This window comes from Colius striatus, chromosome 1, assembly GCF_028858725.1.
Source record: "Colius striatus isolate bColStr4 chromosome 1, bColStr4.1.hap1, whole genome shotgun sequence".
Taxonomy (NCBI): domain Eukaryota; kingdom Metazoa; phylum Chordata; class Aves; order Coliiformes; family Coliidae; genus Colius; species Colius striatus.
In genome coordinates, this window is record NC_084759.1 from 174,626,137 (window position 1) to 174,698,225 (window position 72,089).

A 72,089-nucleotide genomic window follows, 5' to 3' on the forward strand; every position below is an offset into this window, starting at 1 on the left:
CTGTTTGTAGAAAACACATGTTCTAAAAAGCGAGGTCAAAATACAGAAAAAACCCAGGTAAAAGCACCTCCTACATTTTCAGTACCATCCTTAACTTCACTCTAAAAAGCCTTTTTCCAACATAGGCTACAGACATAGCAATGTAAGCAAGCAGTGGGACAAGTACAGCTCTGACTGCTTTGCCTGAGCATGAATCGTAGAGACCGACCACTACAGCCCAAGCACAGGGGATGGATGCTGGGGCAGCAGCAGGCAGCAGAGAGCACTACAGTTCCCCCATTAGTGTCCCACAGCTCACCATATCTGGGGGACCTGAAGTACTGAGCCTTGGGCCAGCACCTCCACACAGCTGGAACTGTTCTTGGTTGCTTTTTACCTCAGACCAGGGCTTTGTACAATGGCTGGTAGGTTTTGCTTCCTAAAGAGCATTATAGTAATCAGAAAACAGGACCTACCAATGTGTTGAACAGGGAACGTTGTGCCAGGAATACAGAAATCAGTAAGCCATTTCTAATGGTAATGCCATCACCACTAACTCTAGTCCCCATTGAAAATCTCTGCCCTTTTAGCTAAAGAACACCATTTAGAGGAAATCTTCTCTGTGTAGGAAAAGTCCCCTCCGTCCACAGATCTGTCACATCTGGAAGTTTCTTCTGTAAACAATGGCAAGTATTGCTGCATCACTTGTACTCTTTATGAGATGGTAGCTAGCCAAAGGGCACTAGAAAAAGAAAATACATTATAACATCTATGAAATGTCATAGCTGTAGCTGCGGTTGACCTGGTTTCCTCAGAGAAAGGATAAACAGGGATCAGGACACTGCAGAGGAAACACTCCCCAGTGAGACATAGGGTGCTCCATAGGCACTGAAGTGGCTATCACAGTTTTTAGTATGGTCCCACAAATTAACAGAGAATGAAAAGACTTTTTTTAGCAGCTTGGCAGAGGACATGGGAGGGAAGTCAAAAGTAGTATGTTTGGCCATTCTGTACATTTGGCCCTTCTTTGAATGTAAGAGAAGCTACTGTGACAGAGACACATCTCACAGAATGTTGGTGCAAGCTACAAGAGGTCATGGATGTGATAAATATCACAAGGTTGTGCTTTCATTTTTTCACTGTTTCCAACAGTATAATCAAGAATTAAATGCTATTCTTTGTCTGAAAACAAGAAAACATATTTTCTTCTTTGAATTCTTTCACACTCTCAAGTAATCCTAGCAAATATGAATTTCTCCTTAGAAAATGTGAAATCAAATACAGTCATACCTGAGACAAGAGATGGAAAGGGTTCTACGATCCTAGGGTTATGATGTGTCTCCCTTTAGTCTGAAGACCAGACACCAACATTTGCACTGCCAAGAAAAGTCTTTCCTGGTGAAAATTGAGCAATGCTTTTCTAGTTAAGGATAGACACAAAGAACTGGCAGTGTTAAAAAACCCTTGTGTTCGTACATCTAGCTTTTCCTCTGCAGACAAAATTGCCACAAGCATGTGGATGGTATCTGCCAGTCCAACCTGCATGTGTACCTTATACTGCCTGGCATCTTCGGGGCATCAGGTGATGGGGTGGGAGCACTGCTGAGCACCATCAGTCCTGATAACTCCACCTCTACAAGCACTGAGGAAAGATTTGTAACACTCTGCTAAGACGCAATGGGTATCAGACATAGACATTGATATCTGTGGTATTTGGAAAGGAAATGAACTCTAATCTTGATTATTATTTTTTAAATGAGGTTCAAAAAAATCATCAGAAGTAATTTTCACAGCTGTTGCTGATTTGTTAGTACATCTGCCCCCAAATCTCCCTGCTGTTTGCTTTACGGCTTACAATCTTATTTTCATTTCTTTAAAGAAATGTTTTTCTCTCCCCTGTCGTTACATGAGATATCCTCATGAACAACAGCTCAATGAGGAAACTGCCTATATCCACAGCCTGTCAAGTGCTCAAAGCAAACAGGCACCAACAGAACAGGACAGCTGTCCCCAGCACCTCCTGCAGCTCTGTTCCTCTCATCCTAGCAATGGAACAGAATAGTTTGGTGCCAAATTGCAGCTGAGAACCGCTTTAATTTGTTAAGGACACCTATGCTTTGATGTATGCTTTAGAGGGAGAGTCTGTTTCCCTCAGTAGACCAGTTGATGCAATGAGAAATATGGACAGCTTTCAGACTGTAAGTCCCTTAAACCAGTCGAAGTCCAAACAATTCTTCATTTTTCTAACCATGTGATAGGTTTAAATCAAAATAGGACCTCTAGCTCCAAAACTTTCACTTCTTAATCTTTGCACTGTACTACTTTTGGCATAGTCTGGCATGACAGACCATAACAATTACTCATATTTCCATGAGAATGCAGAACTGAGAGAGACAGAGCTTATTTTTGTTAAACCATTTGTCTGAGTCTATATTGGAACTGGGAATTTTTTTTGAGAGGAAGAACCAGGAAGTGGCATGCCACAGCTGATGTTGACAGCAATCAGGCAGAAATCCTGCTTGTGTTGAAGCAGGGTTGTGTTCCTGCAGGTTGTCATCCAGCCTGAGTTAAAGCAGTCTGAAGGGCTCTGCAGGAAACTCTAAGAATTAAAAATCACATCCCCTCATTGGCCTTCCTGCCTCTGTGGCCAGGCCAATGTGAGGGCTTAGATCACAATGTCTACGTGGGAGGTAGGGCTGGAGGTTTGGTTGGTTTTGTTTAATTATGATCTTTATGTAATTGGATAAAATGTTGTAAATTCTACATTGTTACAGGCCCATCACAGATAATTAAATACTTCTCCACGGGTCTACATTGCCATTAAATGAATAAGGTTTGTCATTTGACGTATACGTCCACAATTGCAGTTACAGTAAATATTTCAACTGGGAAAGTAAGGCACAGGTCAACCAGCCTCTTTGAAAACACGCTTGCCACCAAGTCCTGCTTTGTGAACCTTACTGCAGTTGCAAGATGTAGCTCTGTAGTCACAGATATAAGAACAGTGTGGGAGCCCTTACTTATTTTTCCCAGATCCTTTTTTCAAGGTTAATTACTACTGTGCTGCTGTAAGTTTAATATACATGCATCAACCAAAAATCAAGACTGTCAAATGAAAGCATGAACAAATCTGGGTGAAGTATTCTGCAGATATGTGTTTTGTAATAATGTTAAGCCTAGAGAGCAAATAGCTCTGGTAACTGAGATGTTTGCCCTCAGTGTGCTCCAATAAACTGATTTACCTTTCTTCTTTTTTTCCCCATTTTTTTAAAAAGAGCTGACGCAAGTTTGTCAAAGGGAGTTGTTGGGGTGAGCAGCTGTTGATTGGTTCATCTCATACACTCCCATTTGTCTTTAAATCACTGTCCAACTGCTCTAGGTTGCACATGAGCAAACTTTTCATTGCAGGTGCAATTCCTAAAAGATATAATCTGCTTAGCAAGCAAGAAAGAGAACCTGCTTGTCTCAGAGGTAAATCTAACGCTTTTTTCTTTACAATATTTGATCAATGTATTTTAGACACGGGCCATATCTTTAAAAATTGAGAACTAGAAATGTAGTTAATCTGTAAATACAAGTGCAATGTTAAGGATAGAGTTCTTAAGATTTACTGACATAGTAATTTATCTAGAAATACATCTTTTGTATTTCTTCAGGAATTAAATTTAGTTATGTGTGTGTGTGTGTGTGTGTGCTTTGCACTTGAATTGTTTATTTCACAGAGACAACACTTATTTAATTTTGAAGTATTTGTGCAGAATATTACACTACAAAGTCACTATCATAAAGATGAAGAATCTGGCAAAATTTTCTAGATCAGATACCATGGTAGAACTTACAACTCTTGATATTGTAAAATCCATGAAAATGTTAGTCATACCTATGACATGATGGCTGTCTGTTCTCTAATTTCCTAACTGCAGACTGAACAGAGATCCATAATTTTGTCATTTTCTGAATCAATACTAAAAAACATTATATAATAAATTATACAGAACAGTATTTTATACTTGAAAACTAGTTTTATAGAGGTAAATAGCTTCCCTCTAATAATAGGTGAATGTCTTTTGCAACCAGCATTTCTGGTTTTATGCCATAATTTAAGACAAATCTTTTCTGTTTAGCCAAATACTACAGCAGGTAGAAAAATCATCACTGTATTGAAGCAAAGTTTAAGGAAAGCTGTAGAGCTAATAGATTTTTATTGTATGCAAACATAAGGAGGAAATGTATTGATTTTAACTAAAGAGAAGGGAAAAGAAGCGGAAATCCATTTGGTTCCTTACAAAATTCCTCAATAGGGAAAGGAAGATGGACAAGTTATGATGGATTTGGATGCCTAAAACAGGGTTTAGGTGTCAAATTGGTGGCTGTGCTCTGTCGTGTCGTCAGTGTCCCACTACCTGGCCATCACTCAGGCACTGTAGTCCAGCTAGCAATAACTCCCTGCAAGGCTGCAACCCAGCACTCATCTATCAGCTTGGCAGTGGGCTTGAGCATGGTATAGCATACAGCTGTAGTCAGTATTTTATTTTAAATAGAGCCAGCTAGGGCATTTCCCTTTTTCTAAACGATATCTTGCATATAGAGCAGTGACCCAAAAGACACAGGGTTACCCCACTTCTTCCTCAGGTGAAGAAGCAACAGCTCTACTCCTTCTATGCTATTCCTAGGGGCACGTGGAACCAGTACCTCTCCATCCTCCTAAACTCTTCAGTACTTGTTAGGAACTCAAAGATGCAGATTTCTACCAACTAAGGGCCAGCTCTACCAAGTCCTGCTGAAATTCAAAGGCACCATTGGTTGTAATTACAGTTACTAGTGATTGCAAGATTTATATTTAAAGTCTGCTCATGGTTTGCAGACCCCTTGACCTCAGCCAACTGCTCCCTAAAAAGCAACAATTGCAAGAAACCAGGTTCTGAATAGATTTTATATTGCCATCTGAAACTTTGTACCTTCACCAAAAGACTTTTAGGAATTCACCAATTAAAAAAATAATAATAGAAATCCCTGCTTTCTGCAGAAATTCTACAGTCTCTTGAGATGGCACCCATAAATCAGATTAGTTATGTAAATGTTTGACAGGACAATGTCCAGATGATTCTTATGCTGTAATATGCATTTCCAGTCGATTTTTTTCTCCTCTTTCCAAATTGTGTTTGCTTTGCTGCACAGACTCTCCTCCTCAGTCTAATATCTGTGTAACTAAACTCCAGGCATCTTTTTTTGCTTACTTTTCCTCTGTTTCTCAACTCTTTGAAGATCTATATTTTTTGGACTATCACTTTTGGAAAAGATGTTTCTCCAACAAGCATTAGGCACTGTGCACTAGGGAGAATTTACCCTTTACCAGAACAGGGTTAAATGCAATCAGTTTTGGCTGCCTGACTTTTAGAACACAGATTAAAAATAAGCATCAGGACTTGGAAGGACTTTGTTTCTCAGACAGGACAGTATCTGCATTTGAAGACAGCTCTGTGAATGAAACCACAGTTGGGAGGACTCTGTTGGGGGGTTTTTTGGTTATTTTTTTCCCTCATGGAGTTATTCATATCCTGAGTGGGCAGAACCTCCTGGCCACTGGAATGCAAGTGCTGGCAGCTCTGCCCTCATGCCCGAGTCACTCGTCCCCTCACGCGCACTCCCTGCGCGGCAGCAGAAAGGAGTAAACACAGCCGTTCTCTCTGGTAGGAAATCTCCTAATGCACTCTGATATTGCTTTTCCTTTTCAGTTGTCTGGTCTGGGTGAACATTTTTAGTAACAGGCAAAGAAGTTGACTTTAATTTCTTGCCCGGGGTCTGGTTTAGCCTCCAGGACTGATATTTAAAGCTTCTTTTTACAATTTAAATGCACATTCTCTAACATTTTGCCACTAAAAATATGTTTGTAGAGGTTCTTTAGAACAGCATGTGATCAGTAGCAGAGGATAGTGAAGGTCTGACCATTGAACAAGGACCTATATATCCACAAATGCAAAAACAGGAAAAAGGCTGTCAAATAAACTGCATGTTTAGTGTTACAAGGAGCCAAACAGAAATAATTTCAGTGTTTTCTGATGTTATTATTACTCAGTGTTGGTCTGCATTTGGCACGTGATACTTATGAAAAATGTGACAGATTCAGGTGGTGTGCCTGATTGCAAGGTAGCTGGTAGTGTGCCAGGAGCCTGCAATCCTGGGCCCAGGTGTGCCAGCTATGTGCTATCTGGTTGGTGCTCGCACCCTTCAAAAGTTTGCCACTTTGTCTCCCAAGCTGTGAAGTGGAAATACAAAATGCATCAAGGAATATCTTATGGAAGGAGAAAATACTGTAAAACTACAACAGTTATTGCACAGTATTTTCCTCTTGAATCTGGGAATGAGTAAATGAATGTAACTATGTGTCTGCAGATGAGGCTGTAACATAAAGCCACAGAAATCCCAGAGAGGTCCTCTTTATAACCTTGGTTTGTACAGTTTCCTTTGTTCCACATAAAAAAATGAGAGTTGAGCATTTATTCATACATTTTGTAAAAGGTGGGAGTTTTTCCAACAAAATAGTCAGTCTTGTATACATGTAATAATGCTGTATGAGACAGAGCTTCTCATTGTGGGACAAGTAAGAACTAAACACAGATATACTGAAAACCAGAAACCGCCATATCAGAATCACACCTCCTAATTACCACACAGAAATCCTTGCCTATGTCAAATCACAGTGAAAGGGACAAATCTTGAAAACATTTAAATCTCTCTCAATACCAATATTACAGCAGAACAATCAAAACACTGAGTATTTCCCTTAAGAGTCCGTGTTTCAAAGCAGTGTCAGGAAAAGCCTGATCTACTTACTTAATTTCTAATAGCAAGCACTTCTGCATTACTCTCCCTTAGAAATTAAAATATAGCAATTCAAGAAATTATTTCCTGCTGACTTTGTAATTTTGTCAGATGCTGGCCATCCACTGTGCAACCATTGGCCGCTGCACTCTTTACCATTTGAAGGGAGACAGAAGGGCCAAGCGCTGGCACATAAAGGGACATTATGCCTGCCCGGAATTTTCCCAGTCTGCAACGGTTTCCCTTCTTAATGCTATTACAAAGAACAAACACGAACCCAACAATTCACAACGGTTTATCTAATTTGAGGGAAAACTCTAATGAGTTCTGTTGTGTTTTGTTTGCAGAACAGAGTGTTCTGGCAGTCCCCGCATCATAGAGAGGACCCACAGGCAGACCCCGCAGTGCTGTTTACCCTGAAGAAGCGTGTGTGTGCTGGAAAGCGCTGACCGCTCTAATGGATCGCATGGAGCTACAGAAAGTCAACATTGAACTCGATAATCAGAGCAACAGTGGGGAGAGCCTCGAAGACAACTACACGGAGCTGGTGGATTCAGAAAAGGCTGCAATTAGGAGGTATGCATTTAAATGGGAAAGCTGTTCTACTAAGGCTAGAAAGCAGTAACCAAAAAACAAGCTTCCCTAATGGCATCTGGGGCTTAAAACATTTCCTAGAAAATACATTGAAATAAGTGTGACTGTGTAGCTGGGGTTTTCCTACAACACAGACCCTCCCTAAGCCATCCCTGGTGGTTGGTGTGCCCAGCACAGTAGAGCCAGCCCGGGTGTTCCTTTGCCTGTCTATGTCTGAAGTGACCTCTACGGACTCCCAGTCCAAAGTACACACTTGGCAATTTCCAACCACTCCAGTCACATAGTATACATGTAAATTAATACACTTGCAGGGCAGTGCAACCTGAGCATGCTGAGAGGGGTAAGGTTTTCTAGGGCAAAATATGGAGGGCAGCAGTCCAGTGCTCTCACAGAGACAGTCTACCCTCAGTTATCTCCAGCAGTACCCACCACAACAGCAGCACCCGAGTGCCTGAGACAGATGTCTCAAAATCAGCCATTGGCTTCCAGCTCTCAGCTTATTGAACCCCCTGGCACAACAGGGCAATTGCCAGGTGCTTTGCTCCTTGGATGTGAAGTACGTGCTCAGCTTTAGCACATTGCTGGCAGCAAGGAATCATTACTTTCCAACACCTGTAATCATATATAATTTGAAGATTACTAGGTTTAAATCTAAGTTCCATGGCAAACCAAAGACCTATTAAACTTGCCATTGGACATGAGAAACAAAAGAAAAGAAGCTTTTTTTTCTGACAGATTTTTTAAATATTCATTGTAATGCCTGCCAGTCTCGGGACAGTCACGATCAGGGTGATGCTCTGAAACTAAACCCTCTCAGGATTGCTGAACGGGAAGCATTTCCATGAGTAAGTGCTGCTCTGCTGTATGCAAGCCCCCAGTTTATTGCCAATTACATAATATCTGGTTTTGCTTTTACATCCTGCTGACCTTCAGGCTTTGCCTGTTTTCCACTCTCACACTGCTGCTCCTCACACTCGCAACTGGGCGTTCTATAACATTATCTCACTCACCAGCAATCAGTCTCGTACTCTGAAGGCTGGTTTACATTTTTTGCCGATTACCAGTTCTTTATTCCTACAAATGCCAAAGTAAAGTTCCCATTAATGACAAAAAGCACTACTTGAACATAATGTGTCTTGTAAACCTTGTCTAATGTTTTCTTATTTTTCTTCATATTCAGTCCATTTGTTAGTGATGATGCAGAAAGTCAGAAGTTCCTTACAAATGGATATCTGGGTAAAAAGAATTTGGAAGAATTTAATGAAGAATATGTAAGTTGGGTTTTTTTTTTTTCATTTTTAAGGGTAATTACAAAGTTAATCTTATTGACCTGAATTTTTTTTCCAAAAGTTTCGGTAAAAAAACTTACTCTGAATCTTGATCAATACAATCTCAGCTTTGGAAGAGTAAACAGGTTTTGCTAACAGTTCATGGATCACATGCTTTCTGTTGTCTTGCAAGTAAAATTGTGTCTTTCCTTCTCAAGTAATCAGAAAAAATCCTCAAATCATACTTGGACTTTAATAGCACCCACGTCATCTCACCCAAGATGTTCAGATGGGGTGGTCTGCACTTATTTTTCTGACAGGAGATATGGTTCAGGGGAACTCTGTTTCTCCTTTATCAAGGTATAGTTGGGTCTTAGCACATGCATATTTGTATTGTTTTTTTTCCAGCATCAGTATAAATTAATTCACATCCAGTTACATTGCTTTAAAGAAAGGACCTTAATATTCGGCTTTACAATGCTGAAAATTGCATGCTGTAACTCTTGAGACAACTCCATGTGCAAATGGAAACACACCACTGGTTCCTGGGGTGTGTGTAGGGGGGGAGTATCTTTCAACTCAGGATTTAGCTTTATTCAAAGTTTTCATGAACTTGGTGGAAAGAAAGATGTTTTAGTTGTCACATTACAAGTTTTATTAAGACTGATCAAATAAAACAAAAAAGAATTATTTGTGATTGCAAGCTAAATTTCAGAGCTGTATTCTCTATCCTCCCAGTCTCGTTTTATGTCCTCTTCCACTCTTCTGCTTCCAACTCAATCTGCAGAGCCCTTCTTTCTTTTCTCACCCAGGTAAATTTTTAGTTCCTCAAATAAATAAGCACACTCTACTTGGAGAAAGCTTCAATAATCAGTTGAATTGCTTTTTACAAATCACCTGAATTAAATCAATAATTGGGAAATCCATTAGATAACAGCATGTATTCCTAGAAAGACTAGCCAACACCACCAACTGTGGCTATGTCACCTCAGTCACTTGTGAGGAACGTAGCTCTACTCCCCACCAAGGCAAAGGGAGAGCAGAAAGAGGTAAATATCTACCAGCACAGCTGCTTTTGGGAGTAAAAGAGACTCCTTATGGTGGCAAGCACCTATGGGCACAGGAGCATTGACAAAACGTCATCTCCAAGAGTCAAGGGAGCAATACAGGGAAAACCAGCAATGAGAATAATTAGCCTGTTGTGCTCAGTAAAATGCACATTAATTCCCATTTTTTGTTCTTACTCACAACAGCACCGGGGCAGAGCTTCCTTTGGAATGTCTTCTTTCAACCTCAGCAACGCCATTATGGGCAGTGGTATCTTGGGGCTCTCCTATGCCATGGCCAACACAGGAATTATCCTTTTCATGTAAGTACATAGAAAGAAAATAAAACAGAACATAAGTGAGGAGTTGGAACTAAAGTTTGTGTGGTTGGAGAGGCATGTTAAGCTTGTTTTGTTAGCTGAAAAGTTTTGTAGGATTATCTATAATGAAAACATTTTAGTCGCACCACAAGGAACCGTCCACTGCTGACAAATCCTTTTTTTTTATTATTACCCCTGTTTTGTATCAGGAACACAGCTATGATTTGATACTGTGGAGTCAAAAACCAGATGGGAAGAACAGTACACTGGTCCTAAAATAACAACAGCAATCATGCTGGTTCAGTATGGGAATTCAATAAGGAAAATAAATTACCCATAAAGTATATATTTACATCACCCCAACTATCTAATCATTATGTAGAAACGGATGAAGAATATTCAGTATGTCTGAAATAGCAGCATGCTTTCACTGCAAAAGTATTCACAGATTTATTCAGATTTAATGTTACTCTCTGAGGTCTATTTGTATTCAGTGTGCACAGATGACAGCAGTGGTATGTGGCTGACACATCTATGCAAAATGGCGTTTGACAGACAGTAACAGATAGCCATGTGAAGTTTTTTTAATCTGTGGCTAACCATGTAAAATGAGACAGATTGTATTAAAAGAAAAGGTTACTTTTCTTTTCTTAATAATTGGTTCTAATTTTAACTGAAGCCTTGATTTTAATCCTCTGTGAGAACGGAATAAAGCATGACAGTACTGCATGACAACAAGCTATTGTTTTACATTACTGAAATCTGGCGAGACCTTAAATCAGGTTGCATGGCTACCTTCATACAGCTTCTTTCTTCTGAAGATTGTGTAACTATGACAGCAGCAGCATTTGAAATGCTACGTGTAGCTTCCAGTTGCTAAGAAACACCTTCTGCTTTCCCAGTAGAGTTTTTAACTGAAAATTAATTGTAGATGCAAATGTTTTGCTGGGTAAGTACTTTCCAGCACCTGTGCTCAAATGGTTTAGATATAGTATTTGCAGATACAAAATTGGAAGTTAGTTCTAAAATTGACTGTGCTAGAGTCTGAAAAATGGAGAATTTTTTTTTCCTCCTACTTTCTCTGAGCACTTGTACTAACTAGTACAGCCATAAAATATTACTGGAGAGAAAATTGTGATAGATCAAGACACTCTAGGGAAAAGGGGAAAAAAAAAAAAAAAAAAAAAAAAAGCTTTTGCAATATCGCTGTTTTCAAGGTTCTGTTCATTCACAAGGTGCCTAAAAAAATCTGATGCAAGTCTAATGATATTAGTTCTGTCGGCAGTGCCAAAGCAAGGAGTAATGCTAAAGCAACCCTATGGAGTGTTAAACACTGAAAACAAAGGACATCTACACCCACAGCTCATTTTCTTTACTGTCCAGCTTCTATACCTTCTGCATGAGAACATTCTCCATTCTGGAAGAGGAAGGAGTATAAAACTATGTGGACATCTTGTTACCCTCATGGCATTCATCCACTTGCTGGAGATTCCTTTGTTTCCACAGATCACTACATTAGCAGGACAGAAAAATCCCATCTCCTAAAGAGAAACTGATGGATATTGGTTCTAATTTAGATGATTCTGGCAGCATTGTCTAATTTTTTTTAATTTACTGTTCTCATGTTGCCCAAGTACTGCAGGAAGCTGTTCTACAGAGTGAAGTCAAAAGGAGGATTCCTAAAACTCAGGTCTCCAGAAGTTCACATCCTCCTCTCCCATGGGAGAGGTTTGAAATGGCACAGAGCATGCGCCGTTGTTCTGCTGTCTGGTGTGATTTATCAAGTTCAACCATGATGGCTTTGGTTTACCACATCCTGTATGTCATCGTGTCTCTGAACAGCAGCTGCATGGGTGCTCCTAATCAAGAAAGATGCCCTCTTGACAAGATACACTGTGACCTCAGACACAGTCCTCCCCTTAGCATATTGCACAAGTCCACAGCGTAAGAGACAGCCCTGCTCACATGAAGACTGTAGCACCAACTGTCTCTCTTGGGCAAAGAAACTTCAGAGAAAATTGTGATGGTCTTGTGGCCACCACCTGGCCTCAGGCCCTCTGTCTATTTTTAGACAATAACTCATTTATGAACTTGGCTTTCGGTGTTTCCTACAGCTATACCAAACCATGTGTTCAGTGTATTGCAAAGCACAAGCTCTGGTTCAGCCATGGAGTAAGGCACATCTGTATTTCCCAGCTCTGTCATATTATCATTGCATCCCCTTCTGCACCAATACTTGTGCAGGCTGATGACAAGAGGATTATACTGCTCACAGTGTTGCTCCCTGAAAACGTCATATAAAACTGCATTTTTCCTCAGCAGTTCACAAGAGGCAGATACCTGAAATCACAGAGAATATAAATGCTGTGTGGAAGGAAGGTGGCAGTGATCAGGATTAATGAATTCAGGCACCAGTGCCTTCAAGCACACTAGGCAAGAACAGTATGCTTCAAGTGCTCCAAAATCAGGTTTTCCAATGTTGTGCTGCACTTTAGCATTATGCAAGACTTCTGATGTGTTTTGCAAAACAAGTATCTCAAGCTAAAAAACAACATCATAATGATGTGGCAAAAGTAAAAATTAGTGAGTAGCCAGGGCCCGCCAGTGAACTGGTCACAATCATGTTTTGAGTTTGGTGGGGTTTTAGAGAGAGATTAAAATATGAGGTCATGAGCACGTAAAGACCAAAGACTGGACTCTTTCACAGAAATCTGTTTGATTTAGTAGGGTCTTGTTAACACAGAATGGGTGCTTACCTGGACTTAAACAGCCTTAAGGGGCTTTTAGAGTGTACAAGATGTAGCTGCACTCACAAGTAAGCCACAGATGAAACTTATTTCTGCATTTAGCATTGGGAGTCCAAACCACAAACTTACTAAATGCTGTTTACACATTGAATGTCATGAGAATGAGCAAGTGTACTGAATGTCTCTGATGTCCTGCTCATGATTCTGACTTCTGCTTTGCTTTTCAGAGTTTTGCTGCTCAGTGTAGCAATACTGTCACTCTACTCAGTCCACCTCTTACTGAAGACATCAAAAGAAGGAGGTATGAGGATCAGACTGTAACTAACTGAATCTCTACTGCATGCATGTATTTTACCTCGGAATGCAATACATCAAATACATCCAGTACAGCATCTCACGTTTCTTTTTCATTTGGGTATTTTTTCAGGATCATTAATATATGAAAAGCTGGGAGAAAAGGCATTTGGCTGGTTTGGGAAGTGTGGTGTTTTCGTTGCAGTTACAATGCAGAACATTGGAGGTAAGTGGCAAAAGTTCCCTAACTTACAATGCTTTTCTACAGCAGAAGTGCTTTCTCTTTTCTCTGTGGATAAAAGGCTCATCAGAGATGAGCCAGGTACAGTATACTTTATTGTAATAAAGGACAAGGAGCAATTCATCTTGCCTTGTTTCAGCTATCTGGTGATCGCTGGTGCCTTCTGAAAGCTAGTTGCATGGAATTTTGTGATTCTGTGTGAAGAGTGTTTAAGGATGGCTAAAGGGGTTTGGCTGACTGTCCTCAATGAGTTGGCCATTTCTCTTTATTGAATACAGCTCAGATGAGACATCATCTGCTTCAACTTAGAAATTATTAAAGGAACAATGCATGATTCTGACTTCTCCAGAAGAGAAATGCTCTTCAGTACTTCCTTTTCCACCTGAATTCTCTCCTTGAAATGAGTTAGATTGTGATCTGCCTAAAGTATGGAGTGTTTTAGAGTGATTGTTGAAAGTATTTCTCTACAAAGATACTTCCTGTGAAATATCTATCAAGTAACCTGTATTCTGTCAGAAAAGGTGACTGTTTACTTACCAATGTATGTAGTAGGGGGTAGGACTATGCATTCATGTAACAAAGCTTATTTCCTTTTACTATCCTGGAAGAAACTTTTTAGAAGACTGGAGAAAGCTATCTGAAAGCTATGGGGATTTTTGGAACTTGGTATGCTTTGCAAATCTCCATTGACAGATCATTACTGTCCTTTTAGGGTAACTTTCCTACCCAGATGGAGGTAGTTCACATCTCTCTACTGCAAGAGACTTTTTGATTATTTCAGAAAATATCCTGTTGTATGGACCTCCTTTCATCCCTCAAGCCTAGATATCAAATGTGACCAAATTTAGGAAGGACGCTTCCCTGTTAAAGAGGAATAGCTATTCTTCTAGTCTTCTTGTTTAGACCAATTCATAGGTCTCCAGAGGCCTCCTGTGCCTTCTTGCAGTACATTTAAATGAGATGTATAGAAGTCCACCTTTCCAACAGGATTCTTGTAAGCTAGTTGGTTTATCTATACATATGGAGTAGAGTATAAGAAGAAAGAAGCTGAAAATAGAAGGGATAAGGTAGATTAAGAGATTTAGAGACAGTAACAATCAAACTTACTATAGAATGTGGATGGACAGTGACCATTGGAAAACATTTAGAACAGAAAAACATAAAGAAGAGTGTAAATTTCATCAGAATAGTGATTTGAGCATGTTGTTAATTCAGTAATGACTGTATTGTATTCTAATACTGAGTGTCTGTCTCATTTTTTTTTTCAGCAATGTCAAGCTACCTCTTTATTATTAAATATGAACTTCCTGAAGTGATCAGAGCATTTATGAAACTTGAGGAGAGTTCTGGGTAGGTACCTTTCCTCAGCTTGAACCTCAGATGAATTTTTTTCACTTTGAAGTCAACCGTGATTGCCATTTTTTACTCTTCCTCTTTAGGGAATGGTATCTAAATGGGAACTACCTCATCATACTTGTAACGGTTGGGATTATTCTTCCCCTGTCCCTTCTAAAGAGCTTAGGTAAGCTTAATGGCTCACTTAACCTCACGTCTTACTTCTATTAGGATCATAAATTTACATGTAGCTGAACTGTTTGGTTTTTTTGTTTTCTTCTTCTTGCTGTACAGGTTATCTTGGTTATACAAGTGGCTTTTCGCTGACCTGCATGGTTTTCTTTGTCAGTGTGGTAGGTGACCGTTTGGGTATTGTCTCTAAGCAAACACAGAGCCTGTAAACTGTGCAATGGTGTTCTGTTACTTACCATGACAATTTAATGTGGATTTTAGAATAGTTATCTGCAAGTGAATCAAACCCATGAGCCTATTGTTGAGCAAAGGCAGAATAAAAATGATTAGCCTAGAAAACACCACTAGACAATAAAAATAAATGACAACAGGCAGAGTAATAACAAATACTTGCAGAAGAAGTAGACGTGGTAGCATTTGACTTCTTGATCCCTCTCTTTCCCCTCTTTTTTGTGTGTCTCTATACTTGTATTGGCATCCCCTGGATGTAAGTATAATCTCCTGTGGTGGTACTTTTCTGATAACACTGTCTACACTTTTGTAGGTAATCTTCAAGAAATTCCAGATACCTTGTCCTCTTCCTATCACGGACCACGGGGCTGAAAACTGGACTGCCACAAACAACACAGTGCCAATGCATCTGGTTATGTTACCAAATGAGTCTTTCAGTTCTGGTGTGAATTTCATGATGGACAACACAGCTGGGCACCTGCCAGTCCTTGAGGAGACAAAAGATACCTCCCACCAAAGTAGTGTAGAATACGAAGCACACAGCGACAGCAGTGACGTGTGTCAGCCAAAATACTTTGTGTTTAACTCAAGGGTAAGGGAGATTCTGGAGAATCAATATGTCTTTAGCCACTCGTACCACAGCTAAATTGTTGCCTGCCAAAAGTCAGAGGTACAACAGTGACCGTTCTTACTAATGGGAGCTTTATTTTACAGACTGCCTATGCAATACCCATCCTGGCATTTGCATTCGTATGCCACCCTGAGGTGCTACCAATTTACAGTGAACTGAAAGAGTAAGGTTCTTAAATTTTGTCCCATACTTCCAGTTAACAGTAGCTAGAGATCACTTTCTACATGTTCTGCCTTGATTGCTGTTGTGTAGACAGCCACCTGCTAATGATATATTGCTTTCCGTAGTAAGCAGATACTGGCTTTGCTTTGACCTAATAATCAGATCTCGGTGACAGAGAACCCTGTTCCGATAGCTGCACTGATTGGTATTTACTGGGGAAAGGAGGAAACTGGACAGTCCTTTGAATTATGTGAAAGAGACCAGAGAACTTGATTGCACTGAAACAGATAATTCTTGTTTCTAGTAATATCTTAATGGGTCCTGTGTCTGGATCAGCTGCTGCTTACTCTTAAGGTTTCTTTGAATGCCATTGGTTTGAGTGTCTTACACAGGCCCCTCATCCACCCTATTTTGCTTATCAAATATCCAAAATCAAATGCACTTGCTTAAATCAGCACAGAGTTGACAGTTGGCAAGGAGTAAGAAAATGCATTTGTTCTAAAGCAAGAATTATATTACAGGAGGTCAAGGCAGCCAAGACCCATTACCTCCTCTTTCAGAAGGTTTAAACCCAAAAGAAATAAAAATTCTCACATGACTTGGGAACATGCTTCCAAGTCCTACAAACCAAAGATTTTCTTACACTAAATCTTTAACCAAAGGATTTCAGAAAAAAGGGGTTGGCCTGCAGGAGGTTCTTGAACCTGCAGAACAGCCTTATGTAGATATAAGGGTATGTTCATATAGAATTGGTTTAAAGTTCTTGTTTGTTACAAGCCTTGTAATTTTAGTCACTTCATTTTTTATTTAAAATACACCATTTGAGATTGATAGTATATAGATAATGACACACAAAATGTGTGACATCTGCATGCTGCCAGTACATAAGCTGTAGAAATGGAATTTCACTACACTTCTAGAAGTTTGTGCTGTTCTGCACAGAGCTGCAGAGCTTCAAGCAAAGAGCTTTGTATAACCAGTACAGTTGCTACAAACTTAGTAGACAGTGAGAGAATACCAGTAGAGCTATGAGTCTTCAGACTACTTCTTACAAAAATAGAAGCTTTATAAAAATAGTGCTGTTATTTTATTCTCTTCTCTCCTACTTCAGTCGCTCTCGAAAGCGGATGCAGAATGTCTCAAACATCTCCATCACTGGCATGCTTGTCATGTATCTTCTGGCTGCCCTCTTTGGATACCTTACCTTCTACGGTAGGTCAAAGTCTTATTCTCTGCAGAATTTTCCCTCTCATTTTAAAGCAGGAAAGATGGTTCAATCACACTGAGGCTCAAGTGTAAGCTTTATTCAAATATAATATGCCGTGTGTAACCTACTGAATAAGCAGTGGGACTTATCCAGCTGTCAAATTGAGATTTCCACACTCATGAGAGGTTCAGAGGCTCCTACTAGGGGAATCAACTGTGGATCTCTTAGTTTTGTGAACTCAGACAACTAGCTGCTGTAAACTTGGCTCTTGACAAAGGCCAAGAGTGACCATACTAAAAATACTCTGCTGCTCAAGAGTTTTACATGACACTACTAAGTGCTACTCACCCTGGTTCTGACGCTACTAGTTCAGCTTCATCTATGCTGAAAAACAGGTGCAAATCATTCTAGTGTAAAAAAATATGGATAAGCTAGACTAACTGGTAGGTAAACAAAGTAGCCCCTGTATTAGCACACTGTTTTATGCAAACACCACCTCTTTTTACCTTGTTGGTTCCTCTGTTACAGTAGAGAAGTGAATGACACAGCACAATCTGCTCTCTATCACTGGGGCAAGAAGGCTCCGTCTGAGAGTGGGGACATCTAGGTGGAGGTGGAAGGGAGCTGTTCCCAGACGGCTGAGTTGTTTCCTATTTCATATCAGTGAAATTATTTTTACTTCAGGTTCCATGGCCACTTAATGACTTTGAGAAAGACATTTGAGATAGTGGAATACAAAGCATCACCTCAGAGCTATATTCTTCTCATTGTCTCTGAATGATGAACTTGTATCAATCATACTGGGAAAATTCCTCTTTCACGCCTAGAGCATAATATGTATCTGATGACAGCAGCTGGACCAAAGTTAATCTCATCTGTCTGCAGTACAAAGATCCTTTTCTATGTGCAGATAACACATAAGTGCTTTAACTCCTTTCTGATTCCTTTTCTTAGGAGAAGTTGAAGATGAGCTACTTCATACGTACACCAGAGTGTACACCTTCGACACCCTCTTGCTGTCGGTTCGTCTGGCAGTGCTAGTGGCTGTAACCTTGACAGTGCCCCTTGTCCTTTTCCCCGTAAGTAAGACAGATACTGAAGGTGAACTCAGTGCTAATCATATACACTGACTGTACATACTCATCACAGACAGATTTTAACTTTGAAGAAAAGTAAGCCTGAGGGGTTTTTTTGGGAAGTCTGTTTTCTCATATGCAGTTTGACCAGAGCAAAGATCTTAGGTAGGTAGGGTTGCAAACTTTGAGAAACAGAAATAAATCAGGTTTTATAAATAAATCAGAAATAAATCAGGAACAATTGCCCTCTCTCTACTGTATTTATCAGAGCAGCAGTATAAGTACTGAAGACTTGTGGATATGCTGAAATCGCTTATGAGATTTCCTAATACAGATATAGGCACCTACTATAGCATCCAAACTCAAGACAGACACGTGCAGCTCAGGCCATGGGCTGCGAAGGACTGCCAGACCTGACTGCCAAGTTGAGGGGACAGAGGCCCTGTGCATGTATTACATGCTTCTGCCTATGGATGAGGGAGGAAGCCAAGTGCCAGAAAACAGTCAAGATTCAGACACTTAGTCAGATGTCTGAGCAAAGTTTGGAGCTTCTAGATGCTGTTCACAGGGAAAAACTCATTATGTATAGTGGCAGGGACAGAAAGATAGCTGAAAAAATTGGTCTGCAGAGGGACTGACTCTCCTCAGGGATCAATCCCCACCTGAAGACAGACCTCCAGGCTCCTGAATGTACAGATTGTCCCTCATGCCTTCACTGAGCTGCTATACAGCATGAGAGAAAATAGTTGATCCTCTTTTGTTTTGGGAGGGTGATGTGCCATATACAAGTCCAGCATTTTGCTGTAGGCAGACTCACAGCAATCTGCATCATACAAAAGTGTTCCCATCTGATGACAGCAGTAACCCTGGGGTCCTGTTGCTCTGTTGTCCTGGATGCAAACACGAGATCTGTGTAGGTACTGTTTCCAGGCTTGCTGACAAATACCTAAGAGCAATGATCACCATTCAAGGTTGTCTACAAAAAAAAAAATGATTGTAGCATAAAGCACATAGAATGACCAGTCCATGTCACTGAAAGAGCTCCAGTGCTCTGCCTTAAATGGTGTGTTTAAACCAGGGACTAAATACTTACACTAGTCTTAACTACCTGATGACTCTTCATGGTAAAACAATCTAAGGGCATTGCAAAAGCTTCTGTCTGTCAGATGTAGCATTTTGCATTTCTAGCTTTCTGTATAACCATTTTTACATCTGAAGAGTAAGCAAAGGCTTAGCAGTTACGTACCCTGGCATTAATTGCTCAATAAACTCCTAAAAAAATATCATTTGATTGCAAGACACCGTATCAAACAATTTTCTATAGCCAGCTCAGCAGATCTAATTACTCCAAATAAGCAATATAGTTGTAACAACTACTTTTTTATAAAGTATCACATTTTTATTTTTTTAAAGTAGTCACAGTTTATTTTTTAAAATAATCATTTAATTGATAATAAATAAATATTTACCATTAGTCACACTAATATTTCCATTTCATAGCTTCATTTTAAGGACTATGTCACAGCAGAAATAATGCACAGTATGCCGACAATAAGTAAAGAGGAACGCAGGCAACGGTTCCTTGATGGTATAAAGCTGATTTACATCTACTTGGGAGCTGGATCAAATTTTGCATTCTGCCTCCCTCTTCCTAATATCAGTTCACACCAACCTGAAAAACATAAAATGTAAAATTTATGCTGTGTTTTCAAATGACAAACTCCAAGTCTGACAGAACCCCATACATTTACTGAATTGCCAAAATCATACAGAAACAGCTGTCTGTTATTTTAAAACAACCAAACAAAAGTGAGTTCTGAGATTTTTCAGAGTAAAAACATTTTTTATCAACTTTTCTATTCCAAATCTTTTAAAATAATCACAGTACTTCAGAGTAACACTATCTACAGCCACCAAAGGGATTTGCTCTTGACCTTTTTCCTACTTACCATCTCTGCTGATGGAAAAACAAAGAAAACACTCTCTGGATTGTGTGAGAAAGTCAGCAAAGCAAAAAGGATCCTCTGCAATAGTTTATAGGATTATAATTTCCAAGTGACACTGAAAAATAAGCTTTTATTTTGAGATGAATACATGTATATATTTAACAAAAGTAAAACAACAGCTTGCTCTTTCTCTCACAAAAGTAAATGACAGAACTCTTGTGGGATTTTCAGAGGGATTAGGTTCAGGAACACAGCAACTCATATTTCACCCATACATTCTTTGCCTGCTGATTACTATTCATAGTGGGGGTTCTTTGCGGGCTTTTTTGCTGATATTAGCATCTTTCAGGTGGACACATTTCATGTCCCTGATTTTACACCCTATTTACTTGACTTTCTTCTACACTGCAAATATTTGAGTTTATACATTAAACTGTGAATTCAGTTCTTAAAAACCTACATCAGAGTGAGATTACGTTAGGGGAATCAAAGACTGAAAACACATATCTTCAGTCCAAATTTCTCACAGCAGAAGTCTCTAGCAGAGATCCTTTTAAAATCTGAAAAACAAAGATTAAAGAATTGCTGTTTTACTTTCCCTGCTGTTTTTTGTCTTACAGATCCGTTCATCTATCAGTGCATTGCTGTTTCCCAAAAGGCCATTCAGCTGGATAAGACATTTCCTGATTGCAGCAGTAATTCTTGCTTTTAACAACCTGCTTGTAATTTTTGTCCCAACTATTAAAGACATCTTTGGATTTATTGGTAGGTTTCATAAATACTTTCATTTAGTTTATTATTCCTTTCCACAACATATTTACATTCACTGACTGAATAACAATCTCAGTTTGGATCTCACAATAGAGTAATGTAAACTCAGATTAAAGTTAAAAGGGAAATAAAAAATCCCAAATAGCTGAGATACTACATTAATGCTACCCAGTTTTGTTGCTACTTTGCAAGAGGCTGAAGGAATTCAATAATGCTGGTATAAAAATTGGTAAGGAGTTCCCATTGTGACAAAAAGAAAACATTTAGCGTGTGTAGAGGAGAAATCATCTTTGGTTTTCATGCATCTAAAGCCTAGACAAAATACACTGACTTCCAAACAGTGATGTTAGAAAAAGGAGAAAGTTACACATTTCTTTTGATGAGCTCTACAGCTCCAGATGAATGCTATCCACAGAGGAAGACCTTTGTGCAGCTGGTCTTGGAAAAGCAACTGGCTCCCCATTACACTCTCTTTTGTAGGTACATCATGTTGCCTAAGTGTCACACATCATGGTACACAGCTCTGCCTTCTCTTCCAGGTGCTTCTTCTGCTACAATGCTGATTTTCATCCTCCCTGCTGCCTTCTACCTGCGGCTCGTTGAGAAGGAGCCCCTGAGATCTCCTCAGAAGATCGGGGTAAGGGAGCTGGCAGCAATTACAAAAAGAAGGATGGGAGGGTGTGTGCTTTCTGCTGGCCACAAATACCCAGTTCTTTAACTTGTAACATCTGGCAATTGCTCATAAATGGTAGATTTTCACTCAAAATATAGGTGGGGTAGTGTGATTCACCTTAGCATGGAGAGCCAGGCTTCACAAGCCAAAGTCTTTAGTGCCCTACTACTTCTGCTACACACCAGTGTCTACATTAAAGTATATCCTAAATCACTAGAAAAGGACATTTGTTTAATCTGATCTAAACTCTAGTTAACACCTGCACTTGCCTAAGTAACACTGAGACAATATGTAAAGAGCAGTCAGTTCACACTGCAAGGCCAGATGTGGATTAACTGAAAGATTTGAAGTCAAGGTTAAAAAGAAAGATGTACTGCAGAGATAGTGAAGTAATAATGAATTCCCCACTGAGATAGATCCTTACACCTACAGGAGACGTATATGAAGGTCTATCACTCATACACAGCATGTGTTTATATGTTGTACTGGTCTGCCACAGCAGTCTCTTTCCTCCTGAACAACTATAGCTACCTGCACATTTAACAATAACACCAAGGAGAAGTCTTTTGAAAATCCAATCAGAAAAAATTATTGATTAAATACATTTGCAGGCACACAATGTAAGCAGACATACATATATACATGTTCACAAAAACTATGGAAGTTCAATGGATAAATATAGCAAGTAAAAAATAAAAGGTTTGTCATCATAAAATAATTTCTGACCATGACTTCTGGAGTTGTCAGAGAGAGACTGTGAATATTTGCTCATGTCTCTGTTCATTCTTCACGATGCTGTATGTTAGACACACCTAGAATTTCATATCTTGCATTGAGATCACATACAATATTCATTTTTGTGTTGTGAGGCAGACTATTGTAAAGTGTGGACAGATTATAGTAAACTTAAGCTCCACAAAAGTAGTAGTCCTTTATGATATTACTTGGGCTGTAGTCGCCAAGAGTGCCCCAAACTCTGTATGTTACATAGCGTTCCAGTGGGACAGTCTGTGAACTATAGCCTAGTCAGTCACTTGCTGTTCTAATAACATTTTGTTTTCCAATTGCAGGCTCTAATTTTTCTCATACTTGGCATAATCTTCATGATTGTGAGTATGACTCTTATTATAATGGATTGGATTTCCAATCCCCCAAGTTCCAGACATCACTAACCTGTGGAGAAAACCAAGTGCTTTTTATACCATAAATATTTGTATTTTGTGCTCTAAAGGACAGCTAAACAGACTGTCATTCCCAGATAGTAACTGCAGTATTTTAAAGACAGTTTCTGGTAAGATCACTAGAACCCATTGGAAGTCTACGTCATCCTTTCATGAAGGATTGTTATTTATGCATTAGGAACGCGAGCTTAGCATTTCTGGCTGGGTGAAATGAAGTATGTGGTGTGGATGCTTTCTGTTTTCAAAACCAAAATAACTGTGTGCATAGTCCTCAAAAACAGCTTGATATCACCCTTTTCAACATCTCCCATTATGCTAATAACCACAGTACCTAGAGCCCTGGAAAAATAATGGCCAGGAAACCAACTAGTGCCTTGTTTTCCATCTGAAGCTCATGGGAGTGGTTCCAAGAGAAAGGGTACAGTTTCTGTAGGGGATCTGTATGGTGACTGCTCCCTACCAACCTGTCTATGAGAAAGACAATGGCTTTGACAAGCCAGTGGACAAAGCTGAGCATCAGATTTGTTATCCAATTTCATTGCCCTTGGCAGCTGATGGCCGTCGTACACAATTATGGTTTTTTGCACAGACTCTGTGCTCGGGTGTGTGCTTGAAGAACAGCTGAGAATTTGTGTTTTGTCATTAAAGATGCCTGTGCTGGAAACATCAGGCATGTCTGCTGTGGGTTTTTTTTTACTTTTTTAATTCTTGTGTGAGCTTGCATCACAGAACAAGTTGTATCCTCCATAGAAACTTGTCTTCCATTCTCATGAGAATTTAAGGAGACCACAAGGTGTGGCAAATACCCTATCCAGTATTTTTCAGTACTTGTGTATTTGATAAATATTCAGTGCAGGAAACTGTAATTTGCTATGTAGAAAAATAAATGTATTTATGTACATAATTTTTTGTTTTCCTTTAGTTCTAAAATTGTTACCCTGTGATAAATGATTTTTGAATTTTTTTTTTTATGTATCACTGTTTTCATAGCCACACAATATTGTTTTGAAGAAAACATATTGGAATAGTTAGTTTGTAAAAGGTGTGTTTTTATTCAGCGCTGTTTGTAACATACCTCTAGCAAACCCTAACTGTTACCTCTGTAAAAACCACATTCAGATGTTTACTACTTATGTTACAATAAATTGCAAGATGTTTTCCTCTTGAGAATATTTAATATTTGCCTCAAAGTTCTCTATTACCATTGTGCACCACAAATTTGAGTAATTTGCTCAGTTGCTGTGCCTTAACTTGTCTATGCAAACGCTGTCATTCAACAATACACATAATTAAGACAGGCAAAGGAAAGGACGTTACTGACAAACTCAAGTGCTTCATGCTATGCAACTGTGCAAGACAGAGGCGAAAAAAAACCCAAAAAACCTTGAAGTTCCATGTTATGTGGATGCTTAATTAACACTCAGTACCTTCTAGGGTGTAATTTTGTCTGTGCTATGGAGTACCCACTGCATATGCTTTCCATACACACCAGTGAAAAATTGTCAGAAAAGTCACATTACCACCATTGCGGAGGGAATGAGGGAGGGTGCAACTGCTTGTTTTAACATGCTTCCACAAATCTAGATTCATGTAATTGGAATTTTCCAACTTAGAAATTTGTTGAGTACACACCTGTAAACTCAGAAAGTCATAAAAGACACAGAAGTTGTCTTTGCTCACTCCTCAGCTTGCATGAAATTCTGTGTGTCTATAAACGTGTGTAGGTACTAATACATGTATGCTTACAGGTTAATTGGAAAAGCACATCAAAGATATATTCTATGCCAACTACTGACTTTCTGAGCAGTATTTTATGCTCATTTGAGTATTGTATCCTTAAAATATCCTTCCTAGGGCATGCTTCCATGAAAACACTAGGTCTAGCTTCACTTTTTTTAAAGAAAAAAAGTAACAATAATCTTTTGCTCTAATTTAAGCAAACACAAGTAATGTTGCATTATTATGGAAGACACCTTTAACATAAACTGGAGTCAATAGTAACACACCCACACACCTCTCTTGCTGCTACCATTACTGAAAGCTACATGTATGGAAGAACTGAACTGCACCTTTGCCTCAGAGCAAAAGCACACATAGTGACTGCAGCAGCACGTGGAGATAGGAATTTGTGTGTAGTTCGCAAGACCTCAAGAAAAGTAAAACTATGGAACAATGGCATAACATACTGTCTTTTCATGGTGAAAAACTGTCAGTGTCCAAAATAGAGGTAGAGAATCTGTAAAACAACAATTTTTCAAGTTAAAATACATTGGTCACAGTGATATGCAGCTGCTGGGCACACTGTGGACAAGGGTAATATTACACACTAACTTGTTAGCCCTGATAGGAACGGTGGGTGTTGGAGTTCCTTGTTCATTTTGTAATGTTGGCAATAGGTTTTGTGAGGATTTTTATTACAAAGCCATGCATGGATATATAATAAATTATTTTTTCAAAGACTGTATATTTTTTTATGTTCTATTTTAAGCCACAGGGAAGGAATAATTCGACAGTTAAGCAGTCAAACTGGTAGCCTTAACAACAGCCTCTCTAAAACTCAATTCCCTTTTAAGACACAAATTTGGCACATGAGCAAGATGGCAGCCCCTTCCTACAATAACCTTTTTGCATAGTCTGTTTTGTATCTATTCATGGAGCCATGTAGACGTCACCGGGTAGGGAATGGCTGGCTTTAAAAGCGGCTTTATCTGTGAGACACCGAATGCCTCGTTCTTTGGGAGCATGGGATCAGCTGGGACACACAGTATAGCAGCTAAGTATAGTCACTATTGGGAGCGCACACCAGATGGTATTGCTCTGTATAAATACTTCCTATCATTGCAGCTGTAGGTTCTCCTGGTGTTACATATTTGTCTGGTGTATAATCATGGCCCAAAATACACTGGCCTACAAGCCACTCCAGCACTGATGAGCTCATGTGAGAACCACGCTTGCTGACCCAGCCAGACAACCTTTACAACCTGCCCACTAATGAGGGAGACACTGCAGACCCAGGCACTTGCTCAACACCTAAGACACAAACACCTTCCCCAGTTTTCTCCTTCCTTTGTGGTTAGGTGTCTATAATTCCCTGTAGCATCTTCTTTGCTCTGTCTTGATGATTCTTGACCTATGTATTTCTTGTGGCAGGAGAGTGTTTCAATTAAACAATTAAAATTGTGTCAAGTGAATGAGGGCAGTTAAAGAAAAGAAAAGGTATGTCTTCAAAGACAAAGAAGGAAGCAGTGAAAATGTATCAGAAAGTTTAGTGGTCATCAAGATGTGTCATTAAATGGATGTGACAAGAACGCTAGAAGTGACATAGGAAAAAAGCTAAAAGGAATGAATACATATTTCAGTGCTAGATTTGGAAAAAAAGCAGAGCAAGGGACACTTGTTAGAGGGCAAAGTCCTCTCTAGTCCATAAATAACCAAAGATGATGTTAAACAACATCTATCTGAAAGAAGGACAGCAGGCCTAGATAAGCCACAAAACAGCTGGCTCTGGTGTTAATTTCCAGTAAACCCTGGCATGCTTGGCTAGTTCTCTATAGCTGACATAATAGCAATTAGACCTAGTCAGCAACTACTCACTAAGAGGTCTAGTTGATGCTACAGGTGGAAAATTTCCATTCATTTGACTTGAAATTTCAGTGGTGCTGCTGCAATAAAATTCTCAGACCCCAAGCAGACCCAAGCAGAAACCTGTCTAGTTTCCATTAATATGCCTGGCAAGGTGATGGGGACTCCCTGGTGTTCCAGCTCCTGGTCTCCCCCTCTCCTGGCAGATAGGTCTCCCAATAAAGGGGCCTGCTCTAGGGCCAGCCCATTGATCCTCAGTCAGGTAGGTCGGATGGTCATCCAGGGAGAGTTTGGACTTGCAGAGTTTCCCCACATAGAGCTTGACAGCAATGCTGTGGTAGCTATCCTCATGGTATATCCATGGTATATTGCAATGTCCAGGAACAAAATAAAAAAAAACAAACCAACAAAAACAGAAAGAGAATGTTTCTAGTTAATTAAATAAACTTACTGCAATTGCTTAAAGGCTTTTGCTGAACCTGAGTGGTAAGAGTCTGTTTTCATAAGAGTATGGGAGATATGAAATTGGAAGGGATCTCAAGTAACCTCCTATTCTACAATTGTGTTAGATAATAGTCATAGGACAGTGTTTGCAGGCAACAACATTGACACCACTGGCTCATTTCAGATATTTAATGAAGTTCAGGAAAAGAATACTCACCTTTAACTTGGTCTATCCTGAGCAAACTTAGAGGGTTAGTATAAAGCACTTCTGAACCTCCATAGGAAGAGGTAGTTGCTGAAGTAGACACCTTTTCACATACCAAACCTTACCCTATTTAATCTTTCCTCCACATCTCTTGACAATTTCCCCTCACCCTACAACACCTCCCCACTATCCTAAGGCACTTCGGCCTAATATATCATTGGTAAATAAAAACAAATGTCCTCCTTATGCCCTCAAAGCCCCATTGCAAGGGCTAGGAACCACCTGTTTCCCTCCTTCACCTACAGAGTGATATAAATTATGTGTATCTGGAACCTGCAATGAACTGATAAAAATCTTCTGTTGGAGGCCTTAGCTGTCTTAATACATTCTTTTGCTCTTAATAATGCTTTTGCACTGTAGAGTTCATTTTACAAACCTTCTGTAAAATGGCATTCAGAGTTTTTAATCTGATCTCAAAGAAAACAAACATTTGAATTACTCTTGTTAAAACACTTGTGCATGATTGGGCAAATGCAAGCTCAATAGAAAATTGTATTCCCCATGATTTTCTCCAGGAAACTTTATGCCAAACCCTTGGCTTTTACAGGGAATATAGCTCCTTACATTGCTCATTAAGAGTCTGCAAGACACTAAACACTGCTACTAATCCCAGTAAGCTGTGCAAACATCCACACAACGTGTGGGCAATTGAAGCAACTGTGATCCTGGAAGCTATTGGGAAATCAAACACAAGTTTACTCAGAAAGTGAATTTCCCAGAAATTGTCTCCAATGTCCAAGATCTCACAGTAGTACATGAAATACATCAAATGGTACTCAGTCTAACAACCTTCATGGTGGAGTGGATCAGGTAACCTAGTAAGGGATAACTAATTTTTTTTTGTATACACTCACAGACTGACAGAGACATAAACAGATGTTTTGGTCAAATAGGAATATTTTGCCTGGCTTCAGGTGCAAAAGGAAGAAGAGGACAAGTTCAATATTTCTGTAAAAACAGAGAGTATCACCAGCATCCTCTGCATGGAATCAAAACTGTTTCCCTCCCATAGACACTGTGCCACCACAAGCAAAGGGATCACATCTTTAATTTCAGAAGCTGGGAACGTGCAGTTAATACCTGCTCAGTCTGTGCTCCAGCCACACTGAAGCACAATGAGGGATAGGTTACTTATTCCATGGAGGGGAAGTTTTGCCAAAACATTGGAAAAACTAAGTGCTAAAGTCCTTAGCCAGCATCTTCCAAATTCAATGCTAAATCGGAGAAGGACAGCACAGCTGGATGCATGTGTGAAAAAGTTTTTTACTAAACAGAGCCTGATAGAATATTTTGGTTGGTTATCCTGGTAACACCGTGAAGCAAACTACTTTGATTAAAGTTAAGACTAAGAAAAACACCCTACAGTCAAAATGTATTGGTTCCATGCCAAAGGATTTTTTTTTCACTTTCATTTTTTTCTAATAACCATATGTTCCACAATCGGTGAATAATATGAACTAAGCAGTGTATGGGTACTTGCAATAAAATATGAATGCCAGGAGAAAGCCTGCAGGGCCTGCTGCTGAGTATTGCCTTCTGGCACTGTGGGCTCAGACTTAGTATTTTATCTTCTTTACTCAGCAACTAGTAAGGCAGACAAGTTTTTTATCTTGTTGGACACAAAAACAATGAGTTGTGCAATCAAGCATTTGAAACCAGTAGCAGGTCACCCCATATTCCAAGCCCACTGTGCCTATGACAGAAGGCTGTGCCACGAGCTCCAGTCTCAGCAGCAGCTTTCTCTCTCTGGGAGCTCCAGCTAGAAATTGCTCCTTGTAGCTCAGATTCCCCTCTCAAAAGCTAAAAATAGCTTTCCTGCTAACCCACTTGGTGAGAAAAGCAGCAAAGAGCAGTGAAATGGGGAGAACTTCAGATTTTTAAACATCATCACTGAGTGACTGAGGAGAGGAGACAGGTGCTTTTAATCTCTGCAATTTAACATTGAGTATATGTGAAGAAGACTTATGGTGTTTGTGCTTCCAGTTTTTATGTGCTGACACTTCACCTGAGCACTAGAAACTACTCCATCATCTTCTTTATTATATTCTGTCTATCTTCATCTTTTGATGTTTGACAATGTCTACATTGGAGGTCTATGCTGGTTACTACAGCTATCTAAAGACTGTGTTTTAGCATCTACTGTAAAAATCACGAGCAATTTAAAAAACACTAGTTATATTTGTCCCCCTAAGGGACAACGAAAAAAAGCTTTTTCATTTGCTTCAGCAAATTTACAAGTATGTTCATATTGGTATGTGTCATTGGTTTGTGTGGAACCATTTCTGGTAATGGGGAAGGGGCTATAAAGATGGCTCCTGTAACAAGTTGCTTGAAATTCTCCTCAACTCTGAGTCAGACCCACTTCTGGGGCTGAGCCAATTGGGCACCTCCATGATCACTTTTTACGAAGAAGAGGAGGGTTCTTCCTCTTCCTTCTTGCTGTTCTTCCTTCTTTCATGGCTGGTGGTGGTCCAAGTTGTTGGAAGAGAGAGAGAAGGGACCACGTGGACCTCATGGTCAGCTAGGGAAGAGAGGAAGAGGTGTGCTGGAGGAGAGAGGAGAGGAGTGGTGAAGCAGAGATTTGTTTGCACTTCATAAAAGATCCCACATCAAGGGCAGTGACTATGACCAGAGGAGGCCGTGTCCCATGGGAGGGACCTCATATTAGCAGAAGCTATAGCTGGTTGGACAAATCCACAACACCATGTTGAAGGTGATGAGCAGATAACAAGAAACAAACATTCATCAGAATGACACGTTCCTCACTTGAGATGGGAGATGTTAAGACCTCTCTCTTTCAATTGGAGTGCAGAACTAGGGAACTAGGGAACTAGAAAAATGCTGTTATCCAACATCTGCTTAAATATTACCCATGTGCTCTGCTCTTCTTGTTGCTGAATACAAAAAAATACATCCCTCATGACAATTCTCGTGCAAAGAGATGACCAGGAGAACACCAGTGTACAAAGGAATTCACTGGAATTATTGCCGTCACTTTGGGAAGACGTACAATCTGTGATGGATAATACACAAATACACATCACTATAGCAACAATCACACTAGTATATGTTTGCACAAAGTCCAAGCCCCGAGTGACTCATTCAAGCCTTATGAAAAGTCTCAGCTGGCCAATGAGAAAGCAGGTACAATTCCATGAGATGGAGATAGCCAACACACTATCTATTGCATTAATTACTGGTCACATGGGGCTGAGACAAGTGAAGTAAAACAGTTTGTGAGAAATCCAACATCTAATTAAAACCACCTAGAACTAACTAACACATATATTCATTTTAAAAACCATATATTCATTTGACAAAGCATGTGAGTAAATATAGAGTTAGCTACTTGACCTGAAGAGTTAGATCGTCTCTGCTAAGATATACAGACCTGATACACGTTATCCCACTGGCATGAAAAGCAAGTGGAAAAATTTACTTGTACCCAAAGACAAGTAGCAACCAAATCACAAGAAAAAATATATTAAACATGTTCCTGAAATAACCTCCCTTCTTCTGTTTTAAGACTCCCCATATATTATCTTTTAATGGAAAAAAATCGTATAAGCATTAATATAGGTTACCTCTAAGCATGTGTTTTACTGTGTCGCATCTGTTCCCTCTATATAAAATACCAGTTACAGCATAATTCTCTAGCCTTTATTTCTGAGGTGTCATTGTTCACTGATATTCTTTGAAACCAGAAACACAAGACATGATATGTCGAGCACCTGACATACTGAAGAAAATCCACAATATTTCCAACTTCCGATTTAAAATCCCCTTTGGTTTACAGTTATTCTGCACACAGAGAACTGAGTATCAAACAATACTTTTGGATGGAGTTTCCATTGATCTACTGATAGTGTTAGCGTGTCCTTCGATAGCATTCTCTTCAGTTACATCCAAAGTTCAAATAGATTTTAATCTCAGTGAGGTAAAATCCTAATCAGAAAGCAAACAATGTAAAACAGTAGAAGTAGAAACAGCTGAAATTATGTCACATCTCAAAAGGTGTATCTGGCACATATCATCTGTGATATCTGTCTGCATTTACACCTTTATCAAAATATAGGCAAGAGGAAGGCAGGGGTGCAACCTGACAGCAGAAAGCTGGTGAATCCCATTCTGAGAATTATGCAACGTAATTAACTGCATTTGGCATTTCCTTTTTCAGTTTCTCTCATCACACTGACGAGCCTCATCCTAGAACGATGTCAGACAATCAGCTTATGTGGGTGGCTATTTTAAATATTGTTGGACTAAGCTATAAAAGATAGAGGTCACAAGGTTGGATGAAGCCATAGCCATATGCACAGTGTTGTTCACTGGGTAGTGATTAAATCTCTTTTTATGTTCAATGCTCTTTCCTAATTTGCACTGTCCACCAGCACGCCTCCATGAAAAGAATCAGAAACAGTCAGACACTTGTCCCGACCGGTGCCTGTACACAATCCTACTGGCACCTCTGTCCAGAGAAACATCCAGACACATATTTCTGACAAGAGTCTTCAGCATTAGCATAAGAATACAAACTGCTAATGGTCAGACATTAAATCTCTTTCCACAAGATGGAAGAGAAGTGAAGCTAACCACAGCAGACACTGCAGCTGGCGTACTATCAGGATCACCCACCCCGGCATTGCACCTAGCAGTGCCCAGGCATCCTTTCCAGAGCTCACTGAGGCAACTTGGACCCAGCAGGCTGACTGTGCTCTAAAATAAAAGACAAGTGCTCACATATGCCTTCCTATGGCTCTGCTGTGGGCACTGCATTTCCATCAAGGGCAGTAACATCACAAAGGGCAAGTGATATTTCAAAAGCTGCAGCCCTTTCTCCAGTGAACACAGGTCTACTCATCATCGCATGCAGGGTGACTGAAGGCAGCCTCCTGGTACCCTTTAACTTTCAGGTTATGAGTAAAGTTGATGCTAAAACAAATCAACTGATACCTGTTCTGTGAGCTAATCTGTCTATTGTAACCAATAATGCTTCTGCTTGCTTTTGACTCTCTGTATGAGGAAAGAAAATTTCTCTTTGACATTTCTGGCAATGTCAAACAGCTCAGCACTCAGTAACACACAATGTGCACAAGAGAAATGAGTATTTTGGAATAATCTCCACACTGCTGTCTAATTGCTCTTGCAATTAGACATAATTGCAAAATTTACACATAAAGAGGGGAACAAGTTCCTGAGTTTCTGCAGAGTGAGATGCTAATCCTCACAATCACCACAAACAATCTGAGAAGGAACTTCTACTGTACACTGTCCTGTCTCTTAAAGCACCACCTTCAAGCTGATTGACTAAGAGCCAGGTACAGTGCCAGATCGCACACAGTCACTGCTGTTCTATGCCACCTTGCAGACAGCAGTAGTTGATGTCTGCCCAACCCCTTGATTCACGTTTTGAGGAAGACGCCATGAGCTACTGCATCCAGGATAATTTCATATAATTCATGAGGTATCAGGTAGTCATCAGAGATGGAGTGGCAGAAACAAAGCTGACTTGAAAATGACAAATTTCCCACAATAGGTGCTAGAAGGGAAAAAATGAGGTTTCACCAATTACAACTAAGAAAATGCCAGGCCAGTCCCTAAGCTAATATGCCATTGAGCTGTGAGGAAGCAGATGTGTCCATCTTGACTCTATAGAGTGAAGATAGCTTTTGTCTGACTGTTTTCAAGAAGAACAACTTTAGGTGGAAATTGCGGTTAGAAACAATGCATAGGTGTGATGGGTCATAAGTTCAAAGTTTCTGTCATTATCATTTTAATTACTGCTGCCATGAGTAGCACTGAATCAGCTGGGGGAAAAAAATCATTGCAAATGGCACTGAATTGCTAAGAAACAGAGGTTAATCTCTTCACAGTAACCATCATGGTTGGAAAAATTATTCTAAACCTAGGCAGGATCATCCCATTTGTCCCAAAGCTAGACTCAGGCACCACTGACACCTTTCCCGATCCAAGGCCATCCCTGAGCAGTTCACCCCTGGGGTATCAGGCCAGTGCTGCAGGCCATGCTGCTGTGACTCATGCTGATACCAGTGCCTGAAAAGGTGAAGCCACATAAGGAGCAGTCACTCTGTGGAGCAGAGTGCCTCTGTGACCAGGCTTACCCTCAGCAGCACCATCCGTTCAGTCTGCTCTCTGTTACTAGCCAGCAGATTATCTCATCTGCAGATAACACTTTGCAGGACAGAAATACCAAAGCTCAGGGCAGTGTGCCTATGACTATGTTAGCACAGAAAATGTGGGTAAGCAGTACCATATAGTTCATGTCCTCATGGACAAATATGTTTTCACCCCCAGGTGAGATGACTGTGTCCATGCTGGCCCCAGCTCAAGCTCTCCAAACTGTCCCTGTCCACCCTGGTCTGCAGAAGAGTTAATTGACTCAAGGGAAAATTATACCAAGGAACATGTGAACCATTAAATGCCACTGACTGAGTCTATACTCTGGCCCTAGCATTTTTAGTATGGCCAAGGTGCCAAAATCAAGTTGATTTAGTCAAGCACGGCTCTACTCCCACTGAACCAGCTAGAAGCAGCACGTCCACAGCCCCAGAGCACAGCTCTAGGAGCTGAGAAATGTGAGCTGGCTCTGTACATCCTACTCCATGCACCAGAGGCTCAGAATCGATGTTTCTGATCCCACCTGAGCTGACTGCCAGCACCCATACAAAAGCACATGTGATCTGGGAAGCCCTCCCTGAACAAGTATGTCTGGCAGCCTGATGCAGAAATTTGGACTGGCTTTACACAGAGCCACCTTGGGAGCCCATAGTACCTGTACTACTCATGTCTTACAGTCCCACTTTTCCTAGGATATCAGAAAGCTGACAGGATACAACAGCAGCAAGGAAACAAGTGAAAGCTTAGGCTATGGACTGTTGTCCAGGAAAGCACTTATGACAGCACAAACAAAGCTTTAATTTGTACTTTGATCTTCCATTGCAGGACTTTTGTTTGGTAGTTTCTTTGTCCTTCACAAGCACATTAAATGATGTAGGGCTTGACCATGAAGCTTTTATATATTTACTTATTTTGATTGTATTCTCCTGCAAGAAAGTGTGGCATACATGTACCTGCAGGTCAAGTGATTGTTTGTATAATATTGATCATCTCTTTGTACTTTTGCCTTTTTTCCTTGACAAAATCTTTCAAAGCCAAAGGAAATGAAACAATACTTCCCTCTACTGGAAGACCCAAGAATTCTGAAAATTGATGAGATACATTTCATTTTTCTGAGCTACTTTTTGCTAGGTTGTGAGGACAGATCACAGCAACAAGGCGGGGAGAAGAAGACAAAGAAGGGTTACAGTTTTTGTGGTTTATTCTTAGACATGGATTAAAGCATTGGAGACCTCTTACATAACTCACTGTTTTTCCTGCAAGTTTTAGTCAGTGTGTCATGTTTATTATTTTAATTATCAACGTGTCTCTGAAAGTCCTCACATCAAAGGGACTATTTGCTGACACTTTTTAAGCCTCACTGTGTGTGTAATTTTCTGAATTTGTTGCATGATTATCAAGTAGATTTTCTCAAACTGCAATTTTTCCAGGACTCCAATGTGAGGTTTGGAAAAAAAAACTGACCACCACCGATGAACATTTTTGAAACTCCCATGGGGGGTGAGAACCAATGGCTAGCCAGGGGAAGGCTCCAGAGGACAAGGAAAAATTCACTAGTGGCTTACAGGTCTTGTTGAGAAGGCTGTTCCATGGGGCTGGAAAGGATGATTCCCACCAGAGTCATGGCAGCCCTGAGATTTCCAGCCTTTTTTATAAATTGGGATCATGTAAAGCGAGGTCAAGCACCAGCTGTCCCATTCCTGATTTCCAGGCATCATCTACTGGCAGCTGTCCATAAGCTTTTCTATAGATAGATTTCTACTGGCTGTTGAGGCCATGGGGAAATTTGATAATAGGGAAAGTTTGTACTGAGTAATTCCCAGATGCCTCTGTTCCCAGTTTTGTATCTGTCAGGTTCTCTCCCTGTCGCTCACGGTGTTCCGCACAGTAATTAATTACCTTCTATGCTTTGCAATCATTCATAACTTACTTCTGTAATCAAATTAGACACACAAAAGTAGGTCTGATCAACAGTCTTAACATCTACAAATATATCTTCATACGAGATCCAAAGTGTCCCAATTACTATTCAACTGACAAAGTATCATTACCTAACACTTCTTTAACCGATGAGGTAACAGATGAGGTACTTCACCCACTAATAAATGTTACCATTTCTGGTCTGAAAGTCAAAACTACACAACAAAACTACAGGCAAGAGAACACACACAAACAGATTTTTCAACTGGAAACAGGAAGAATTATAGGTGATAAGTCCATGGTCAGATCCTGAGATCATCTTTGGTATGTATCCAGCTCTTCCTGAACAAAAGCTTTTACCTATTCAGCAGTAGTTGCTCAAGGATGGTGGCTCTAATCCAGGGCTCACATTTTGCCAGGGCTCTGGAATTAACACCTGCTGCTTTCAAAAAAGGGCTATGGCATCCCTGGGGGATTAAAGGAGGTCAGATTGCCCTCCTCTGCATCTTAAGATCCCCTTGAATCACCTAATTGGCAAGCTGGCTTAAAAAAAATCAAAAGGTAATAACATAACTTGATTCATGTGTTTGACATGCTTGGCTGAGGACTCTTGACCCCCTTTTTGTTAGGTTAGTCAGTTCCTCTGTGTCACAAGAAACCTCAGATACTGTATTTCTTTCCTATGTCCAGGAACACACTCACCCAAAGTCTGAAAAGGAAGGAAAATGTGCTGTTGCTAAAAATGACCATACCGTCACCTCAGGCAGGTCATGAGCTCTTTACACCAGCAGCTAAGCAGCCATGCTCAGCTAGCTCCATTCAATGAAATCAGGTTGCATGTATGAGTAACTGCTTATTCAGTCTCACATAGAATTCCAAATCTCATCATTTAAAGTCGAATCAGAAATCAAAAGACCATAGCAGATCACAAGGCCCAAGTCACACTGTAGGAAAGGACTTAATTATTCAGAGCAGTGGGACCTCAAGACTTGGCATCTTGCATCGAGCACAAAAAAGGGCCTTTTTTTTTGGTAAGAAAACAGCACACCAACCTCCCAGAAACAACATAGCTGGAAAGAATAGAGCTGGAGAGATTTCCTTTTAGGGCAAATCTCTCAGCCGTTAACTGATTTATTATTAACATTTGTACTGATGCTGTGCTAAAAGGCTCAGGCTAGTTTGGGCTCCACTAAGCTAAGTACCACACTGATGACTTTATCTGCAGCTCAAGGCTTAAGTTCAGCCTGTAGCCAAAGCCCAAGCCACTGATACTTCACCTAGCTGAAAGGTGACCCACTGGTCCTTTAAGCCGGGAAACTGAGGCAGAGAAGAAGAGGTTCTGAGATGAGATCTGTCACTACAAGTGTCATGGCCACTGCTAGCTCAGCACCTTTTGTTCTCAAATTGGGGTCAAATTTGAGAAAAATAAGAAAGATCTTGAGTCTCTGTAGACTTTCACACCTGAATCTTCAGAGCTGTGTGTCTTGCTGCAGAATACATAGGTCCATCATTCCTCATGTATAAATAGGCATTTAACAGAATGGGAGGAAATTCCAACCAGCTTTAGGAGATACTCCTGAATGCAGCACCACCAGGAATTCAAAAGCCTGATAACAAGCACAATGCACCTGTAGCATTGCTCTTGGGCTGGCTTAACTCACTGTGTTAGCTAAAGTTGAAAATAAAGCTGAAAATTCAACCATTGCAACAGATGGATTTTCTTTCTTCTTCTTTGGTGACTGTTGCCCCATATTGAACTTTTCAGTCATGTTTCTCAGATGCTTGGACTGACACTTCCCCATTGTGACTGGAAAAAGGTTGTACATCCCTCCCCAGTACTACCTATGACTAGCCTGTCTGGTTTGGCCATACGTTACCCTCCAAAAGGCACTATCTGAGGCCATAAAGTGCTAGAGCTATCTTTGCTTATCCACTCAGTCCCTCTGACAGCAACTACCTGGCAGAGTCCTGAGGGAAAGCACACTTCTGCTGCCCCATGCCTCCTGTCACCTGTGCTGAACCTTGCATTTGTCCTACACCTTGGCAGCAGTCAGCCTCACAGAAAGCCAACTGAGCCTACACCATTTTCTGCTGCGTTTGTATTTGGCCAGGCAGCTGGAGATTATCCTTTCAGTCTGAAGAGTAGTGGAAACCACGGCTTACAGCAGCTGGGAACTGCTAAAATAAGCCTTTTCCTGTTTGTGTACTTGAAAGCAAAGATACAGGGTCCCAGAACTTCAAGGAAAGGCTGCAGCACCTCAGGATTAGTCAGCAGTATGTGTCAGGGGTATCGAGCTTCAGCCTGATGGGTGCTGTGAGGGGGCACAAAGCAGTAGAGAGAGACATCCTTTCTAATTCTGCCTCTAGATAACTGCAATTGATGATTTTTCTGTAAGAACAGGATTTTGTGGCTATATGTAAACAGGCAGTATGTTTAAAAGAGAGTCGAAGAAAGCAAAGATCAAGCGAATAGCATGTTGTAGACTCATAACATCCATGAAATCATAAATTGAGCGCTTTAAGACCCGTTGCCCTTTAATGCCACCCGTTTCTTCTATTTCCTGTCTCCCAGACTATGAAAGGTTGGCAACTCCAGAGGAGGTTGTTGCTAAACAGTCTTCAAACAACATGCAATTGCCAAGACAACCCCTTCAGACTTTACATGTCCTTGTGAATTATTAGACTTACACTGCACAAAGGAGACTAAGAAGAGCCTTTGAAGATAATACCTCACGAGTTAGCCATAGTCACTGTTTGCCAAGTCTCTAATGACATTGCCTCAGAAGGAGCTCCTTGCCAAAGCTTGCATTCCCTGATGCAGCAATATAGCTGCAACACTAAAAAAATCCACTTTTTCATTTCCTTGTCATAAGCACTAGGTGCCACATGCTGCCAGGGGCCACAGGACCTGCCCTACCAAATCCCATCCAAGATTTTATTTCAAGGTAGTGAGCTCTTCTGAAACACATGCCCTTGGTAGCCACATCACATCAAACACAAAGTGAGGTTTGCAATAAGAAATTCTGAGGTACATGCTATCGAGGATAAATATTCAGCATATCTCATTAAAATGGCCACTCTCCATGTAATTTTTTTTCTCTCTCAGATGTGTTACACAGAACATTCCACTCAAAGAATCACACATTCCGCTCAGCCTTTTTCACAGGGGCTGTTTTCTAGAGCTTCAGGAGTTTGTCTTTTGCCTGCTTCTGGTCTCCATCTAATTTGTCTGCATTTTCTATTCCAGATCTTGCTCATATGCCCCAAAATCATATATGTAGCTTTTAAAATAGCAGAGCAAGCTTTATACAGCACATCCACAGAATGGGAGAGTAGGCAAGCAGCCTATCTGGATGATTAAGTTATTTCATGGCCTGCAGAAGGGAAGGGCAATGCCTCCTCCCAGAGATTCCTAATCTGTCTGTGTGTATGGCTGACTGGTATTTGGTTTGTGCTCCATTGTCATCCCCAGATCTCTTTTTGTGCTTTGCTACTGCATAAATGCTTGCACTTTACTGATAATTCTGCGTTTGATTTTGCTTTGCTAGACACAGAACTTTTACTTATCATGAAATCAATCAGATGAAGTTTGATAATGACATTTCTCCATTTGGAATTTTCCTTCTCTCTACAGTAATTCCCATCCTTCCAGGATTCCTTCGGCTTTATATTTCTCCATTACCTCATGATAAAGTTCATTGGCCTCTATTAAGACAACTAATTTACCAAAATATTTGCTGTTCTACACCATGCTCTTAGCCTCTCATGGGTACAATTATGTCAGAGTCAGAAGTCTGGAAAAATAAACAACATAATGAATATTTCAGCCTCTTCTCATCCTTTACTGACTGGTCAAAGGGAAAAAATGCAGGTGTTGCTTTGGCACACAGAAAGTATTTCATTCTAGTGCAAAGAAAAGCTTTCAGACACAATCAAAAGATTTTCAGTTGGAGGAAATTAAAGCTGGATAATCCAGCCACAGAAGTCAGGATGAACTACCAACAGGTGTCCTGTTGAGGCTGTTACAGTTCACTAGTCTTCCATATTAAGAAATCAATCTACATGTTTCTTCTTGTACTTCAAATGCATTTCTAGAATTTTTATGTCATCTATAAACTGTAATTCATTTTCTTCTTTTCTTTCCCCTCTTATTCCGTCCTAACTGATATATTTTAAGGCTAGAGACCGCTATCTACCCCATCTTGTGAGAGCACAGATCAGAATACTTCCTGAATTCTTGTGAGGATAAAAAATTCAAGCTCTCAAGTAAACATTTCTAGTGCTAGAGTATCTACTGCTGCCATAAGCAAGCTATTCCAATGTCTGCCTGTCCTGGTTTGAGCTAGGATAGGGTTAATTCCTGTGAGGAACCAGGAAGGGGTACATCCTGGGCAGCTGACCTAGGCTAGCCAGGAGGTATTTGATACCATCCTAACATCATGTCCAGTTTATAGGTCGGGAGCTAGCTGGAAGGAGCTCTCTTCTGGGGTCACAGTTTTTCAGCTGCCGGTCTGGAGTGGTCACTTAGGTCAGGTCCCGGGTGGTGAGTAATGCAGTTACTCACCAGTTTCTTTTGTAATATTTCCTTATTTCTTGTTATAGTTGTTCTTTTCTAACTTGTATTCTAACAAACTGTTCTTATTTCAACTTACGAGGGCTCTTTTCCTTCCTTTCCGATTCCCTCCCCATTCTGCTGGGAGGGGGAGGAGTCATGGTTTGGGTTTTTTTTTTTTACCCTTTGTCCTGGCTGGGCAAAACCACGACACTGCCTTAGATCATAGAATCATTTTCATTAGAAAAGACCTTCAAGATCATCAAGTCCAACCACTAACCTAACACTGCCAAGACCATCACTAAACTGAACACAATCTCTCATCACCTCATCTATGCATCTTTCCAATATTTCTAGTGATGATGACTCCACCACCTCCCTGGGCAGTCTGTTCCAATGCTTAATAACCTTCTTGATGAAAAAATTCTTCCTAATGTCCAATCTAAACCCCCCCCTGCTGCAACTTGAGGCCATTTCTGTGCTATCATTCATTACTGAGAAGAAGAGACCAACCTCCCAACTCACTACAACCTCCTTTCAGGTAGTTGTAGAAAGTGATCATATTTCCCCTCAGTCTCTTCTTCTCTAGGCTAAACACCTCCAGCTCCCTCAGCCACTCCTCATAAAACTTGTGCTCCAGACCCTTCACCAGTTTCATTGTCTGTCTCTGGACACTCTCCAGCACCTCAATGTCCTTCTTGTAGTGAGTGGTCCAGAACTGAACACAATATTCAAGATGTAGCCTCACTAACAGCAAGTACAAGGGGACAATCACTTCCCTGGTCCTGCTAGTCACAAAATTTCTGACAGAAGTCAGAATGCCATTGGCCTTCTTGGCCACATTGCTGGCTCATATTCAGAGAGCTGCCAACCAACATCTCCAGATTCTCTTCTGCAGGACAGCTTTCCAGTCACTCTGCCCTAAGCCTGTATCATTGCATGGTGGTGTTGCAGCCCAAGTGCAGGATTTGGTACTTGGCCTTGTTAAACCTCATACAGTTAGTCTCAGCCCATCACTCCAACCTGCCCAGGTCCTTCGGAAGAACCTTCCTGCAGATCTATGCTCCCACTGAGCTTGGTGTCATCTGCAACCTTACTGAGGGTGCACTCGATCCCGTCATCCAGATCATTGACAAAGATGTTAAACAGAACAGGCCTTGACACTAAGCTCTTGGGAACACCACTGGTGACCAGCTGCCAACTGGATTTAGCTCCATTCACCACACCTCTCTGGGCCCACTCATCCAGACAGTTTTCCACTCACCACACAGTGCATCCATCCAAATCATGGGGAGCCAGTTTCTCCAGGAGAATGCTGTGGGAGACTGTGTGGAAGGCCTTACTAAAGTCCAGGTAGACCACATCCACAGCCTTTCCCTCATCCACTTATGGCAGATAAATAAAAGGTGCATTGATGGAAGTGTCCCACAATCCAACAGCAGTGTTCAGGAGGAGGGCCCAGCTGCCTTTGTGTCCCCATCATCCACCTCTCTTTTCAACACCAGAACCTCTGAAAATCTAGTCCTTTCCATTGTGCTTCTTTGGCTGTACCTCTAAGTTTGAAATGGAACACAATCTACCAAATATTATTGACTGAAACATTAAGTTATCATATTACTTCCAATAGCACTCTACTCCAACCCAAAATAGCATTTCCCTTTGATCCTCTGTACCAGATGTTTTCACTGAGCTATCCACAATGACATCTGATTTCCTGAGTGACTACAAATCATTTCCAACTCAAATTACTCTTCCCATTAAATACTGCATATGCAGTATTTAATATGTTATTGTATGATTTTGTTGGGTGGCTTAGTTTGATCCTTTTGCTTAGTGAGTCACACAGTGGTTTTGTGAATGTAAATACATCATTCTCCGCAAGATTTATGTCTGATCTTCTTCATTCCCTTTTCCACCACCTTAAGAAGACATAGTTTTTTAAAAATATCAGTCAAGACAAATTCATGTGTAATCAAGTCAGCTGCTCCTGTTTTCTAACCAGTTACACAATCAGGTCTGACCTTTATCCGCTTGCTTACTGAATAGCTAATTGTGGGGACTTGTCAAAACCCTTATTCAGAGGAATAGTGCATATGCACTATCACTACATCACTTTGTCTATAGGAAGAAAGGTGACACCACACTAGCGAATAGTGTAGAAACTTTCCATTTCATCCTAGGTATCAAATTGTTCATCTCCTCTACAATATAGGAAAAAAAAAAGGTAGTTTCAAGGATGAAACAAGAAAGTATTATTTAGGCTGCTTTATGTAACTATTTAGAACACAAATATGTCAGCTTTTTTAGACAGTTTGAAGGAAAAGATCACACTGAATGAAAGGCATGGCAATGTTCATGAGAGGGTGCTTGAATTCAGTGAGAATTGATTATGTTACCATTAGGATGAAGAGTAATGGTTTTAGACTATAAGAGGGTAGATTTAGATTAGAGGAAAGGAGGAAGCTCTTTACTGTAAGGGTAGTGAGGCACTGGAACAGGTTGCCCAGAGAGGTTATGGCTGTCCCATCCCTGAAAGTGTTCAAGGCCAGGTTGGATTGGGCTTTGGGCAATCGGATCTAGTGGAAGGTGTCCCTGCCCATAGCAGAGAAGCTGGAACTAGATGATCTTTAAGGTCTCTTCTAACCCAAACCGTCTATGATTACATGAATTTCTCACATAAGATCCATTGGAAAACTTCTCAACAGCTTTTGCCTCATTTCAAGGTGCTCCAGTCCAACAATAAAAAATTTGGACACATAGATGTAGGATCTAGATGCTTATATTACATATTTCTTCATGTCTCTGTTGAGTTTCCACCTAGCCTGCCATACATAAAGTGAGCAGGAATGAGAGTTGGTCCAGGAGCTGCTGCTCTGCAGGCTGCATCCTTGAGAGACTATGGGACAACTTTTCTGGCAGAGGTGCCAGGGTCAGGTGGGATGGTAATGAGCAGCAGATGGTGAAGTGTGAGGGCATAAAGACCTGCTGGAAGTCACAGCCTGCAGTTCCACAAATCGTGCTGTATTTTCTCTATTTTCTCACTGCTCAGAGTGGACTGATAGGGAAGAAATCTACATGCTAACCTAGGTTACCATGGAAATGAAGATTATGCATTTTCTCTTTCTCCCTCTCTCTGTCAGCCCTTTCTGCTGTTTTCTGGCTCATTTTTGGCCAATTTTGGTGTAATCTGACAGCACCTCACAGCCTTTAATTGGTGTTTTGAAGAGCTGCATTAAAATCAGCAGCTAGAGAGGTGAGAAAGCCAAAATAAGGCCTTCACCAAGGGAAAGATTACAAATTGAGCCTTCTTCCTCTGGGCCTGTTTGGCCATTTGGCCATATCTCAAGCCAGACACAAATGTCTTGCCCCTCAGCCAGCCAGTAGTTATTGTATCTAGCAACAGGACAAGGACTAATGGGATGAAGCTGGAGCGCAAAAAGTTCCATTTAAATATAAGAACTGTTTCAGTGTGAGGTTGAGGGAGCCCTGGCACAGGCTGCCCAGGGAGGTTGTGAAGTCTCCTTCCTTGGAGGTCTTCAAGACTCACTTGGACATGTTCCTTTGCGGCCTGATCTAGGTGAACCTGCTTCTGCAGGGGGGTTGGGCTAGATGATCTCTAAAGGTCCCTTCCAACCCCTATCATTCTATGATTCTATGAAAAGGGCAGAGTATTATGGATATGTTTAAAGAACATGGTGGGAAAAAAACAGACAACACCTCCACCTGAGCCCTGAATCAACCTCACTGTCTTCCTCCAATGTGAGCCCTGCCTCTTCCACCCCTTGAGCATGAGTAATGTGGTAGACACCACCTGAACCAGCTCCAGGCTTTTAGCTGTAAAGACAAAGTTGCGTTTTGCCACTCTGTGTTTGAGGTATAGGGAAGTATTGGTCTTTGCCATGGGAGGATGAGGAAGGGATGGTATGGAGCAAAAGAGACGGGCTGTCCACTTCTATAGCCCATTGTGCCAGGGCAGTGATGTAGTAACTACTGCCACTGGCAATGGCCAGAGGCAAGCTCAGCATCTACCCCAATGCAACCCTAAGTGTTGGGAGGCAGCAAACCTTTCAGAATAGGCAGAAAAGGCTTTCCAGGACTGTGACCTGGGCCAAGTAGGTGATAAGATCAGAGATGTTTTACCATCCTAGGGATGTGCTGTCCTCAGCCAGTGCCTGCCTCACCTGGATGTAAAACCAGGTCTGGGTTTCTCCCAGAAGACAGCAGTTGCTGCTTCCCTCTATCCAGACCCTGAAAGCAGCCTTTAACTTTGAAATCCTTAAGCCTCTTTTCTGAGAAGAGAGAGAGAGGATGTCCCTGGTGAACTTTGTAGCCTCTCAACACTTACCAAGGCAGAGGGAAGGTCTGGGCTCCCGTAGAACCTCCAAGCTCTGCATTTTATCCAAACACTGTAGATTTTTAAAGGAAAAAAAAAAAAAACTGTTGGAGGTGTTCAAAACCAGATTGTCTGATACAAAACATTGTATAAGCAGAAATAAAGCAAATTTACAGTCTTGATTCCTCCCAATACAGTGAATAAAGCCAGACCAACATCATCTGAAAGGCCTCAGGCATTTTAAAAAGTTTTCCTTGCCTCCTTCAGAGACAGTAAAACTGTGGAGGAGGAAGGGGCACAGGGGCAATATTTTTCTACATCTGTTTAAGGAAAACACTAGATAGTGCTTGATTTCACATTTGTGGGAGAATAATGACAGTGAAAGGTTTTATGTGTTTTTTTCAAAACAGAAAGATATTCAGGGAAGGGGGGGGTTATAGCCACTAAAATTATGTGTTCTGCTGTGGATAAACACTCCATTATCTGAGAAGCTGAATCATTATTCCTCACTGTGGTGTTATGCCATATTTTTAATTGGGAGCTTGTGTTGATAACAGCTAAAAGTGCATCATCTTTTCCAGGAAGCTAGCCTAATGCAGAGATCCATTTGATCCTCTGATTTCTGTATCGACTTTGTGCTGCATGCCAAAACAACAAGTCATGCCTTCATGTTGCTGCTAGAAATGAGCTTAGCCAGAGTTCATCTCCAGACAGAAAACATAGCCAGAGTCTGAAGGGATTTGAAATCACTAAATCATAGGTCAAGAAATAGCATCCAACAGCAGAGTTCAGAAGAATTTGGAAGGGTGGGAGTAGAAGTGGAGGAGAAAGAAAGAAAAAGATAAAAACGAGCAAGAATTTGCAACCTTAAAAGCACCTTAAATGCAGTTTGATTGTGATACTTTAAGCAACCAGAGAGCACTGCGTGTAACAAGAGGAATGTGTGCCAATATGCTGAAAGCATCGAGGATGAGTGTGCTAGTGGCAGCGCTCACGAGGGAGGGATCTCGGGGCCGGTCCGTTAGGTCTGGCGGGCAGCGCTGCTGCTGCGCACTGCGCCTGGCTGCCGGCCAGCGGCACGGATGGAGAGCGCCCCGGACCGCTCTCCCAGCTTCGCTGTTTTATCTCTCGCCCAAGTGAAGCTGGAAATTTTACTCTTAAGATCGTACCTCAGTCGTTCACACTGAATAACCTTGAAAAATTTTGGACAGTTTGCTCACCTAAAAGAATATCCTGAAGTGCTGCAATAACTGCGCTCTCCAGAAGCCTCTTCGGTCTAAGACCAAAGGCTGAAACAGATGGCGGTGACACTATGAAGTAGCCAACACGTGTTGCACCTTATACCTATGGCTCGGATGACACCTGCAATAGCCCTCCTTTCCCCAATATATTTACTCCAAGGCGCATTCTGTGATTCTGCCGATTCTTCTGAAGCCAGGCAGAAAGGGGTCCCCGATTCCCATTGCTATCGTGCCTGCTTACCACTAGAGGACACTGAATCAACATGAGACCTTGCTGGAGGGCTGGACCAGGGGTTCTGCTGGGAGCTGGATTCTCTGGGCCCACACCACTGACTTCTCCCACTTATGAAAACCCTGGGAAAGCTGGAAACTGGATGGGGAGTTCCCAGCTGCACCAGCAGTGGTTTGCCACTCGAGGCTATAACTCTCAGATGTTTTCCATCCCTTTGAGATTCTTTCTTTTCATATTTGGGGTGCATTTTTTATGCCACGGGGGAGGAAAACTGGGAAATCAATGTTATTTTGCATTGTGCAGAGCTCGATGTGTTTGTTTATGATGGGCTTTTTACTAGGGAGCCCATTCAAAAGGAATTGTGAAAGAAACCAAACAGGAAAGGGTGGAACAATGATCTCGATAAGATGAATCTCAGGCAATGCTCAAACACAATAGTTAGATTTACAGTCTGGAAGATGTGAGGACTCTGCCCCAACCCTAGTGAAACCCTTGTTTTCCTAAGGCTGTAGATCCAGAGATCAAAGGGTAAAGCCTGCAAAAGAGCAGGGGAGAAAGGGCTGCAAAAGCTCTGAAAGCTTAATGAGGCTGACAGAGGCATAAAGTCTGTCCTGAACAAATTGTAACTTCGTGTCCAAGAGAACCATGTTTCATCTACTCTGGGGCATGGGGGAAATTATGAATACAGGATAGCAGCATGTAAAGATGTTCCTGCTGTTTCAAATCAATGGCTCAGAAGTCTGGGTGCTTCAGGCACATAAGTAATTTTTTGTTATGAAGAAACTCTTTAATGGTAGGTAGTAACTCATAACTGACCACCCGAGCTCACTGAAGGGCCAAGCTACCTCACCACAGCTGTTGGACTGGGATGGGTATCACCTTCATGGGTAATGAGCTGGATCCAGGGAACTTCTTGGGGGTGGCTAGCTGTAACGGACTACACCAAACGCCAGCACCAGGGCATGTCAGAATCAGAGCTGGCTCCTGGTATAAGCAGAACTGGCAGCAGACTACTTGAGGAGAGCAAAATGGGCTGGTGTCCCTTGTTACTTGGACTATCTCAGGGTAGCTGGTGTAGTTGCTGATGCCAAGTAAGTCAGGCAGCTGAGCGAGTAGCTACCACAATAAGCCATGATCCTCCTGCAGGAAAAAGTCCTGCCCTTCTCAGAGATCTCCTTGCAAGATCCTCTTCATGAAGTTGTCACCCTGCTGCACCTTTCCCAGTTGCCCTCCCTTCCCAATGCAGGCACAACATAGCTCTGATCTGTAAGGAATGGGTGCCCTCAAGGATGGCTTGAAGCCAGCTGCAAGCAAAGCTTTGGCAAGGCAGCTGAGAAGGAGCCTGCTGAGACCCATCATCAAAGTTAAATCACTGTGTGAACGACACGGAGACACTACCATCACCTCTGGGAGAGGAAAATGAAAAGGTTCTCCATCAAAATCGTGACATGGCCCTGCAGTAGTGGAGAGGGACAAGTACATGTGCATGTAGGAGGGGACAGCCACTGCACCACAGTGCAGCTATACTGGCAGTGCTGCCAGTGGGAGGGAGGAAGGATTGTCCCCTTGACACCTTTCATGCCCCAGCACTTGGAAATCTATGTTAAGTTTGTGGGAGAATTCATAGAACTGTGGTGGGCACAGAGTGCCTCAGAGCTGACTTTGCAAATAGAAGGTCATTTATGACTTTTTGTGCCTTTCCTTCTTTGAATAAATACATTAGCACAGAGGCAATTCTTGTTCTTCACCATTAAGCACAGTACAGCACACTTTGCACCAAATATTGCTACTGGTAAACATCTTCAGTCTCTAAAACGTGCAGCAGGGAGGGAAAGGACAGTAGGAGCATAGAAACAGGACTGTTCTTCCCAAGAGTTACCCACAGCTTCTCTCATGACAGGTGGGATTTGAGGTACACAAAACAGTAGAACAGAAGAATAATTGCTGAAAAAATATTAACCTTTATCCAGTTACTGTGTTTTCCATACTATCAGACAATACACTGTTACTGCACAAGCTCAAGGAGACCTTCCTCCAAGTTCCCTGTTTCCTAGCAGGTAGAAAAAGCTCACAGAGGGGGAAGAGATCCAATTTAGAGGAGGATTGCAAACCACCATCTCAGGAAGCACCCCAGCCAGGAGACTGGAGGATGTTTGATAGGAAGAAGAAAGAAAAATGATTGACTCCACCAGTTACCCTCTAAGGCCTTGGCTTCTTTTTTTAATTTTTCTGTGTAGCAAATTTGGTTTATTTCTGAAACATCAAACCAAACCATTCAGAAAATCTTGATACATTTTTTCCTGTTCTGTTCATCCATACTGTTGCCAAGCTTACCCCCAACCCATAGGCAGTTACTGATAAGCCAAAATTGCATTTGCAGTGCACAAAATATTTGATGAGACAATAAAAAGAAAATAAAAATCAGCCTGTTTTAATATCCACATGGATTTTAAGACAAGCAGCAGTGATTTATTTTTTCAAACAGACAAAGAAGGAAACGTTAAGAAATAAGTTTCTGGAAAACTTGCCCATGTTAAAATTCTCACAGCCACCAAGAGTCAAGAATACAGCTCTAAATCACAGCATGAGACAGGAGGGGCTGCACATCCATGTCACGCACAGCCAAAATCAAGAGCCTGGAAGGAGTCTAGATAAATCCCACATTGACGTAAGTCATACTCTCTTTCACCTCTCCAGCCCCATCCCTCAGGATTGTGTTCAGATAGACCGCCTCTCGGTTATCCAAACTCTGCATCACTCAAGGCTATGTGGCCGCACCCCCTGCCTCACCCGCACCTCACCTCTGCTCTCTGGCCCCCACATCCAGGGGAGCCCAAGGTGGAGCCTCTCCCATACCTCGAGTCTTCAGTCCAGCGACTGCAATGACAACACCTAATGCTTGTTTAACTTCTGTGATTGCCTGAAAGCACTATATTTAGGAGAAGAAAATCTAAAAAGTCACCCGTTTGACTTGTGCTCTCAGGAAGTTCCTGGCTCCTGCAAGTCTCCCTGTACCGAAGCTAACTATTAAGCTCTTGTTATTGCAGTCCATTTCAGGAACAGCAGTTGCCCAGTGAGCATTACGTTCAAACTGCATAAACCTTCTGGAATTCACATTAACATATAAAGGACATTTTGCTCTATCAAAACACCTTCAGTTCTTAATTTTCTGCTGTTATTCACATACCTGAAATAGGGATAATTTGCAGCCAAAAATAAGTTTCACAACTTCTAAAAAGTAGCAGCTGTATCAAATATATCAAATGTCTTCCTAGAAGTACATGTGTACACATTTTTTAGTATTCATTTCTGGCTTATTTTTTAAAAAAAGGAATTGAAATTAGGACACCTGCTGGTATTCACTCTCTACCTAATTTCAATTATTGCAAGCACATAATAAAACAGCAAATACAGGCAGTTTCAAATAGCATTAGCATTTGCTGTCATATTCCAGCCATTATTTAAAAGTATGCTAGCTGCAATAGGCTATTTTGATGGGGGGGGGGAACTCATTAATTTTGTGTTCTGATTTATTTTTGTTGCAGAAAGCAGAGACATACAAGGCTTCTAAGACTCCCAAATTGAACATTTTTACAACACTGCAGCACAACTAGGATCTCAGTTACATGCATATTCAAAAGCAATGAGCAGCAGATTTAAAAAGATATTCAAAAGTACACAGTTATGGGATGAGCTTTTGTAACCAAAAACACCATCTTGAAATTATGGGGATTACTCATTCACTGCTTGTCCCAGAATTCATGTTAACAAAAAGATCTGTGAAAATCCCTATCCCAGTTGATCTATAGTCAAGCTTTCAGACAGGAACATCAATGACATTATTTAGGTATGTGTTAAAGATAGTATAAAAGTTTCAAATGATTAATTTTTGTAAACTGCTTCTTGTGGAAGAATATTATGGAGAATAGACTCAGACAGTGGTTTTGGTAACAAACAAGAAATCCAACCTTCTAGTTCTGAATTCCTTGCAATGACTTACCTTTCTAACTGGGTCACGCCCTTTGGAAACACTGGTGGGCTGGAGCATAATAGGCTCCAGCTGCTGTTGTTTGTCATAGCTCCAAAAGCCAAAAAAAACCAGAGTACAACCTGGAAGACCTGAGCTTTAGCTGTTAAATATCTTCTCAAACACATCAAAAGAATTAAATGCACAAAATAAACATCCTTTTAAAAATTATTATTCCAAGGTGAATTTGCACATAGAAATAAAATCTGTGGCTGTGACATTGTGCTGCTGGCCACTAGCCGTGTTTTCCTTCCACCTTCTCAAATCATTTTGCATTACTATTACAGCCCTTTTGATGCCCAAAGTAGCCTCACTTACCAGGAGACAGACTTAGTCCTAGCAGTACCTGTTAAGGAGATCCACAGGTGTCTACCAGTTTGTAGTTGAGCTCAGTATAGCTTTGAGTACAGGATTGAAGCCCAACTAGCTATGGAATAGCAGAGTATGTCTGGCCTGATGCCTATAAACACCTGAGCACATCACACACCTCCTAACCTTGTGCTAACCATTGTAATCCAGTCATAAGGTACAGACTATTTATGTCCAAAATCCTGCCTTTGCAGTCTGTCACAAGCCTCTTTGCTTCAGGAAGTAAGTTCAAGAGTGACTGTAGAAAGCAAGGCCTCCAGATGCCTGTCCCCAGCAAGACGCCAGCACCTACCTGAGAGACCAATGGCAGTCAGAGACACCCTGGAAAAAAGAGGAACCGGGTCTGGCTGCAGAGAGCAGCAGCAGCAAGACTCTGAGCAAGGGAAGGAGAAGGCAGTGGCCCATTAGCTAATGAGCTAACGACAAATGAAACCAGGTAACAGGCTGAGAGCCCATGCTGAGGCTACTCAGCATGTGGTTTGAACTCTGGGATCTGCAGAAAAAAAGCATCCAGAAGCAGATGTGGATGGCTGGGAAGTGATCCTGGCCACTTCCAAGCCCAACACTGTGGCTCATCAGGCTCATTTCTTTTATTAAATCCCTTCACATTGAATGTGCAATTTGACTGCAGATGTTTCAAATCCATACGTATCTTTTCTCAATTAGCAGCTAATTTTGTCCCCGTCTGTGGTGTGGCTAAGAGGGCATGTTAAACAAGTGCAGCTTTAAGTGACTCTACCTACCTTTCTAACAGTACAGATGTCTCCTGCTCTCAGGCTTCTGGGAAACATAATCTTTCACCAAGTGCTTAATAAAAATGTGCTTTATCTTGATGTCAGTGTTTGCAGTGTGAGCAAGTCCTCCATCTTGGCATTGCAGGTGACAGTGCAGCTACCAGACATGTCTACATTGAAGGATCTCTTCAAGATTTATTGAGCCCCAATGAGGACTTGGGCTTGATTTGAGCTTGAGAGGGCTTAAACTATCTCCAGCAGACAAAAATCATAGTTCAAAGGCAGGTAAAAACATGGCTTTTTAACTGTAGACTGTTTATATTTTCCCTAAAGCAGCAAAACTAAGTTTTATAATACTCGGTGGGAGGGGGTCAGCTTCAGATGCACATTGGGAGATTCCAGGGTGAAGGTATGCAGCACCTCCCCAAATAAAACTGTGGTTCAAAGTACATCTGCAGTGAGACAGACAGTCTATCAAAAAATGCCTGACCTTAAGCCTGAAAAGATGAGCAGTGAAATAGTTAAAGCCTTCTAAACTATTTTGAAAAACTAAAGATTAAGCAGAGGAAAGAATCTTAAGCAGGCTTTTAGACTATTTATTAAAATAGTATCAACTTTCAGGATATAACCATCATAGAGACACAGAGGCCTGCATGCAACTTAAAAGGTAATGTGGGAGAGAATTGCTGTGGGGCTTTTACCAGATAGTGGTAAAAAAGCGGGGGGGGGGGGGAAGGAAAAATAAAAAGAAACAATATCTCCTACTTAATGTCAGAAAAGGTAATGGCAAATATGACAATCGTTTACTGTGCTGATAAAGCTCTCAGGGAGGATGGAAGGGGATGGACCTGGAGTGCCTCAACTCTTGGCTCACAGGGTCTCTGCTGACTGGAGGAGGAACTAGTGAAATAGCACCTTCTAGGGCTTGGCAGTTGGACAGCAGCAAGACACATCCCACCTACTCAGCATTTTGCTGCTGCTCTTTGCTGGAGGTTGACATTTCACAGTTCACAGGCTGGTCACAACCTGCTGCATAACTGTACAGAGGGAAGGACTCCAGAAGACATGATGGACATCTGCAAGCATTCGTTTCATGAGAAGTATGGCTGTATTTGGAAGAGGACATCTGCAAACAGCCAGATGGGCAGGAGGGACAAACCTGTGCTGGGTACAAGGTATCCACCAAAACAAAATATTAAAACAATGACATGGGGGAAAATGCACTCAATGTCTGCACAAACAATATTTTTAGCAACACTCTCAACTTTAAGCATTAACTCCCTGGTTCTGAGCAGCCTGTAAATGAGTTCTTGTAGAGTCTTTACAAGGGGTCTCTGGAGTTTGATATCATTTTGGTGGCTCATGACAAGGAATTCATCAGTTATCAGGTCACCAGTTAAGACCAAGAACCTAAGAGTGGCAGGATGTTTTCTGAGGGCTTTACAGGACATTGTCAACAGTATGTGGGGAAATCTAACAATATTCAAGAGAGGAGTCAGAGGAGAGACATTCTCCTTCATTATATACAGAAGATGTACATAATGCCCATGTCTTTAGCTCAAGTCTCATCAGCACATCCTTTTTCTGTGACACCTGATCCTATTAGAACTGAAACCTTTGGAGAAGCTATTCAGTTTAAAACCTGTAGGATGGTGTTTTAAAATCATCTGCAGTGCCTATAGAGATTGTTACAAGATATGCTTGTCACAAACATGCATGGATGGAAGACCATCCAAAGATGACCTTTAGTTCTCATTGTGTTAAAGGCATCTCTCTATTTTTTTCACTTCCCATTCCAGCTAGCTTGCACCTCTTAGCTGTGGGGTTTTTTTTCTCCAGCCCTGGAAAGGGCTCAGCATCCACAAAAAGCTCTTAGATGTCTCATCCCACTGTCTTGGTTAACAACCAAGAACATGCTGCATTTATTCTTTCCAGTTTAAACCACCACAACAGAAACTCTGATACCACTTGCTTAGGCCAATTGGTTAATTTAAGGAAGGCAGCTTGTCTGTTTTTCTGAGGAAAATGCCATACAAAAGCCACTGTTTTGGGAAACACAGGCCTCATCTTAAATGGCACAGAGAAGTTTTCTGTGGGCCAAATGTCAGCATTACACCTCTTCTTGTTGCCACGCTCAACAGGGTGGTCATGATTTTGAATACATAAAGCACAGAGGAGCTGGCAGACATCCTTTGTCTCTGAAGGAAGCTCTCCTCATCCACATGTTCACAAGGCCAAAGAACTTCCAGAAGCACCATGATGGATTTGGGGAAGCCAGGAACACATTTAATGGTGCTGGTTACATGAAGTTTTAGGATGGAGAGATACTCTACTCCTTTGCCTTAAGCTGCTTAGTGGGAGAGTCCTGTTGGAATATTTGACATCTTTACTGATACAGTTCTATTTTGATGAAAATCTTTTGTTTGCTTTGCCATATTCATGACCACACTTAGGTCTAATTATAGAATTCCCTTTTGGGAAAAAAAAAAACAAACTGGTAACATCAATGACCAGATGCTTTTCAGTGGAGCTATGCACCATTTTACTCAGTCAAACTTGTGGCAAGAACACACCTCATAATCAAAAGCTTTGGGTTTATCAACAGCTGTACAATTGTTCACCAAATAACAGCACTCTTGAAAATTCTACCTAGGGGCTTGGGGTACTGCTGGCCTCCCTCATGTCTGCACACTTTCAGTCAGTGTTGAGCAAGGCAGTAAGTTCTGCCTAAGACTTCACATCCTCCTCTGAAGTTCACCCTTGCACCTGTGAATTCTGCATCCTCCTCTTCCTTTCTAAAACCTGTTAGTGAATATTATTTGCATTATTGCTGTGTGTGCTATGAACTAAATGTAGCTACACAAGTCTCTCAGTCTAAAGCACTTTTTCAGCCTTAAATTGTTCACTAGACATGTCACATTTCTTCATGTATTCAGAAGCTATCCTTTATCATCAAGGCCTTTTTACAAAGAGAATCAACATCTATTGTACAATAGTCAAGGAAATTGTTTCTATCCTGGGTCAACAGGGCTTGGTTACCTAAAAATAGCACGTCACGAAAGCAATCATACACTTACACAGCTTTGGCTCAACCAGGACTGCCAGGGAAAATGGCATCTTTTTCAATGTTCTAGGAAGAATAAAAGGCAGGTAATTCAGAGCACTGTGGATATTCCCGGTCAGTCAAACAAATTATTATAAGGTACCCACTCAAAACACTTAATTTGCTAGAGCTGCACATTCTTCCTTATCAGCACATACCATCCTAATAGCAGCCTCTAAGCTCATTTCACTCTAGCTGCAGTAATGTAGCTGACCTTTCCTTGGTCAAGAAATAGCTTCATTTCTTTGAGACATCTCCAGTTCTAGCTAGGGATTCTTCAGGCACTTTTTCATTGGACTCCCACAACAGCCAACTAAGTGATCTGTTCTCACGTGTACTGTTAGATCACTACAAGCAAAAGCTTCTTATTTGGCTCTTACGAATGTAAATAAATACATCATTCTCCCCACATAGTTTTATTGGCTATCATAGACCACTCTTCTAAGATAGCATTTATTTTAGTCACAACTTCAGTTTCCCATTTGTAACATCATACAAACCTAATTTCACATTTTTTTCAAAGTAAAGGCCTTGTTACAGAGTTGCTTTCCTGCTCTTATGCCTCTTAGAGTACAGAAATCCACTTCCCTTTATGTTTCCTCTGAACAGCTTTGACTCCCCAATATAATGTCTCTGTAGAGTTACTGGCATCCTGAAGACAGTTTACCCAATAACCACTTATACAGCCTGTATAGGATGTAGATATTCCTGATAACCTAACTATTTTGAGCAGCACTATTAACACAATGCCTCATTGCCCCATGTGGCATACTATGCATCTACTTTTTGCCAGAAGACAGGACTTTCCTCCAATGGCAGAATTCAGCTCCTGTACTTTTCCTCATCCTGATGCATTGAAATTGCAAATGATTTCCTTTCAGACTCCATCTTCTAAGCCCATCCTGTTGTGTTGGACTCTGAAGAACTGAGATGCATTGTCTTTTAGGAAGGCAGATACATCCAGCATTTCAGGCTTAGTAGGTCTGAGGAGAAGTCATGCTCTCTCACCCCTCAAGGCACTGCCTGCAGGTTCCACAGCAGGAATCCAAATTTTGGCAGTCCTGCTGACAGTCCTGTGAAGCTGTGTCAAAGCCTTTGGAAGGGCTTCTCTCCCTTAATTAAGAAAACAGAGTTGTTCTGGCCCAGTATCAAATATCACCTTCAAAACTTCATGAAGAGCTGAACTCACACCAAAACATGATGAGATCTGCTTGTTGGGGTTGTTTTGGGGTTTTTTTTTGCCAGAAAGAATCTGTAAGTAATGAAGCCTGGCAAGCCACTGATGAACAGACAGAATGTATCCTAGTTATTACTTACTATAATTGCAGTAATTATTAATTACCTGCCATTCTGCTGCACCAGAGAATTTCCTTTTTCTGACAGTCTATTCCCCTATAAGCTTAATAATGACTCCTGCCAATGAGCCTCTCCTATTTAGTCCCTTCTATACCTGAGTCCTTTCATATCAAGCATTTTGTAAAATCTTTTAATAAATCTTCAGACCTCTTTTAATAAACCTTCAGACTTCAGACCATATACAAAAGTATGCTTCAGTTTACAAATTCACAGTGAACAGACTCACAGTTACAAAATCTCCACTGATCCTAACCCAGGGAATTCCTCCTTTCCCTATTCCCAGGACAGAGGGGAAACCATTGCTTTATTTCACACTCATGCATCTTTACATATCATGGGCACCAAGGTCTAGACCCAGTGGGAAATAAAGGTGAGCTGAGCAAGAAGGTCTCTCAGTCTCAGTGTTACACTTCCCACAGGGCCTACACCCCTCATGCGGGCAGGATCAGGCCCCTCGTCATGTTGGCAGACAGATCTGCAGACACTGTCCGACCACACCTCCCACACCAGGCCCTCTATTTTCTACTCTACAGATTTTGATAGTTGGAAAGATGAAGAAACATATACCAAAGCTTTCAAAAATGCCTTCACTCCAACACCCCATATTTAGAGCATGCACACACATATTTCAATCACACTCACGACATTCACTTCTGAGATAAAGTCAATAACAAAGGCAATAAACCCAGCCTTTTTTAAAAATACACCAATGCTGTAAACACAAACGAACACACACTTTCTAATAATGATTTAAAAAAGAAAAAAATCCCTGTCATGGGATGGAAACATGCTAGGATGTGACTTTTTTCCATTTTCATCCACTTGTACCCAAAAGCTTTGGCGTAACTAACAGAAATAGCAGTAAAGAGCATTACATCCTAACCACTAAGTTTGCTATGCGTACCTAAACAAAAACAGACACATTTTAAAATAAGACTCTGAACTGTATTAAACAAAAGTGTGATTAAAGTGAAATTTTACATTAATTTGATAAATTCCAGTGGGAAATCGTTCCATTCTCAGTAGATGTATCACTCTGCAGTAGATATAGGAGTTATTGCTTGAAAAACATCCTGAAAGAAAGCAGGAAAAGCAGGGTATGTACGTAGAAGTGAGGTTTATAGAAAAAGCACATGTGTATTTGTGGCCCATCAACAGCTCTGTCCCAGACATTGTCTGATGTAAATGCTAAGGGCAGCTTTAGTGCCAGCTGCTGTCTCAGGAAGATCCATTCTCCATCCAGCTACTGTTTCAGTCGAGTTTCACTGTCTGAAGCAGGTATGTTTTAAAAATCTCAAATTTCCCCCACACACAACTGACTGGTTGGAGGAACTGATAGTCTCAGCCCTCCCCACACATAACTTCTCATCTGTGAACTAAAGAGCCGATTTTAAGGGAACAGGCTTTTCATTTTTAGCATTTTGATAGAAAAGAGCATCCAAAGGCCTTACAGAGGCACGATATGGGTCCCCCGTGTCTCGGGCCAGCTCCACTTCCATGGAATCAGATCTGTGCCACACAGCCCTCCCTTGATGTCTCAATTCCAGATCTGAAAATATTTGTTTTGTTGTTAACATACGCAAAAGTGAAGAAACGCAGCCCTTATCATCATCACTTCTACTTTCAGTATAGGAATCACCACTTTAAAAACAACTAGACACTTTACACACTGGAGGTTGGGATTTTTTTCATGGCACATTTTGTTGATTTTTAAGATTTGATCAGTATTGACACCGTCCAAGATTTGTCAAGTCAGAGTGATGTATTCTTCAAGGAAGATGCAATTTTCTGCTGTAGTGCAAGCAAAGGCTGCTTTTTCTACAATGTGCATATTTATGGCCTCCTTTCCTCCAATTCCGTCCATTTGAGGCAGATAAATTAGTGCAACTCAGGTCAGGTTCAAGGAGTCTGGAGACAGGACCATTATTCCCAGCCACGTGGCACAGAGAAGCTTTCATCTAGTTTTTGTTTAAAATGTAAGCAGTTGCTTGGCTTTAACCAGCCTACTTAGTTGAGCCACATAGTTTCTTTATGTAAAGTCGAAAGACTTTGCATGGTATTAGACACTTTGGCAGACACTTCAGTTCCTTCGCTCTGTAACAACTCTCTTTTCTTTGGGATACAATAGCAGAGCTCCCTCAAACTTTGTTTGTTTAATAGATACATAAAGGTCACCTCTCTCCCTTCAACCACCCTTTTTCTTTAGGCTCGTGAAACCTTGAAACAAGGGCACAACTTGTCACAACAGTTGCCCCTGGCTGAGGTTTTGTTTGCTGTCAGAGGGATGGGCTGTCACATGCCCACCCTAGACACTGGCCTCACTGCGGCACAGCAGAGTTGTTGCTGGTGAGCCCACGGGGGGGGATCACGACCTCCCCGATCCCTCCAGCTAAATCCTACAGTGACTGCAATGCATGTTCCCATGGCCTCACCAGGATTTTGTGCCAGCAGTGTCTGCAGAAAAAGTCCAGAGAAGTAGAGAACAAACTTGCCTGATGAAGTTTATCGTGTTGCTGACTCCCTTTTTAATTTCTGTAATGAAGAAGCAGACAGCTCTCTGCCACGGGTGGAACCAAGGGATCTTCAAGCTGCACAGCAAAGCCCTTTGCACAATGAGGAAGAAGCAGGCCCTATGGGGAAAATAAAAAAAGACAACAACTAATTCGTTCTCTGGTGAGAATGTCATCATTCATGAGGAATGCTAATTTTAGCCGCTTCCCAAAGAATGCAGTTTGTTTCAGTTCTGTTTTCCCCAAATGTTAATAGGAGAGAAAAAAACCAAAACTAAAGCTGGAGGCTGCTCTTGGTTTCCCTTTTGAGATCTTGATCTCCATGTGAGGAAAATTACTAAACCCAAGAAAATATCAAAAAATAGTACCAGGGCGCCGGGGAGAGGCAAAGGCCAGAGTGACATGCTTGGCAGTGCCCGAGGGGGCCCACATGCTGTTGGCCTGCACGACGCCAGGGCTGCCACGGCCAACGCAGGCAGGCAGCTCCCAGAAATGCTGCATCTGTTTCCAGTTAGGTCCCTGAAATGCATAAACTGCAATCTGGCATCTCACTGCTGGCTTTAAAAGTATCCTGGGGTAGCAGGGGAAGAGGGGAGGGATGTGATGAAAAATCACTACCATGTTTATATCTCCAGAGATCAGATGTGAGCTCAGTCGTCCAGTTTGTTGCTGCTTTTCCTCATCTCCATGATGGCTTTTCATATCAGTGCATAAGTTGAAGACACAGGCTTGGTCCTAAGAAATGAGAGGCTGCCTCAGAAACTATGTTGGGATCTGGGAGGCTCCTCAGTGCCCAGCCCTTTCAGTGGTTGATGGAGGCAGATTGAAGCTGCCTCTGCTTGGGAAGCTCCCTCCTTAACTCTGGCATAGCATGCCTCACATGTGAGACAAAGGCCATCACTTACAACCTACTAAGGCAAAGCATCCTAAGGAAAACTTCAGGGTGGATATTATTATCCCAGTAAAACACAGCTCAAGATAAGTTACTACTCTGCCAGCACAAAAGTGCCAGGGAAGGCTGATCCCTGGAGCCAAGCAGTCGAGCACCTTGGCACATCACCTGTGGTCCCGAGCAGCTCTGTAGGCAGCATGGCCAGGTGCACCCAGCTGCATATATTTCACAAGCAGACAAGAAATCAGGGAAGTCCAGCCACTGCCAGCCACTTTTTCCATGCTAGTGGCCACCTAAGGTGGTGTCTTGGGAGGAGTGAGTAACTTGCATGGTGGAACTCACACATGGCTTTGAACAGAAGCTCCAAGAGATCCCACACAGGGCCAGGCACTGCCTCAATGTTCAAGGGGCTTTACAGCAGAGCATCCAGTTCCATGGGAGAGGTGCCCTTTGTGATCAGTGCAGGTATTCAGGGTACAGGAGTCACAGAAGCACTGGCCTAGGGAAAATTCCTAAACCTGGATATTTTTTAAAAAGCCTATATCCATTGCAGTGCAGGAAGGCATTGCTGTGAAACCTCTCCTGTAAACAAAACTTGCTCCCTCAAAAGGAATGGGAGCAGGGCCCCATGCCTGCCAGTCCTTGACAGATTAAAGGATTCTCTTGGGCCTGGACAGATTTTTGCTCCTGCTGCAGAGGAGATAGAGCAGTGCTCCAGCTCCTTCAGCAGTCCCTTGTGCCACAACACCAAAAGCCCCTAAGGCGTCACAGATGCTGCCAGTGCCTCTGGGGACATGCTCATCTGCCCACCATGAGCAGCCAGCCAAGACACTGCCTTCTTGGCTGGAGGACATGATAGCCACTTCCTGCACCTACATTCAAATTTGGTTTTGTACTGGCCCCAGGAGGCTCATTGGTGTTGCACCACACCAGGCTGTGCTGTGCCCACCATGGTTTGTCTCTTCCAAGTGCCTCTCCCAAAACACGGTTGTGCTGAGCAACTTGGGTTTGATTCAGCTACTCAGGCATGTTCCTCTCAGTTAAAATGACGGCAGAGGACGGAACTGTGCTGTGACTTTTCACATAATTGCCCAGTAGCAGGAGCTCCACTATCTTCAGATGGTGGGAAACTTCTGCTTGAGGATACATCTTTTGACTATATAACCATTTTTCCTCAGAGGTAAGTGTTAGCTGAGGAGAGGCACACCACTCCTCCCATTGATGCTTCTCAGTTTTGTACAAGCTTTGTAAAGGCAGCAGTTCTTCTCAGCCACCCAGTCTCTTGGACACGGTGATGGATGATGCTATCCCCCCTCGCTTCTGTCCTCACAGGGTGTTTTATAGCCTGGTGATTCAGGACTCACAGGAAGAATTTGGCTTGAGGATCTTCTCAGACAGAGAGGAGACCCAAATCCCTGCCTTATGCCTCCCCAAACTACTGGATAAGAACAATGGCAACCAGCCATTTTAATATAAGATAAATCTTTTTCCAGAAACTCAGTTCCCTTCCTGGCATAGGAAGGAGGTCATGGATGACTAGCTGAGATATTGGCTTCTACAGTTCAGGAGCTAAGCCTCAGCATTTGATGTTGAACCGTGTTTGGTCTTGGCTGGGAGAAGCACCTTGTAGAGAGGCTGTCAGCCAGCACAGCACCACCAGCATATGCTGAGCTGCCACCAAACTTAAAGCATCTCTGGGAAATTGCTAGTAAAATACAAAGTGTCTCTAGAGCCACAGGAATGGTGGCAATTTTCAATGAAATACATTGTTCAGGCAAGATTAGATACCTTTGTTGCTCTGCTACTAAGGCAGCCCCAGCACGAAGCCATCTCACAGGCAGCCATCCTGGGGAGCAGCTCCTGGTCTGTCTCCATGGCTGCTCATGCCGCCCCCCATGGCACAGCAGCCACTTCTTGCCTTCTCTCCTGTGGCTCTGCAGCTCTATTCAATGCTCAGGAGCTCTTCCCATCCTCCAGTCCTCTTCACAACCCACAGAAATGTGATTCACAGCCTGCTGCAGGGCAATGAACCAGAGCAAATAGGTAAATACAGTAATTGGTGTTTTCTCCTTTTCATTTCAGATCATTCCCCATGATGTGGCTAGGTCCAGCATTTGTAACATGGCTATATCACAATCAACATGGACCAGGCACAAGCTGGGGTGAAACAGTGCTTTCATCTGGGAAAAGAGAACCTCACTGTAACCCCAGCTACTCCATGCAGCTACCATCTCACAGCAGTGTTGCTCCTGTCTCTGTCCAAACACCAACAATTTCATTGCATGACAGGACAAGCCACAAACACAAATCTCCCACTACAATAGGTCACTCTTTCTCACGTATTGTGTCTGCAGGGCCCTATCTACCCTGCCATTGCCAGAGGCACCCAGATTAGGACAAGGGGCTCTACAGTAGTGAAAACAAGTCAAAACATCAAGAAACAGATGAATGGCTACTGCCTACCACTGATCAGGTTCCCATTTTCATTGGCTTGGCATGCTCTTTAATGTCACATAAAGCTGAGTTAACTGAGGCATGGGGCTGCTGATATTATCCTGGCTCTTGTTGCAACAGTACGAGCCAAGAAAGCAACCTTCCTGGGGAAGAGCAGCAGGGTTGACATGCTAGGAAACAAAACAATGCTTCTGAACCACAAAACCGCTTGATTCCTATTTCATTTCTCCAGAAGGTCAATGAGCTAAAGTAGCTGACAGTGAAATCAACTACTTCACTGCCAAAACCAGAGTGACCCAGACCCTGGGCAGCAGCATGTAAGCCTGTCGTATCAGGTACCCTGGGTGGATTGAAAGCATTTAGCTTCTTCACTTTAGTGGTGAGTGTTTGCTGATCAGCACATGCAGCTCATGCTCAGCTGGCTCACCCTGCCCCCGACTGCAACTTCCAACACGGGTCTCACCTTCAGCCTCAGTCACAGAACCACAGAATGGTAGGAGTTGGAAAGGACCTCTAGAGAGCATCTAGTCCAACCACCTGCTAAAGCAGCTTCACCTAGATCAGATCACACAGAAATGCATCCAGGTGGGTTTTGAAAACCTCCAGAGAAGGAGAAACCACAACCTCCCTGGGCAGCCTGTGCCAGGGCTCCCTCACTCTCACAGTAAAGAGGCTTTTCCTCAGGTTCAAGTGGAACTTTCTGTGTTCCAGCTTGTGCCCATTACCCCTTATCCTGTCATAGGGCACTACAGAAAAAAGACTGGCCCCATCCTCTCGACATCCTATGGTCTGACGGACCCAAACAGAGTCAGCTGTGCCTGGGGGCCAGCACGTGCTCCCAGCCACTACAACCCATGGTGAGGGCAGCAAAGCTTTGCTGTGTGACTGTGTAAAAAAACCCTGCTGCATGTGCCTGTGTAAAAGCTGCATCATAAATAGAACAGTATCAACACAAGCACACTGGTGCAGCTGCCACAGAGTCTGGCTGTGCTGGGGTAATTAGACTGCTCTGATTATGCTGACACGGTCAGAGCAACCAACTCCTAGGTGCACCAAGGGCTTATCTAGAAAAGGTGCTTACAGGGATTAGGACTTCATTCCACTTGTTAAAGTCAGACAAGCTTTGTCCTTGACTTCAGGGGCTTCGGAGGTAACTCCAGGCCAAGGACAGGCTGAGAGGATTTGGACCGTGACCCTCGACACAAAATCAATGCTATTCACATGGCTGTGTAAATCAGTAGATTGTGAAACATGGGGAGAGTTCTTCTAAAATTAAAAGATGTCATAGCAAGAGGTATAGACTATGTCTTCCAGCATGCCTTAAATAATTCTGAAAAGTTAACGTGTTTTAAAGGAGGCACAGAGCTTGTAGCTCTGTAAGTACGTGTTAAAAGTACACTAAGGATCATGTATAAATGCATTAAATACATTGATAGAAATATTATTGAGTCAAACATATCAAGGTGATGCAAAGATTTCCACTCCTGCTGCTGTTGCTACATTTGTAGTTGGGGATTGTTTTGGTTTTACTAGCTGATAATCCTCCAGAGGAGCTGATTCAGGAACATAGCTTCACTACATGCTTTCTGAGGACAACTTGTGCAAAGAGCTGACTAAAAGAACAAGCAAAAAATATAGTCAATGACACACACAGATGAATCGCCTGGCAGTCTTTTTCACTCTGACGAGTGGAAACCAGCTCTGCCATCAACTATTTTTAATAGATATGGAGTCATGAAGGACTCACTACAAATTTTTCAGATGCTTTCATTTACCAATAGTGAATATTTGCTGTATCAAGTTCTGGGGCAAGGTAAACTTCCGCAATTTGTGGAGACAGGTATCATCTGCAGACAACTCCTACAAGTAGGAGTTGGCTCTTTCACCAAAGCCAGAGGTTCCAATTAATGTGTTTTGTGCAAAACTAGGAAGCAGCTGGTTTGGATTTCATAAAGGTTACCACAACAAAGTTTCAATGGAAAGGGCAAGCAGAGACACACATCCAACCTGAGCACCCTTTATTCATATCATGGCACATATTGTTCCCAAGACAAGTCCATCCAGAAACCAACCTTGGCAGCTGCTGTGTCAAGTGTCAAGGGAGGGATTGTACACATAATATAACCAAATCAAAAGCTGAGATAAGCTACAGAATACAGAACTCACATGTGTTGCTATTAATCTACCTGAAGTATAAAGATCAACTTGCAAAATTTCCAACTGGACTTACATAAGTCTTTCCTGCCCCCTTTCTTTGATAAGGGATTCAGATGTGCCTGGAGTAATAAAGCTGTGACTGCAATGAGGAGATGGTCCTCAGCTGGGTGCAGGGCCATCAGCCTTCAGGAGTCATCCTCAGTGCGGTGGCCAAAAAATTGTGCAGAATCGGGATGTCTGTGCCAAATTTTCCCATTCTCCGTTTTCAGTGGAGTGGAATTTCCTTTCCACACCAACTGATAATTTCATTATTGCAGCACAAGTGACACATCTGCAGAGATGTGCATCAGTTCCTCTGTACCACTCTCTCTTCAAGCTTTGGGTGCAACAACCTCCATAGGAGCAAAGGGACAGAAGATATGGTCACATCATGGCAGTTTTTAACTGGCATCTACATTGTCCAGATGCTGCAAGCAAGGATCGTATGCAGTATACTGTGTTATTCTGAGTTGTAACCAACTCTCATAATATCTGTCACCAAAGAGATTTTGCCCATGGAAAGGAACTTAACCCATTATGAGCATAAAAATGTGCATGGACTTGCAGAAGATGAGGTTAGATTGCAAGTGTAAGTAACACAAATATTAGTCAAGGAGTCTGTAAGAGATAAAAAAGCCCATGATGTTGCTACATCTAATTATGCCTGATGTCATAAGTGAGGTACATCCAGAAGAACAGACCTGGGTACAAGTACCACTAAGGAACCAGTAGTGCAAACACTACTCATTGGTCATCTCTGCGACTTGAGTAATTGCTATTTTTTTTCCTCTTTACTTTAAAAAGTCTTTCTCTTATTGCCTAGAATTTCAGGTGGTTTCCTTAGATTACAGATGGAGGAATTGCCCTCATGGTATTAGCTCACAGGCAATCTTTTCTCTAGAGAGCTCACCAGAACGGATTATTCACATTAATCTCACAGTGGAACATTTTCATTGTTCTGTGTGGAAAATGTGTATTCACTCTGCAGAGTGGAGAGCAAACATAGAATCATAGAATCATTTCAGTTCGAAAAGACTTTTAAGATCATCAGGTCTAAACTTTAGTGGTAGAAGTCTTGATAGTTTAGCAAATTGCAATATAAGATTGAAGCCCTAGGCATCTGGAGAAGTGCATAGGTCTCCCTAGTGTGTTTTAGGAGAGAGTCAAGGAGCACACTTTTGACTCTCCTGCCACTCAGCTTATAACAGACAAAAAAGTATTTCACTGGGCTGAGGCACAGTGCTCTACTCTTGGGAGGTCTCCACACTCATTCCCAGCCATGCACAGGCACACTGCTGCAGCAGGGCCCTTCCTAAAAGAGCACAGCTGATGTTCAAAGTGTCACCAAAAAAAAAAAAATCTGAATGCACAGGTTGTTAAAGCTTGGGACTTGATTCAAATCAGTTCAGGAAAAAGAAAAATAAAAAGTGCAATTTTGTCTAAACAGAAGTGGCAGTGTCTGAGGAGTTATCAAGTAGACATCCATGAGCAGGCAAAGCTGGTAGCAGGGAACAGTGCCCTGGAGAGAGCTGCAAGGAAAATCCAGGTTTTGGACATCCTTGGGCCTGTGCTTAACTGTGGGCAGGCTCAGTCCCTGGGGTGACAGTATGGGGGATAAAGACAGACCACACTGAAGCTGGATGGTAATGGCTTTTGAAAATGCTGCTTAGGCATAATGACTTTTTCCTTTCTTCCTTCTTGACAGAAAATGGGATACTGATGTTACAAGTTTTATAGCTGCTTTGCTTCCACACAGCAGCAATTCATCCTTAGAAAAATCAAAAACATAAACATTCAGTAGTTTTGACCACAGAAAAAACAGACAGTGGACAGAAAAAGGACAAAAAATCCCAAGTTATTCCTTAACACAGCCTTCCTCCCCCTCTTCCTCACCACCTCTTCCATCAACAATGGAAATTGCTGGCTCCGATTTGAACAGGTTATGAAAATCACACAGGCTGTGGTGAAAATCACATCCTGAGGTTTGCATCACTGCCTGTGTGAGGCCAACGTGGCTGAATCAGCTTTCCAGAAGCCAAGGCAGCAGCCAGATCCTGTAGGCACCCTTAGAGGAGGCACAGCCCTAGCCTGGCTCTCCAGCCCAGGGACAGATTGGTGGCAGCCAGCATGATGAGGTCCCAACTGCCTCCAGCATATCCATAAACCCCCAAGAGTCCTTTCAGGCACAGGAGCAAAACAACACACAAAAACAACAGCAGCAAAACAAAAACAAAAACAAAAACCAAAAACAAAAACAAAAACAAAAAACAAAAGCAAAAACAAAACTCGATGCAAGTCTACCAGCCTCCAGAGTGAAATAACGTTAATGACTTTCTTAAATATTCTTCGTGTCATAGTTTTGTTCCCCCAACTTACAATCTGCAAAATGAGACAGATAATAATTACTGTAAGCCTTTGGCTTGCAAATATATCATTTACCCATGTGATGGCCCTCTCCAGACTTCAGGCTGCAGGAAAGCAGTTTGAGTTTCAAAGACATATTGATAATAAACTCCAATGACGCATGTTAATTAAGGTGTCTTCCCCACACTCAACATAAATAAGTCAGTGAAATTGTATCTGAGACACCGATCCCACATGAAAAATGCAATTACGTGTCTCTATTTTTATCCTCCTGTATGAACACCACTGTGCCAGCAGCTCCTCTTAGGGTCCCCACTCCATCAGTGCTGGTTGTTATCCCAGCATCTCCAAAGGCCTCTCAAAGTGCGGTGGTCAGCAGAGCACCCAAGTGCTGATGTTACCCAGGAAGAGTAAGGTGAAAGAACAAGACAGGCACCATCTTTCTCTGCTACAGACAGCCTTTCACTCCTGCCACTTCACAGCTGGGCCTTTTAATCAGTGGTTTCAAGAGAGTCAGAGCGCATGATCCTTTGGTCTCAGAGCAAGACACTAAGCTTTGCGTCAGCTGTTAAGGAAAGATTTGGAGCAGGGAGACCCAGCCTCATCTAAGCTGGAGAATGGGGAGGGTTATGACAAACCACAACCACATTGCCTGGCACAGCAGGATGTATTGCACCAGCCGGTCCTTGTGGGAGAGCAAATTCCCCACTAAACCTGCACCTGTTCATAACACAAGCCGTGTCACGGCAAGAGAAGGCCCAGCCTCCCAAAGCTCCTGCCTCAGTGGCTGTGTGAGTGGCCAGAAGCAACACAGAGCAGGGTTTCTCAGAGATACTCCCTGCAAAGCATTTTCTGGCTATTTCTAGTTACAAAACAGGCTGGGGGTAGCTGGTGTGTGAGCTCTCCATGCCGTCCTGTCAGTTGGCCCTGCTCCTCCTTGCGCAACACGCCAATGGCAAAGGCAACCACGGCCCCACCAACGGGCTGGGAGCACGAATTGCATTGGCAGGGCGATGGCAAAAGGAGAGTTATGGGAAAAGCAAATTGGCAGAAGTATAAACACACCACTGAGAGAAAGAGTTTCCCCAGGGTCATAGATACATATTGCAATGGTTTGAGACATGTAATTTCCTTGCAACATAATATTTAATTGTATCACATTAACATTCCTGTGCTGTAGTAAAATGCGCTATTGTAGCGTGTTTTGACATGAGCTCTAGGTTTTGGCCAAGAGCCAGTTTTCACTCTCAGTGCCATGGTGTGGCTGCTTGCAGTAACTGCATTTCATGTATTCCTTGCTCAGAAAGAGGAATTCAAACCCTTTTGTTTCAAATAAAAAACCTTTCAAGATGCAGGCTGCAGCCTAAGACCCGGGAAATCCACTTTCCTGATAATATGAGGGAGATGAACTTTTTCCCTCCCTGCCACTACTGTGTGTGAGGTTAAAGTGTTAACATCTGAGCTAGCGGAGGTGGCAGTGGCAGGAGGAAGGAGGGGGCCCAGGGCGGTGCCAGACCTGGGAAATCTTTCTGATGAGCTACACAGCTGTTGCATTGACACTGATTACGCCTTTGTTGTTTTTCCTGCTAGTTAAAAAGTTTCTTAACTCATTCATGTGAAAACAAAAGAAATGAAACTGTTTTACTACGAGAGTGATGGAGCACAGGCTGCCCAGGGAGATTGTGGAGTCTCCTTCCTTGGAGGTCTTCAAGACCCGCCTGGACATGTTCCTGTGTGACCTGATATAGGTGGACCTCCTTCTGCAGGGGGGTTGGACTAGATGATTTCTAAAGGTCCCTTCCAGCCCATACTGTTCTATGATTCTAACTGAGGCAGTGCTGCAGATGACTTTGCTTGTACAGTCATCCAGCTTCACAATGTAGACATGAGAATTCAGGCAGGTTCTGGATGCTCTGGTAGAAGAGCAGCCGCAGCAGCAAGAGTGGGTCATCTCTTAAGCACATGGTGGAAGAGGGATCAATAGGTGCAGGGAATGTAGGCATATCCTCCCCTTCTCTCTCCCTGGCTTTAGTGCCACGCTTTTGGTCCTTGCCAATCACCATTTACAATCTCATTTCTTTAGCTCAAACTGTGCAATGCAGAGAGCTGCCAGCCCCAGTCTGGCCAATCATTCTGTCAAAAAACATGTCTGGAAGTGCTTTCCTTCAGCTTTACAAGGCTTTGCTCTCCTTCAGGTATTCCTTGTGAGGCTGAAATTCAGTAAGAACAGTGAAAGTGGGACCATACTCTGCTTTTCCAGCACATTCTTGCCATGCTTCCCCTTGTGCCCAGGTCCCAAAACCCGGCAAAGCCTGGGGAGCTCAGCCCACAGCAGCTGCTGGAGAAGGGAAGCACTGTCCCACAGTTAAGAAGGGGTAGTTGAGATACAGGAGCAAGCTCCCCTCTGCCCACTCCTGGCTCCTCTACAGTTAGAAATTTGCCGACACTTTGTCCACGCGGAACGTGGGGCGGAAGTAAAAGAGCTCACTCCCAAAATCTGGGCAGCATCCAAGTTGAGGCGAGGACAAATGTCACTGACCTTTACAGTACTCCAAGAACTAAAATCCCTTGGCTCCCTGCTGCTTGCTGGAGAAATGGCTCAAAACCTGTTCTCTTTCCAGTCTCCCCTCAGGGGGAAAAAAGCATCAATCTCCATGCAAGAGTGTTTGTTCTGTGTGTTCCTTATTTTATACTTTACGAAGCAGTGCCAGCTTTCAGTCATTGAATCCAGACACTCGTGTTAACAATAGATTACATTTTCCATCTGAATGTTTTCCCACAAGCGCAGGCGTTAACCCAGAGCACTCTTTTTAGAAGTGTTGTAACGTATAGTAGGATAAAGTATTTAACTGGTGCAGATGAAACTGCTTCACTGGAACCTACAAGGCCACACCAGTTTACACCATCAGAGGCCTTGGCCCACAGCTGTTTCCCCAGTCCTGGGCATCCATAATGTTCTCTTTGCATCAATAGGATTTATGATCATCTTACAATAGAAGCATCTTTATTGTGCACATTGGTAAACTGCTGTGCTATTGGACTGCCAGCAGCCGAGTACTTTTCCACTCTTTTTAGCTATTGCTATCAGAAATCATGGGTTAGTCGATAACCACATTCCTCTGAGATAATTTTGCCAGCGCACTGAAGGAGATCTGTTCTCACTGGGAGGCATTGTTTCCCAGGCTATTCCAAACAATACAGAAAACACTGTGTTCTCATTTGAGTACTATGAGGAAAGAGCTCAGTGGATGGGCTTTTAAAGAACTAGCGTATACAATTCTATAAACTATATTATTTAAATAAAGAAAAGCCCTCTATGTCATGGAGAACTAAATCATGATTTGCTCATGGATTGCATCCAACTCAGAAATATGGATGAGCTTTGGCTAGGCTTTCTAAGCAACAGAAAGAAACATTTCATTCCCAGCAGAAGAAAAAAGGAAAAGGAAAAGGAAAGGAAAGGAAAGGAAAGGAAAGGAAAGGAAAGGAAAGGAAAGGAAAGGAAAGGAAAGGAAAGGAAAGGAAAGGAAAGGAAAGGAAAGGAAAGGAAAGGAAAGGAAAGGAAAGGAAAGGAAAGGAAAGGAAAGGAAAGGAAAGGAAAGGAAAGGAAAGGAAAGGAAAGGAAAGGAAAGGAAAGGAAAGGAAAGGACCCAGAGATTACATTAGCACTTGAGGTCGCTTCATTCTCATTAGCAAAGTCTAATGACAAATTCATTGAAATTGAACAGGATCAAGATATTTGGGATAAGACCCTGCCCTGACTTAACTGTTTCCTCAGACCCTGCCTCTGAGTCAACGCACAGCAGAGATGTTAATCCGCCTATATAACACTGGATCAGTTTTGCCAACCAGGTCAGAGGCTGTATTTCAGGCTTGGTATTGACGCTTTAAATAGCAACGAAGTGTATATGCCCCTACATAGCGTTTGCTGTGAGGAGGAACACAAATAGACATTGTTTTTGAGGTGGCCTTGAAAACCAACAGTGTCTTTATGGAAAGTGAAGCAGGCAGGCTCACCTGTTTGTCATTCCAGTGAGACAGTAAGAAGTGGGTAGACTCCTCATTGCTCAAATTAGAATTGAACAGGCTACATTTATGTGCTCAATTATAGCATTGCTTGGACAAGGGACCTCAGTATTCAAATCTCGTTGCTACCATTCAGGGTCACTCAGAGCCTGTACTTGGTTTTGCATCACTTGTTCCCACCTCCCCACTTACCTACTGAACCTAACATTTCTTTTCACTTTAAAAGCAGTTGGATCAGGCCAGAAAACAAAGAGCAGTAATTTTCCCAGTAAGAGTTCAGCACAGTCCAAAAATGAAACAAGCTTTTAATGAGGCACAGCAGAGAGAACATGTGAAACAGATAATTATTTTCCACAGTGCAAGCTTGAACTATTTCACCTACATGAGTTAAATCCTTCAGAAAAAGGAGGATTTAAAACCACAGCTACATTCCTGTCCTCTCATCCTCTTCCCTTCCACTCCCTTACATTCAAGAAGCCCAAGAGAAGTCCACTGGAGGTGTACAGACAGATTGTCTTCACTGGACTGCAGTGGACTTCACTAACTGGCATAACTTGGCTTATCATGTTCCTGTTATTCTTATGGGAATCTGTGTCTGAAAGAGCATTTCAAACTGACCTTTCTGCATCACAGTCACTGCCAAAGAAACTCTCCAGGCTGGATCATGGCCAAATTTAATGTTGCAGCTTTAAAGAGGCAATTTTACCTCAGGTTTTGTTGTTGTTGTTTTGTTTTTTAATCTAGTATATTTTGCATCACACAACTATGTGAACCCACACTCATAACACACTAGACAAAGGAGAGGAAAGCAGTGGAGAAGAAAAAGAAATTTAGCAGTAGAATTGCAGGTCTAATTTAACAGGCCTAAAAGTCCCTTGAACGTTCCTCCTTATAAGTTTTTTACAACAGACCTAGGTCTGAGAACAAACTGTGGCATTAATATCAACTATTATGATAGCTGCTGGGGTCCAAATCAGAAGCAGACACAGGCAGAAACAGATAGTGACCAGCAGCTCCCTACCCAGAGTAAGGACCAACTTAAGTTTTCAAACAGAGGTTATTGCTTTAAACTCAAAATCAATGGGCTTTTGGTTGGGCCCTATGCCAGGAATAGGCAGAAATACTCAATAAATAAATTCCTACAACATGTCAGTCTAAGTTTTACATAAAATGTTGTATTTTTAAAACAAAAAAAAAATATGTAGAAGAGCAGAAGAATGAGAAACATTCTGCCTTTAAGAAAAAGATTTACATTTTACTGTGAGGCTCTTTCAAGGTGGAAAGACTAGAAACATGTTGGAAAAAGTTCAGAGAGATACTGGATTGATCAAAGTGCTCAGCTAGGGTAAGAAACTAATGGATTTGAGTTATTACTGCTTGGAGAAGAAATGGCTGCTGGGGAGGAGGTAGAGGAGGCAATTAAAAAAAAAGACTATTCTCTCATGGTGAGCCTGAAAGCAACCCAGTTCATCACTCACAATCCATTCATATTACACTGCTGAGCAAAAATGCTATTCCTGATGAAATACTGCAGTTAACCACCGCTCCTCAAAGGCAGTGCAAGGTCCTTCTAGGACCACTGGTGCTGCCATTAGGTAGCTGTCAGCTGTAAGGCTAGTGCCTACAGCCCAGGCCACTTGCTCCGTTGCACTGCACAGTCCCCGACCCCTGTTATACAGAATGGGTTTTTGGGACATGAGCTCTTGCTAATCCAGCCACAACAACAGGAGACGTTTCCCTTCAGCCCTCTGCTCCACCCCACTGCCACAGGCTGTTGTTCAGGAGCAGAGCAGATTGTGCTCTGCAGCTGTGCCAGCCCAAAATGCGTCGTCCTGACCCCAGCTGCGATGGAGCTGATGTGTGCCTCAGGGAGAAGTGTACTTTAACCCATTTTAGCTGCTTGTCAAGCAAACATGAATCAGATCCCTAACATACCAATAGAAATTAAATGGCAGCCAGAGCCTGCTAGAGAGTGGGACTTCTGCTTCATCAGAGTTGAGCCAAGTAGAACTAAGCAGCTGCCAAAAGTGAAAGTCCCTGTCCTACCTCTTACACTGGCTTACTTACTCATATAGCTTGCCAATATAGGAAAGCTAAACCCTAAGAAAACTGAAAACAGTTAGGTTTTGTTGTTGTGGTTCTGCTACCTTTCTGACCATTAGGCTCCCTGAAGATGTCCAAATAAGCAAGGGAAGCAGTGAGAGCCCAAAGGCAGGAGAAAAGCCACCCTCTTGATGCAGTCACATGATCAGTTTTCTGTTGGTTGGTTACCTAACCCCCTAAAAAGAAGGGTTACCAATGTAGCCAGCCGCAAAAGCAGTAATGCCAGTATAGGAGAAACTGGGAAACTGCAAATGCGAGCAAGGAACAGAACCACAATCTGTTGGGGAAAAAATAGCACTTACACCACACTGTGGGTCTGCAGCCACAAGGCAATCACTAAGGTGACCTCAGTCAGGAGCTCAGGAGGTGAGAAAATCCAGGCACCTCCTGAAAGGGAGAAAACAAAACAAAAAAAACATGTTTACTCCTGCTTACACTGGAGAACTATTCCCTACAATACTTCTCTTAGTGATTCAGGAGTGGCCAGTGCTGCCAACAGTGCAGCTCTTCACGTGTCAGTGGCTGCTGAAAT

General features: G+C 42.0%; 1 protein-coding gene across 1 annotated transcript; it reads left to right on the top strand.

Moving 5' to 3' along the window:
- Window positions 1-7,239: 7,239 nt before the first annotated feature.
- On the top strand, window positions 7,240-22,707 carry SLC38A4 (solute carrier family 38 member 4). The gene is made up of 15 exons (XM_010198092.2): window positions 7,240-7,377; window positions 8,576-8,666; window positions 9,917-10,032; window positions 13,004-13,077; window positions 13,204-13,296; window positions 14,580-14,661; window positions 14,751-14,833; window positions 14,941-14,999; window positions 15,383-15,661; window positions 15,784-15,863; window positions 16,974-17,074; window positions 18,024-18,148; window positions 20,712-20,856; window positions 21,402-21,499; window positions 22,606-22,707. The coding sequence occupies exons 1-15, from the start codon at window positions 7,259-7,261 to the stop codon at window positions 22,705-22,707; spliced, it is 1,647 nt and encodes a 548-aa protein (XP_010196394.1). The 5' UTR covers window positions 7,240-7,258.
- Window positions 22,708-72,089: the final 49,382 nt, after the last annotated feature.

Bases quoted from the DNA above. Each gene is read 5' to 3' on its own strand.
- SLC38A4 (XM_010198092.2), top strand. From the start codon at position 7,259: ATGGATCGCATGGAGCTACAGAAAGTCAACATTGAACTCGATAATCAG. The intron at 13,297-14,579 runs GTAAGTGGCAAA...TTTTTTTTTCAG, and splicing joins TACAATGCAGAACATTGGAG to CAATGTCAAGCTACCTCTTT. The intron at 15,864-16,973 runs GTAAGGTTCTTA...CTCCTACTTCAG, and splicing joins ATTTACAGTGAACTGAAAGA to TCGCTCTCGAAAGCGGATGC.